At 42.7% G+C, this 68,072-nt stretch overlaps 1 protein-coding gene across 1 annotated transcript; it reads right to left on the bottom strand.

Moving 5' to 3' along the window:
* Positions 1–11,265: 11,265 nt before the first annotated feature.
* Positions 11,266–67,664, bottom strand: PALMD (palmdelphin). Its single transcript, XM_038745969.1, has 8 exons — positions 67,391–67,664; positions 58,013–58,093; positions 44,462–44,586; positions 24,764–24,878; positions 23,461–23,494; positions 23,236–23,349; positions 16,299–17,393; positions 11,266–11,674 (listed from the first exon to the last, which is right to left on the bottom strand). The coding sequence occupies exons 1-8, from the start codon at positions 67,433–67,435 to the stop codon at positions 11,631–11,633; spliced, it is 1,653 nt and encodes a 550-aa protein (XP_038601897.1). The 5' UTR covers positions 67,436–67,664; the 3' UTR covers positions 11,266–11,630.
* Between the last annotated feature and the right edge of the window lie 408 nt (positions 67,665–68,072).

The raw sequence follows: 68,072 nt of genomic DNA, 5'->3' as shown, positions 1-68,072 counted from the left end.
AACAAGCTTACAATCTAGATGGGGAGAAAGGCATTAATGTAAATAAGTTACGGATATGTACATAACTCCTCCCAATTGTGAACTCTGGTCTCCACTGAGTTAATCCTAGTTTAAATGATAATGGTAATTGTGGTATTTAAGTGCTTACTCTGTGGCAGGCACTGTACTAAGTGTTGGGGTAGATCGGGCTGGAAACAGTCCCTGTCCCATGTGGAGCTCACCGTCTTAATCTCCATTTTACAGATGAGGGAACTGAAGCACAGAAAAATGAAATGACTTACCCAAGGTCACACAGCAGACAAGTGGTGGGGTGGGATTAGAACCCAGGTCCTTCTGACCCCCAGGCCTGTTCTCTCTCCCTTAGGCCATGATGCTTTTCTGGAGTTCTGGAGCATCAGCCCCCATTTATCAAACCAGACTACTTTTCAGACTAAATTAAACTACTGTGTTGTTCAAGGTTTCTTGAGTATAATAATTATGCATTCCCTGTAGAAGAGAACCTGTGAAAGTGAACAGTGACTCAATTATGAGTTATCTGAATCCTCCTTGATTTTAATTAGGTATACTAAAAAAGCAGCGTGGCTCATTGGAAAGAGCACGGGCTTCGGAGTCAGAGGTCATGGGTTCAAATTCCGGCCCTGCCAATTGTCAGCTGTGTGACTTTGGGCAAGTCACTCAACTTCTCCGTGCCTCAGTTATCTTATCTGTAAAATGGGGAGACCATGAGCCTCCCGTGGAACAACCTGATCACCTTGTATCCTTCCCAGCTCTTAGAACAGTGATTTGCACATAGTAAGTGATTAACAAATGCCATCATCATCATTACTAAATTTCCCCTGGAAACTTTCTTTAGCAGTTAGCACTTAAGGATTTCTGGATTTTTTTTTTCAGGTTTAGGAGATTCCTCACCCAAAGGGACAGTACCAGTGAACCAATAATATTTCACCTTTTAATGTCATCAGTCAGCATTAATCAGAGTTTTTAGACCCAAAGTTCATCTCTTTCCCATATCCTTGTCCCCTTGCCATTTTCTAAAACTTTATTTCCCTAGTGTCAAATCTCTGTAGCAATTTAATTCTTTTTTTCTAAATGAAGATGTTTTCCAGAAGTTGCATATTTCAGTATGCCACAAGACTTAAAATCACTAATGCCTCCTGTAGTTTTACAACTATCACAATCAATCAATGGCATTTATTGAGCACTTACTGTGCGCAGAGCACTCTACTAAGAGCTCGGGAGAGTACAATACAACAGAATTAGCAGACACATTACTTGCCCATAATGAGGTTACAGTCTGGAAGGGTGCCAGCAAGATCATCTTTTAAAAATAATAACATTTATAAAGCACTTTGTGCAAAGCACTGTTCTAAGCTCTGGTTAGAAGATGATCAGGTTGTCCCATGTGGGGCTCACAGTCTTAATCCCCATTTTACAGGTGAGGTGACTGAGGCACAGAGAATAATTTAGGGATATCTGCCTAAGTGCCAAGGGACTGAGTGTGGGGATGAATACCAAGTGCCTGAAGGGTATCTATCCAAGTGCATAGGAGGTGCAGAAGGGAAAGGGAATAGGAGAAAAGGTGGCCTAATTGGGAAAGACCTCTTGGAGGAGATATGATTTTCATAAGGCTTTGAAGGTTGGGAGAGTGGCAGTCTGTCATATAATAATAATGATGGCATTTATTAAGCGCTTACTATGTGCAAAGCACTGTTCTAAGCGCTGGGGAGGTTACAAGGTGATCAGGTTGTCCCACGGGGGGCTCATAGTCTTCATCCTCATTTTACAGATGAGGTAACAGAGGCACAGAGAAGTTAAGTGACTTGCCCAGAGTCACACAGCTGACAATCGGCAGAGGTGGGATTTGAACCCGTGACCTCTGACTCCAAAGCCAGGGCTCTTTCCACTGAGCCACGCTGCTTCTCTATATGGAGGGAAAGGAGACTGTGGGCAAGGGGTCGGTCGTGAGAAAGATGAGATTGGGCACAATAAGCAAGCTGGGGCTAGAGAAGAGAAGTGTGAAGACTAGTACGTAGAAGGAGATCAGTGAGGAGAGGTAGGAGGGGCCAAGCTGATTGGCACACTCTTTGGGAATCATTTTGGTCTATCTCCCCCTTAGATTGTGAACAGTGCTTCATGCTCAAAAGGTGCTCAATAAATACCACTGATTAACACTTCTAAAATGATTAAGTGGAAATTGGTTTTATGTTGCCTCTTTTCATCAATCAATGGTATTTATTGGTGTCTACTGAGTACTAGGCACTGTAATTAGCACTTGGGAGCATACCCTGGAAACAAGATATATGTTCCACTCCTTCCCGAAGCATATAATTTAATTTACAGATTGAGAAAGCCCAACTCAATACAAACAGATGGGGAATTAGAAGCTGAACACATTTCCCAATGTTGTACAAATATATGAAAATTTTTAATCAATCAATCAATCAATCATTTTTGAGCACTTACTGTGTGCAAAGCACTGTACTAAGTGCTTGGGAAGTACAAGTTGACAACATATAGAGACGGTCCCTACCCAAAAGTGGGCTCACAGTCTAGAAGGGGGAAACAGACAACAAAACATATTAACAAAATAAAATAAATAGAATAGATATGTACAAGTAAAATAAATGGAGTAATAAATATGTACAAACATATATACATATATACACGTGCTGTGGGGAAGGGAAGGAGGTAAGATGGAGGGATGGAGAGGGGGACAAGGGGGAGAGGAAGGAGGGGGCTTAGTTTGGGAAGGCCTCCTGGAGGAGGTGAGCTCTCAGTAGGGCCTTGAAGGGAGGAAGAGAGCTAGCTTGGTGAATGTGCGGAGGGAGGGCATTCCAGGCCAGGGGGATGACGTGGGCTGGGGGTCGACGGCGGGACAGGCGAGAACGAGGCACGGTGAGGAGATTAGTGGCAGAGGAGTGGAGGGTGCGGGCTGGGCTGGAGAAGGAGACAAGGGAGGTGAGGTAGGAGGGGGCGAGGGGATGGACAGCCTTGAAGCCCAGGGTGACGAGTTTCTGCCTGATGCACAGTTTGGTAGCCACTGGAGATTTTTGAGGAGGGGAGTAACATGCCCAGAGCATTTCTGGACAAAGGCAATCCGGGCAGTGGTGTGAAGTATGGATTGAAGTGGGGAGAGACAAGAGGATGGGAGATCGGAGAGGAGGCTGATACAGTAGTCCAGACGGGATAGGATGAGAGCTTGGACGAGCAGGGTAGCGGTTTGGATGGAGAGGAAAGGGCGGATCTCGGCAATGTTGCGGAGCTGAGACTGGCAGGTTTTGGTGACGGCTTGGATGTGATGGGTGAACGAGAGAGCGGAGCACCACAAAACTTGGTCCTAGCCTTCTGTTCTCTCATCGACCAATTCAAACAGTTTTGCGGCTGAGGTTTTTTTCCCGTTCTCTTTCATGGGTCCATTGCTGAACATCTGGCCAATTACATCTCCCAAGGACCAACAGAACAGCAGATAGATTCCAGAGACAAAGTTCCTCTTCTAGGGCAAGACTGAAACACACCCAATACACCGATGCCACAGGCAAGAATTGGATATAATCATAATTATGGCATTTTTATGGTATTAAGCTCTTATTTTATGTCAAATACTGTTCTGAGTGCTGGAGTAGATGCAAGTGAATTAGGTTGGACACAGTTCCTCTCCTGCTTGGGGCTCACAGTCTAAGTAGGAAGGAGAACTGAAGCATAGAGAAGTTGAGACTTGCGCAAGGTCATACAGCAAAATTTTGCCGGAATCAGGATTAGAATCCAGGGCTTTTGATTCCCAGGCCCATGCTCTTTCCACTAGGCCATGCTACTTCTCATTTATTAAACATTTGCTATGTGCTAAATGCTGGGGTAGATACAGGATTATGTAATTGGATACAGACCCAAGTCACTTAACTTCTCTGTGCCTCAGTTACCTCATCTTTAAAATAGGGATGAAGAATGTAAGCCCCACATTGGACAACCTGATTACCTTATATCTTACCTAATCTTATATCTATAGATAATATATCTACTGTGCTTAGAACAGTGCTTGCACATAGTAAGCGCTTAACAAATAATGACATTATTATTATTAGAGAAGCCACATGGCCTAGTGGCAAGAGCCTGGGCTTGGGAGTCAGAGGGTTCTAATCCCGGCTCCGCCACTTGTCTGCTGGGTGACCTCGGGCAAGCTGCTTAACTTCTCTGTGCCTGTTACCTCATTTGTAAAATGGGGATGAAGACATTGAGCCGCACGTGGGATAACCTGAATTACCTTATATCTACCCCAGTGCTTAAAACAGTGCCTGGCACATAGTAAGCACTTAACAAATACTGTCATTATTATTATTAGAGGGCTCACAATCTATCTTACTCCCATTTTGCAGATGAGGAAGCTGAGGTCAAATAGGTAAAGCGACTAGCCCATGGTCAGGCAACTGGCCAGTGGCAGAGCTGGGACTAGATCTTTGGTTTCCTGACTCCCAGCCTCAAGCTCTTTTCACTATGCCTCATGCCTCTTCATGTGTGTGGAAACACATACATGCACACAGGTTATGTGCTGGACAGGAAAGGCAGAAATATAACTTCCCAGCTGTTAGGAAACTGGGAAGGTTTTGGCCGTGGGACCAAGGACTGCTCTGCCTGAAGCAGGAAGGATCCAGAGACTATTTTCCAGGCATGATTTAGTGCTGCCCCGCCTGCTACTGTTTATGAATTGCTTCTTTAGATAATTTACAATATTATTTAGTTCTTTGCAAGATTGGAGAATAGGTCAGTGGTATTTATTGAGGACTGTACTAAGCACTTGGAAGTCTTACAATAGAGTATGTAGTCACAATCCTAAGTGCCAAGCCCCAGCACTGTGGCTTAGTGGAAAGAGCATGGGTTTGGGAGTCAGAGGTCATGGGTTCTAATCCTGGCTCTGCCACTTATCAGCTGCGTGACTTTGGACAAGTCACTTCTGTGCCTCAGTTCCCTCATATGTAAAATGCAGATTAAGACCATGACCCCCACATGAGACAAGCTGAGTACCTTATATATAACCCAATGCTTAGAACAGTAAGCACATAGTGGCACATAGTGCTTAACAAATAACATAGTTATTAAAAGGATGGGATTAAGAGCCTAAGTGACACAGAAGGGAGAGAGCATAGGGTGGGGAGTTGAGGGATTTGTTAGGGAAGGCTTCCTGCAGGAAGGGAAATTTTAGAGGTACTCTGAAGTTGGGGACAGTGGTGACCTGTTGGCTATGAAGGAACTCCTCACTCTCGGCTCAAGGCTGTCCATCACCTCGCCCCCTCCACCTCACCTCCCTTCTCTTCTTCTACAGCCCAGCCTGCACCCTCTGCTTCTCTGCTGCTAACCTCCTCACTGTACCTCATTCTCACCTGTCCCACCATCGACCCCCGGCCCACATCCTTCCCCTGGCCTGGAATTCCTTCCCTCCACACATCCGCCAAGCTAGTTCTCTTCCCCCCTTCCAAGCCCTACTGAGAGCTCACCTCCTCCAGGAGGCCTTCCCAGACTGAGCCCCCCACTTATCCTCTCCTCCTCTTCCCCTCCCCATCACCCCCCTCCCTCTCTCTGCCCTACCCCTTTCCCTGCCCCACAGCACTTGTGTCTATTTGTATATATCTATTATTCTATCTATTTTATAAATTATGTGTATATATCTATAATTCTATATATCCATTTTGATCGTGTTGATGCCTGTCTACTTGTTTTGTTTTGTGAGCCTGTTGTTCGGTAGGGATTGTCTCTATCTGTTGCCGAATTGTACTTTCCAAGTGCTTAGTACAGTGCTCTGCACACAGTAAGTGCTCAATAAATACTATTGATTGATTGAGAGGATCAAAGATAAGTAGCAGGGAGGGAGAGCTGATTGAGTGCCTTTAAGCCAATGATGAGGAGTTTCTCCATGATGTGCAACCATTGAAGGATTCTGGGCAGTGGGGAGATTTAGTGCAGAATGACTTTTTAGAAAAATGATAGAGGCAGCAGAGTGAAATATGGACTGGACTGGGGAGAGACAGAAGCCAAGAAGGTCAGCAAGGTGGCTGATGCCTTTTAGACCATGGCTTACCTGAGAATCAAGATCTAGTCTCAATTGTCTCCTTATGCCTTTCATCATGATGGCATTTGTTAAGCGCTTACTGTGTGCCAAGCACTGTTCTAAGCATGGGGGGGGGGGGGTACAGGGTAATCAGGTTGTCTCATGTGGGTCTCACAGTCTTCATCCCCATTTTACAATGAGGTAACCGAGGCCCAGAGAAGTGAAGTGACTTACCCAAAGTCACACAGCTGACAAGTGGCGGAGCCGGGATTAGAACCCATGACCTCGACTCCCAAGCCTGGGCTCTTTCCACTGAGCCACGCTGCTTCTCACCCCACCACTCAGTGTGATGTATGTTACATTGCAACAGTTTAGCAAATGCCATAAATAAAAAGAAAATAATTTTATATAAGGAACCTTTTGCTGTACCGTCTCTGGGTTGGTTAAAGATGCTGCAGCCTATTTGGGCTGTGGACTGAAGTGGGGGGAAATGAAAGGGATAGTGTTGTGAGAGTCCAAGTTTCAGGGTCAAGAAATCCACACAACAATAGGCTACCTGCAGAAATGTAAGTGGTGCTGTAGGGAGGAAATGTGTCTTCCAACTCTGTTTTAGTGTACTCTCCCAAGGGCTTAGTACAGTGCTCTGCACACAGTAAGCACTCAATAAATGATTGATTGAAGTGTGCTGTCTCCAGTGACCACCAGTATCTTCAGGACTCCACCAGAATTGCAGCTTGGCAGACTCAAGCAATCATCTGTAAGGTGGTATTGCTTAGTGGGAGGGTAGTTTTACTCATTCAACACTCCTACAGAAGCATTTCTCAGTGATGTGGTGTCCAAGCTGATTTGTTCCCACCTCTGGGTGTGCATTTGAAAGACTGTAATTGGTGGCAGGTGGAAGTTCATTCCTCTCAGTTTGGGGACATGGGAGGTTGACGCCTGAGCCAACTATCAGTTAATCAGCTGATTACATTTAGTAAATGCCTACTGTTTGCAAAGTGCTCTGTTAAATGTTTGGGACAGTTCAATAGAAGACCACAGGTACCTCCCTGAAAGGAGTTTGCAATCCAGCACTGGTGGAGGACATAAAATTTAAAAAAAGGTGGAAGAGGGAGTCAGTATATAAAACAGTGTCCTGCGGAGGAGCAAAAGTATTGGGATAACAGCAGGGAGGAAATGACTTGGAAGACAAAAACGTTAACTGGGGAGTAGGTGGGATTTCAGAGGGTTTTGAAGAGGGGCCAAGCTGTGAAAATAATAATAAAAAATGGTATCTTTTAAGCACTTACTCTGTGCCAGGCACAGTTCTAAACACTGGGGTAGATATAAACTAGTCAGTTTGGACACAGTCTTTGTCCCACATGGGGCTTACAGTTTTTGTCCCCATTTTACAGATGAGGTAACTGAAGCACAGAGAACTTTAGTAATAATTTTGGTATTTGTTCAGCACTTACTATGTGCAAAGCACTGTTCTAAGCGCTGGGGAGGATGGAAGGTGATGAGGTTGTCCCATGTGGGGCTCACAATCTTAATCCCCATTTTGCAGGTGAGGTAATTGAGGCACAGAGAAGTTAAGCGACTTGTCCAAAGTCACACAGCCGACAAGCGGCAGAGTGGAGATTTGAACTCATGACCTCTGACTCCCAAGCCCGGGTTCTTGCAACTAAGCCATGCTGCTTCTCCCAAGGTCACACAGCAGACAAGCGGCAGAGCCAGGACTAGAACTCAGGACCTTCTGACTTTCAGGCTCATGCTGTAACGGCTAGGCCATGTTGCTTTTCGAGCATCCATCCATCTCCATCTCAGCAGCGTGTAATGGCTGGCTGGCTGGATGGATGAAGGATGTGAGCCAGGTGGGACAGTCGAGAAGGTGAGCTTGGGAGTAATGGAAATTAGAAACTGGGCGATAATAGGAAAAGGGAGTGGACAGAACAGGAGAGAGCTGATGGAGTGCCCTAAAGCTATTGAGGCCCAGGTAGGAGGTTAGATTTCCAGAACAGGTGAAAGAATGACAGAGTGGCTTTAGGAGTGAAAGAGAATTGGAAAGTGAGGGGGGGATTTTGGCAGCTCGCACTTACTGGTTTCAATTTTATTGGAGTAGTTTGCAAGGTCATCAGGGGCAAGAGAGAGAGGGGAGGAGTTACTGGGGGTTTCAGGAGGAAGTTAAAGATCTACAATACTTTTTGGGGGCAATAGTTGCGGGAGTCGATGAGGACGAGGTAATGCTGCTGAATGGAAGAAATGGCAGTTATAGCAAGCAGGGCTGAATTACAAGTGGTGCGTGGGTTTCCTCTCACAGTACTCTGCAAGCGTGGACATACCAATCAATCATATTTATTAAGTGCTCACTATATGCAGAGCACTGTATGCAGAGCGCTTGGGAGAGTACAATATAACAGATTGATAGACATGTTCCCTGCCCACATTGAGCCTATGGTGGTGACCCAGGGCTGTGGGTTGCTGATACAAGATTGACAGAGGGATGGGGATGAGGGAGGTGAATTAAGTGGAGGGTGGTTATGAGGGCATGGATTTATACTTCAGTTTTGCGTGGCTCAGAGGAAAGAGCACGGACTTGGGCGTCAGAGATTGTGGGTTCTAATCCTGGCTCCGCCACTTGTCTGCTGAGTGACTTTGGGCAAGTCACTTAACTTCTCTGTGCCTCAGTTACCTCATCTGTAAAATGGGGACTAAGCCTGTGAGCCCAGCGTGGGACAACCTGATTACCTTATATCTTCCCCAGGGCTTAGAATAGTGCTTGGCACATAGTAAGTGCTTAACGAATACCATCATCATCATCAATTTTAGGAGAAGGTAGGTAGTAATATGATAATTTGGGATTATCAATAAATGGTATTTCTTGAGCACTTTCTGTGTACACTTGGGAGAGTACAATACAAGAGTGCGATCCCCGGCCACGAGGAGACAGAGAATAAAATAAATTATAGGCAAGAGCAATGGAAGATAACAAGGATACGTACATGAGTGCTGTGAGTCTGAAGCAGCTTAGCATAGTGGATAAAGCACGGGCCTGGGTGTCAGAAGGCCATGTGTTCTACTCCCAGCTCTGCCACTTGTCTGCTGTGTGACCTTGGGCAAGTCACTTAGCAGCGTGACTCAGTGGAAAGAGCACAGGCTTGGGAGTCAGAAGTCATGGGTTCTAATTCTGGCTGCACCACTTGTCAGCTGTGTGACTTTGGGCAAGTCACTTAACTTCTCTGTGCCTCAGTTACCTTTTCTGGAAAATGGGGGCTAAGACTTTGAGCCCCACATGGGACAACCTGATTACTTTGTATCTACCCCAGTGCTTGGCCCATAGTAAGTGCTTAACAAATATCATTATTATTATTTTTTCAGCTGGGTCTCAGTTACCTCCTCCGTAAAATGGGGATTAAGACTGGACTCTGAGCCTGGTGTGGGACAGGGACCGTGTCCAACCTGATTTGCCTGCGTGCCCGCCCACCCCCCACCCCCAAGTGCTTAGTATAGTGTCTGGCACACAGTAAGGGCTTAACAAATACCAGTTACTATTATTATCTAGTCCCAGGCTAGAGGGAGGATATGGGCAAGGGGTCAGAATTGAGGCAGGTGAAATCGAGGTACAGGGCATAGGTTGGCATTAGAAGAGCAAAATGTGCAGGCTGAGTTGTAGTAAGAGATTAGGTAGGTAAGGTAGGAAGGACACAGCCGATTAAGTGTCTTAAAGCTGATGTATAGGAGCCAGGGGCTTTACTTCCGCAGACCCCGAAGTCAATTGCTCCAAGCTGAGACTGCCTGTGCCTGCTGACCCACTACTCTAGGCACAAGCTCATTGCCTACCACACTCATGGAGGCAGGGCAGTAGCTTTCAGTGGCTAGGATGGACTAGGGGCACCTCTGACTTTGCCCCTTGGCTGAGGGGAGAGCCAAGTGTGGGAGCTGGGAGACCTGGATTTTTGCTGCAGTTCTGCACTAAAACTGGGGGGAAGGTCCCTAACCTCTCTGAATCTGGTAGAAGCAATGTGGCCTGATAGAAGTAGCGTGGCCTAGTGGAAAGAACACGGGGCTGGGAGTCAGAGAACGTGGGTTCTAATCCTGGCTCCGCCATGTCTGCTGCATGATCTTGGGCAAGTGATTTAAATTCTCTAGTCCTCAGTCCCCTCATTTGTAAAATGGGGATTAAGACTGTGAGCCCCCTATACAACAGGGACTGTGTCCAACCTGATTATCTTGTATCTACCCCAGCACTTAACAGTGCTTGACACATAGTAAGCATGGAACAAATACTATAATTATTATCATTATTCTGCAGGAGAAAACAATCCCAGCCACTGCCCACCCCGCAGGATCTTGGGATGATAAATTAAGATGACCACTGTGAAAATGAAACTGTTTTCTGAATTTAAGGAGTGTTAGCAGTGTTCATCTTGAGTGTCAGGATCCCTAATGGCAGTTGGCGAAACCACTCAAACCCAGGCCAGCTGTACTGAGACTGTTGCACTCCAGAGGAAGTGATACATGAACAAAGCAGGGGACCACACTGGGGAACTATTTGATGCTCCCATTCATATCTTTCTTTCCCTCTCCCTCTCTCTCCCCCTCTCCCTTTCCCTCCCTTCTTCCCTCCCTCCCATGCTGTAGCTACCACTGCTTAGCTGAGGAAGGGTTAGTAGCAGAAAGAAAGAAGGAGGGGTTGCTCAGCATAGACGGCAGGGTCATGGAAACAAAAAACACCCAGAGTTAGTTATGACCTTGGGATTTACCAGTGCCCACCAGCTTGTATCCATGCCAGCATATTATTCAATCAATGACATTTATTGAGTGCTTACTGTGTACAGAGTGCTGTACTAAGTGCTTGGGAGAGCACGATACAACAACTTGGTAGACACATTCCCTGCCCAACAAATATTGATTACCAATTTCAAGAGTCTTCCAAACTAGACTTTAAGCTAGTTGTGGGCAGAGAATGTGACTGTATATTGTTGTATTGTACCCTCCCAAGTGCTTGGTACAGTGCTCTGCACAAAGTGAGCGCTCAACAAATATGATTGAATGAATGAATAGACTTGTCTGGCTTCTAGCTGATGCTTTGATGGTTTCTAGCCTTGCTGGTAAGGTCATGATTTCCTTCTGCAAACTAAAGTCTTGGATTTCTTAGAAAAAAGGATCAACAAAACTATCACTTTAAGTCATTTCATCAGCAATTTGACAGGAACAATTGGAAAGGAAAATCTTTATTCTAATGAATATCTATTTTAAATAACTTTATTCTCATTTTTAATAAGCTCCTATTAGAAATGCTTCGGCATGACCTAAAAAATATGCCGCTTTTTAATTTACTGAAGTTTGCCAATGATCAGGGAAAGTCAAATCATTTGTTCCCCAAGATTCGTTTACTTATCAGTATTTTCACAAATAATGGCTGCTGTGTATACATATCAGTGTATGCATATATTGTGTTCATACATGTAATTTTCCATATGTATAGGCCATATATTTGTGTGATTGTCAGAAAAAAGCATAAATGTCCAGAAAGAGGAAAACAGAAGGGTATCTTCATTTCTTCTCCTTCATACGAGGGATCCCAACCTGTAGTTCTGTATCGTTCCACCTATCAGATCACCTTTTTCCCCAGCTTGGCCATCCTTATCCTCAGTGCTGTGAAAGAGAAGAAATAAAAAGTGTGAATAACAGGAGTGACATCTAGAGCCAAAATTAGAATTGTACTTTTTGTAAAGGGAGGAGAACACAGTACGTACCTCAGATGGCTCAGACCAAGAATGCAAGCATTTTTAGAAGCACAAAAAGATCAGTAGAAATAATTAGCTGTTAGCTTTTTGAAGAAGTGAATGCCAAAAAGGAAGAAAATTGTGACATGATTATTAAAAAATAGCTACATGGGCAAATTCTATGGCATTTGCCATGGAGTGAATTTGGATATACTTTTTTAAGGGAAGGGATTGTGCCTTTTTAAAGTGGGCATGACTGCTACATGCTATAAAATGTTATTTTTAACAAATATTACCTAGAAGTTAACATTTAAAATCCTTTCCTCCAATGTATGAAACTATGTCTGCTACATCGTGCTTCCTCTTTAGGTGAAGGAATTTGAAAAAGTATGTTTTGCACATGAAAATATTTTAACTGATAAAAATTATGATCATCTGAATACTCTTCATTAGTAAGTACACTAGCCTCATATTGCCCCTCAATTACTTTAGATTGAACATGCTTACAAACATCTTCAGAACCTGCTTTATTATTGTTAATGATTTTACTTTCAAAGAATGTACAAAAGATTTTAGTAGATGGAAACTTAGTGTTTGTAAAACACTTGGTATGATCTCACATTATAGCTTAAGAATGTTTCCAGTCTTTGAAGAGAACAGCTTAGTTGCACTGAAGAGCAAATTTTTCCCAGGGCTTTGACTGCTATATTCTCTTGAAAGGCACCTGGGCTCTGCAATTCTGGATGCAGAGGAAAAAGGGATGACAAATTCTCCTTTTTCTTCAGCCATCCAATAGCTGGATGTCTCTTTTAGATACTAAAACAATGCTAGCCAAGTATCTAACATAAAGGTTACAGAAGGACCTGGGTTCTCATCCCAGCATTGTCACTTGTCTGCTGTGTGACCTTGGACAAATCCCTTAACTTCTCTGTGTATCAGTTATATCATCTGTAAAATGAGGATTAAGATCTTGAGCCCCGTGTGGGACAGGGACTGTGTCCTACCTGATTAACTTGGATCTACCCCATTGTTTAGAGTAAGGGCTTAACAAATACCATCATTACTATTAGGTTTCCCTTTTGAAATTTAGCTATATTCCCTCCACTCAAGTGATTCAGGACATGCAACAGATCATGATGCATTTCCTCTATAAATAGGGAAACCATGTCTAATTCCAACTGTGGATTCTCTCCTTGTGTTTAGTACAGTACCCCGCACAAAGTAAGCATTTAATAAATACTATTATTAACATCATTTGTTCACAGCCCTTGGGAAATCTGCCCCCTATTTCCAAGAATGGGGACAGAAATAATATCCACCTACAGGTGCAGGATCTAAATATGGAAAGGGAAGAATATTCTATTGTGTAATCTTTTCTTACAACATCAGTGACTTTATTGGAAGATTTTAGTTAAAAAAATTGTGAAATAAACTCAGGACAAAAATCCATTTACTATAGGTTTGGAAAGTTTGGCTTCTGCAAAAAGGATGCAATAGGGCCAGATGAGCCTCTGGTGGGGTTACAGGCAAGGAGATGGCAAGTAATTGTTGGGAGCCAGAATGTTTTGGCGCAGGAGAGATAGCTAGGAGGTCGTGGAAGCACAGTAAATGGGGTCCTTTCTCATGAGCTGCAATGGTGAACTGTCAGAAAGTGAGCAGGTAGATGATGACTAGGAGAAGATGACTGTGAGATCATCTTCAATTGCTTCCATGGTTCTCTAGTTTTCAATGACTTCCAGAGTCTCGCAACTTATGGTGTCACCGTCAGTCTATGGAGGCCCCATTGCTGGGATAGAAGAATAATTAATTGTGGGGGCTGGGATGAGAGTACCTAGGGTCTATGACCATGTGGCTGCAACACAGAAACATTGTAATCTCTACGACTAGGCAAGACACATGGGTGGGCTCAAAATTGCTTTGGGAAATTTTGTTTTTGTCATAAATCCCACTGAGGCACAGGAGATAGACTAGCTTGGGTAGTGTGACTCTCAGCAGTGATGTGTGTGATGTAGATAAGCAGTGTGCCTAGTGGAAAGAACCTGGGCCTGGGATTCAGAGGACCTGTGTTCTAATTCCTGCACTACCACTTGCCTGCTGTGGGACTTAGGGCAAGTAAGTTAACTCCATTTTGCGTCAACAAAATGGGGATTCAATATGTTTTCTCCCTCCTACTTAGACGGTGAACTTCATGTGGGATAGGGACTGTGTCCGTTGTGATTATTCATTCAATCATATTTATTGAGTGCTTACTGTCTGTAGCGCACTGTACTAAGTGCTTGGGAGAGTATAATAGAATAATAAACAGGCACATTTCCTCCCCCGATGAGCTTACAGTCTAAATACCTATCCCAGCTCTTAGTCCAGTGCTTGGCACATAGTAAGTGCTTAATAAATGCCACGATTAATTTATGTTTAATAGAAGGATCATCAGGCTCTTAAATTCAAAATGCCACCAAAATGGCTAACCAATACATTTTAGTAGGCTCGAAGAGTGTAGAAGAGAGGGCAGAAATGAAGAAAAGTAAAGGGAAAGGATGAGAAAGATGTCTAAATGGTGAGAGTAGAGTGGGATGAGAGAATGTCATCAGAAATTGTTTTTAAAAGCTCTCTAATGGCATCTATGTCATTTGGATTAGGACCATAGTTCTCTTTCAGTGAATGTAAAGATGTTATGGTACAGCCAAAACATTTGCCCTCATAGGAACACACTCTTTTTTAAATTCTACTTGGGATTAATTTGTCAGGGGCTTTTAGGGGGTTTTCTTCTCCATAATCCAAGGTTTTATCTCTTTGTCAGGGCAAATCATAAAATAGGGCTAGTGAACACTGATGTTTAACAATTCAAATGTATTATACACTCCCAAACATAGTACAATGCTCTGTACACAGTGAGTATTCAACAAATAACACTGATTGATTGGGACCCGTCAATCTGGAGAATTCTTTCATAACTAACTTTCAGTGAGACTGTAGATTGGTGATTGTTACTTTGTCTAGGGTTGGTTTTCCTGTTTTGATTATTTTAGCTCAGTGACATGATTAGCGTTGTCTGGAACAGTTAGTCATTTCCTGCCTTTTTCCATTGAGCAGAGTGTTGACATGGCTGGGGTAGATGAAAATAAGGGAGGCCGAAGAAATCGATTAAATTATAACCTCAAAATAGCAAAGGCTTAAAGCCAGCTGGAATTTCCGTTGTTGGTCACTGACCGATTTTTGCCTTTCTGTCTTTGTGTTTTAAACTCTGTTTTTAACTCTACTGTTTTTACTTTGCCAAAGGTGAATGGCTTGGCGTCATAACAAAGCTCTTCCTTGCATCTGAAAGGGAAGTTTTCTACCTCTTAGGTTTTCTAGTGGGGGGATACATCAGTGCAGCTGTAATCCAAAAAGTCAGTTAAAGAAGATACTCCCCAAGAGGTCCAGAGCTTCTCAAATTAACTCGGCTTTGTTGGTAATTGACACCATGATTTAATAAGCTAAATGCCCCCTGCCACTGTTTCTTGACATAGTAAGAGTGATTTTATGGACAGCGAAGGAGAATACTCTTCACTGAAGTCCTTGAAGATTACTATACATTTATACATTTCCATTTTATTATCATTAATGTATGTTTCAAAGTAATATGATGAACACATTTAGATGGATGTAGTCCTTCTAAATGATTGAGACATGGCCTCTTATTCTTCATAGACGCTAACTGGAAATCAACACCAATTATGCCCTCATGACAACTAAAAACATTAGCGATCTAGAAATGTTGGATCATAACTTTTATAGGGGAAAAAGGTTGAGAAAACTTTCTTGCCCCATTTTTATGAAGCCTCAGTGAAAAACACAAAGATCTATATATCCATATAATGCAAAAGATTATTAAAAAACTGCTAAGATAGGGCAGTCAATTCAAAAATAAAAGTTTTATACAACCAAAAGGAGAATTGGAGTTATGACTATTTTTTAAATGTAGAAAAAATTAAACCATGCTAAAAAAAGATTTCTATTGGAAAAGGCAAGGTAGGCAAAATGTAAGTTGGAAAATAAAGTCTGTTTCTTTGATTTTCTTAAAATTAAGGCATGTTAGATCATGTAGTAAATTTAGATCGCAGAAAGGTTTCAGAGGTATTAATGATATTGAAGAGCAATGTATTATTCACCCGATATAATACTGATGAATGAATGAATACTAAATTCTTTCATATACATTAGCTCAGCTTGTCAAGAGAAATTTTAATTAACTAAGATAAATCCATGCATTATCCAAGTATGGAGCAGGTATCTTAATTTTTTCCCTCGTACTCCATTAATGAAGTAATTTGTCACAATTTTCAAGTTCAGGTGTGTCAATTTCAGCCCACGATTGAAAAGAAACTTGGGTTAATAACCTTGCGATAGACTGGTACGTTAACATTGATCAAAAAGTCACTGGGTATCATTAGTCCATGAAAAAGTCCCAGGGATTGTAAAATGTGAAGGATTGGTAGTAGGAAAAAAAGGGGAACTCGATGAAGTAGTTCATTACATTAATGAACAGCAGCGGCAAGCCTTCTCTTTTTTATTACCTGTTAACGAAGGATCTTCTGTCCCATCTCCAGTGATCTGGCTGTCCAGGTGAGCGGGGCGAACAGGGTAACTTAAGCTTTCCTCTTGTTCTTTCAGGGACATGGAATTTTTATGGGGGGATGTGTGGTTAACGCTCCCACTCAAACTGACTTCTGATCTTTTCCTGGGGAGCGGAGAGGGCTTGGCTGGCTGGTAAACCCGGCTGTGGTGGCCTACTGGATGGTAGGATGGCTTTTCTGGATCCTCTTCCCCTTCCTCTTCGTCGTCAATCACAACCAGCTCGGCGTGGATAATTCCATCATACCCTGTCACGAGCTTCTTTCCTTCTTCATCATCATCCTCCGCCTGCTGGTACCCCATGAAAATCATCGTCACGGGTTCGGTATCAGCCTCACGAGGCAGGGCTTGAACAACGTTATATTTCACGTCTTCATCCTCCTGAAAAGCTGGAGAAGAACTCTGGTGGTTTGAATTCCTAATTCCCACTTCTTGGGGGCTCTCTCTTGGGTTTGGAAAGGGAGCACATTTTCCTTGGGTATGGTTGGTTTCTTCAGTGGGTGTTGTCATCATCCTTTCTGGCTGAGTGGGAAGCGTTTCCACTGCTGGCTGAGGAGTTGAATGGTAGTAGGGCTTTGGTAGGGTGCAGCTGAGGCTATTGAAGTTGTGGCTCTTTTCTCTGTGTAGCTCAGCACCCAGCTTGCCCAAGGATTCACTGGGGTTACCGCTTAGCCCATTCATCTTCACTTTAGTTGTTCCTTGAAGATCTGGAACGGGGGAGCCGTCTTTCTGGGGTGTGGTTGGCCGGTAGAATTGGCTGGCATACACAGGCTCGTGATATTTGGTGGGGGATTTAGAGTTTTGCTCAGAAGCTTGTCTCAAAAGTTCCTCCACCTCAACTGAAGCTAGGTCACCTGTGCCTTTACTGTGAGCATTGTTGCCATTCGAGTCCACTGCGTACACCGACTTCTGGCCATCGTCATAAACTTTCACTCCTCTGCCCTTAAAATCATCAGATGGGAGAGGTATCGAAGACAGAACAGTGCTTTCTCCGGTTTTCATGTCTTTCTCAACTTTAATTTCCATGGCATAGAGAGCTATGGAGAGACAATGGACATTTATGAAGGCAAATTGACAAAAGACTAACCTGGCTTTTCTCAGTGCTAGGTTTTTATCGAAAGGACCTTTCAGTAAGCCAGGTACAGTTCTTAGGGTTCCATGATGGGTTAGCACATTTCGATCTAATGAGGGGCCCAGGCATCAAATGATAATGATGGCATTTGTTAAGCGCTTACTATATGCAAAGCACTGTTCTAAGAGCTGGGGGGGATACAAGGTGATCAAGTTGTCCCACGTGGGGCTCACAGTCTTAATCCCCATTTTACAGATGAGGTAACTGAGTCTCAGAGAAGTTAAGTGACTTGCCCAAGGTCACACAGCTGACAAGCGGCAGAGCCGGGATTAGAACCCATGACCTCTGACTCCCAAGCCCGGGCTCTTTCCACTGAGCCAATGCTGCTTCTCTAATGAGTATCAGACTGTGTCACATAACTGGCAGAGGAGGTGGTGTCATCTTTATCTTTGTAGTCACTCATTCAATTGTATTTATTGAGCACTGACTGTGTTCAGAGCTGTGTACTAAGCACTTGGGAGAGTACAATATAACAATAAACAGACAAATGGATTATAGTTCAGTCCCTTTGTTCTGGGATTGGTAGAACACCGAAGACACCCAGACAAATTTTTAAGCCAACCAACCGTCCCTTAGGCAAATCGCACCCTTGTCACAGACCCGTTCTGAGAGTCACTTCACTTCATTATGGCTCAGTTACCTCATCTGTAAAATGGGGATTAAGCCTGTGAGTCCCACGTGGGACAGGGATTTGGTCGAACCTGATTAGCTTATCTACAAGCTTAGTACGGTGCCTGACACACAGTAAGTACTTAACAGAAACCATAAAAATATGTAGGAGGTGCACAGTTTATTTGGGTTCAAATGTCATCCCATCACTAAATACAATTGAAAAAGGAATAGTTGTCTGTGTGTGTGTGGCTTGGTAGAGAATGTCTGCCTTTGGATGGTTACCATGTAGAAGCAAGCGCAGATGGTGTACTTTCCTTCCAGGGCCAGAAGGGCTCAAGAACCTGATGGGCTGTTGAGGGAACTCTTTCTTCATCTCCATAGGGTCTGAAAAAGGGCTCAGTCTTCCGCTCATCTTGCTGTCTGCCCAGAGTTTGACTCATTGGGGGCTACTCTCTCCTCCACCCCACAATCAGAAGATTGGGTCTGGAGGGAATGGAAGCAGGCATGGATCTATTTATATTCACTCACCCGGGCTCAACAGAATTACTGCCCCCCACCCCTGCTCCCACCATATTTTTAGAAGCCACTACTCTCCACTCATACACTATGGCTCCTCCTTTGTGCTGCTTCCAAGTTCTGTGTGGCAGCTACCACATTGAAAAATCTGTAATAGTAATAATAATAATAATAATAATAATGGCATTTGTTAAGCGCTTATTATGTGTGAAGCACCGTTCTAAGCACTGAGCCGGGGGAGTACAAGGTGATCAGGTTATCCCATGTAGGGCTCAGTCTTCATCCCCATTTTACAGATGAGGGAACTGAGGCTCAGAGAAGTGAGAAATGAAGTGACTTTCCCAAGGTCACACAGCAGACATGTGGGGGAGCCGGGATTAGAACCCATGACCTCTGACTCCCAAGCCGGGCTCTTTCCACTGAGCCACGCTGCTTCTCTTTAAGCAAACATAGGAGTTTGTGATGAGTAGGAAGGGGTCTTGCTGCTGTACCCTCTTCTCTTATTCTCTCCCTAAGTCTCCCCTACCTTGTTTTCAACTCCAAATCCTTATTTGCCCTCTCCTTCACCCTCCACATTCTCATATCGCCCATATTTCTCTTTTCTGGATCCTTTTTCCCTCAGAAGCACTCAATCCCACTAGGACTGCTAGCTCTTTGAGGGCAGAGATCATATTTACCAACTGTATTGTAGTTTTCCATGGGCTTAACACAGTCCTCTGCTTACAATAAGTGCACAGTAAATACCACTGCTAGAATAATAATCAGTGGTATTATTACTAAGTATAGAGCATTGTACTATGAGCTCAGGAGAGTACAATTAATTCATTCATTCAATCGTATTTATTGAGTGCTTACTGTGTGCAGAGCACTGTACTAAGTACTTGGGGAGTACAATAGAGTAGGTAGACAGAATTCCTGCCCTCAAGAAGTTTTCCTTCTAGTTTTTTTTCTTCCCTAGATGTCTCTTCTTTGCATATGTCCTCCCCTTACATATTCCTTTAAAGTACTTCAGGCTTGCCAGGATTCACTGCTCCAGTAGCCCTTTTCCCTTCAATTACCCATGCCTTCTCCCCCACTTACTGGAATTGCATGGATTAAATCCTATAGATGCTGGTATCAGAACAGATGATATTTGAATGAGGGGATTTAATGGATAGGGAGCAAGAGTCCATAGGAGAGGAGAGTCCATGGAGGAGAGTTTTGGAGTGAGGAGTACCTATAGGAAGAAGTAGAATGGCCTACAGGATAGAGCATGGTCCTGGGAGTCAGAAGGTCATGGGTTCTAATCCTGGCTCCACCACTTGTTTGTTGTGTGACCTTGGGCAGGTTACTTCACTTCTCTGAGGCTCAGTTACCTCATCTATAAAATGGGGATTGAGACTGTGAGCCCCACATGGGACAAGGGCTGTGTCCAACATGATTGGCCTGTGTTCCCCCCAGTGCTTAATACAGTGCCTGGCACATAGTAAGTGCCTCACCTGTTGTTGGGTAAGGACCGTCTCTATATGTTGCAGACTTGTACTTCCCAAGCGCTTTGTACAGTGCTCTGCACACAGTAAGCACTCAATAAATATGATTGAATGAATGAACAAATACCACATTTATTGTTACTGTCATTATTAACATCTTAGGGAAAAGAGCACCAGAATGAGGCAAGCAGTTCTTCTAATTGATTAATTATTTAGCATTTTATCACTTTTATCTCATGACTTTTATTAAGGATTCATGGGTACATGACAGATTATCACTCTCCCTATCTTCGAAGCCATAATAAATGAATCACTCAATTGTATTTACTGAACACTTACTGTGTGCAGATAACAGTACTAAATACTTGGGAGAGTACCATATAAGAGAATTGGTAGATATATTCCTAGCTCAAAAGGAGCTTATAGACTAGACACTTCTCAGCCACACTGAGAAGCAGCATGGCTCAGTGGAAAGAGTGTTTGGGAGTCAGAGGTCATGGGTTCTAATCCTGGCTTTGCCACTTGTCAGCTGTGTGACCTTGGGCAAGTCACTTAACTTCTCTGGGCCTCAGTTCCCACGTCTGTAAAATGGGGATGAAGACTGTGATTACCTTGTATCCACCCCAGTGCTTAGAACAGTGCTCTGCACATAGTAAGTGTTTAACAAATGTCATCATCATCATCATCATCATTATTATTAGATGGGGAGACAGACATCAAAATTATTTACGGATATGTACATAAGTGCTGTGAGACTGAGGGTGGGATGAATATAGGGTACAAATCCAAGTGCTAGGACAGCACAGAAGGGAGAGGGAGTGAGGGAAATAAGGGCTTAGTAAGGGAAGACCTCTTGGAGGAGATATGGTTTTAAAACTCCAGTGGTTGCCCATTCACCTCTGCATCGAAGAAAAACTTCTCATCATTGGCTTTAAAGCACTCCACCACCTGGCCCCTCCTACTTCATCTCGCTTCTCTTCTTCTACAACCCAGCCTGCACACTTTGCTCCTCTAGTGCTAACCTTCTCACTGTGCCTTGATCTCATCCCTCTTGCTGCCAACCCCTCGCTTATATTGTGCCTCTGGCCTGGAACACCCTCCCTCCTCAAATCCGACAGACAATTACCTCTTCCCCCTGCTTCAAAGCCTTACTGGCACATCTCCAAGAGGCCTTCCCAGACTAAGCCCACCCCCCTTTCCTCAGCTCCCTCTCCCTTTGCTCTTCCCTACTTCCCCACAGCACTTATGTACCTATCTGTAATTTATTTATTTGTATTGATGTCTGTTTCCAAACTTCTAGACTGTAAGCTTGTTGTGGGCAGGGAATGTTTCTGTTTATTGTTGTATTGTACTCTCCAAAGTGCTCAGTACAGGGCTCTACACACAGTGAGTGCTCAATAAATACGATTGAATGAATGAATGAAATACGGCTTTCAGGGGAGTGTGGTGGTCTGTTGGGTATAGGGAGGTGAGGGGGAGTTGCAGCCCAGAGGCAGGATGTGGGTGTGGGGTTGGTGGTGAGTTAGATGAGATAGAGATACATTGAGTAGGTTGGCATTAGAATAGTGGAATGAGCATGTTGGATTGTAGTGTTTTAAAGCCAGTGGTGTATAATGGTAATAAAATCATATCCTCTCCAAAAAGCCTTTCTTGACTAACTCCTCCCTTCCTCTCCCTTTTCCATCACCTATGCACTAGAGTCTGTAACTTTCAAACCCTCTGATATTTATCCAACTCTCAGCTCTGCATGTTATGTGCGTATCTCTTCACTCTCCCCATCTCCAATCTGTAATTTATTTTAATATTTATCTCCCCAACTAGATTGTAAACTCGTAGTGGGCTGGGATCATGTCCACCAATTTATTGCACTATGTCCACCCGCTATTATCCAAGAGGCCTTCCCAGACTAAGCCTCAAGCAGCATGGCTCGGTGGAAAGAGCACGGGCTTGGGAGTCAGAGGTCATGGGTTCTAATCCCGGCTCCCCCACATAATAATAATGATAATGGCATTTATTAAGCACTTACCATATGCAAAGCACTGTTCTAAGCGCTGGGGAGGTTACAAGGTGATCAGGTTGTCCCGCAGGAGGCTCACAGTCTTAAGCCCCATTTTACAGATGAGGTAACTGAGGCCCAGAGAAGTTAAGTGACTTGCTCAAAGTCACACAGCTGACAATTGGTGGAGCCAGGATTTGAACCCATGACCTCTGACTCCGAAGCCCATTCTCTTTTCCACTGAGCCACACTACTTCTCTACATGTCTGCTGTGTGATCTTGGGCAAGTCACTTAACTTCTCTGAGCCTCAGTTACCTTATCTGTAAAATGGTGATTAAGACTGTGAGCCCCAAGTGGGACAACCTGATCACCTTGTATCCCCCCAGTGCTTAGAACAGTGCTTTGCACATAGTAAGTGCTTAACAAATGCCATCATTATTATTTTCCTCTTCTCCCACTCCCTTCTCCATTGCCCTTACTTGTTCCCTTTGTTCTTCCCCCATCCCAGCCCCACATCACTTATGTAAGCACCCATAATTTATTTATTTGTATTGATGTCTGTCTCCTCCGCCTCTTGACTGTGAGCTCTTTGTAGGCAGGAAATCTGTCTGTTTATTGTTGTTTTATACTCTCCCAAGCACTTAGTCCAGTGCTCTGCAAAAACTAAGTGCTCAATAATTACAATTGAATGAATGAATGAAGGAAGGAAGGAAGGAAGGAAGGAATATTGTGTTAAACTTTCCCAAGTGCTTAGTACAGGGATCTGCAGAGTCAGTCCTCAGTAAATACCACTGACTGATGGATTGACATGGGAGTCAAGTAGTGGAGAGTCAAAATAGTGGGGAATGGAATCTTTTTTCATATAAGAGAAAAAATTACTTTTTGACGATAGCTCTTAAGGAAGTGATTCAAAAGATTCAAATAATCAGATGGATTAATGGAAATAGAACACTACAAACATGTTCTTATTGGTAGAGAAATAGGGTTCAGGTGGAACGATGAATTTTACCATAACAATGAAATCCACCATATTATGTTTCTACTTTTTCCAACTGTTAATTCACTGGTATTTAGGAGATCACATGCTGTAAATATGTCCAAGACATTAAAATATACCCCAAATATTGCTTTAAGTGCTCAGACTAATACATACCTTTTCTATTTGGTTCATTCTCCCCTGGTTCTTTATTTCTTTCCATCCTTAATCTGGAAGGAACATAAGATTCTGGAAGGTCCGGGATGTTGGCATATATTTCTTCAATTGATTCTGTGCAAATAAGATGGGGTCAGGGAATGTTTGGAATATTTATAAACAATATTGAAAAAATGATCTGTTATAGGATATTTGAGTTTGAGATGGTTTTGATTAGACATGTACCTTCTGGGGTTTCTGTCTTTTCCACCTTCACAGACTGTAAATGAACAAATGATCAGTGATTATTTTACTTTTGGAATTTTTTTTTCAAAATACAGATTCATTTAGTCTTTGTAGGCCAATACACTCTCTTTTGGTCACTGCAGGGTGCTGCAGTGGGGAGCCCTGGCCTACATTTGTTTCACATTTGTTTCAGCTGGGTTGGTGTGCTCTGCCCTGGGCACAGTTGCTAAGACTGCTGACTCAAAGCTGCACAGTTATGGGCTTGCAGGGCTCTGAGTTCCCGTGCTCCGGGGCCAATTGGGGTGCCCCGAGCCTGCCAGGGGCTTGAGATGGCTTCACACTGGGCTGCTCCAAGCTGCAGGTCCCCTCCTCCCTAGGGAGAATCCGGGTTGGGTCAGACTGATTCCTGTTTTTGGGAACCCAGTGGAAACAGCAAGGTCCTGGAAGTCAGTGGTTCTGGGTTCTAATCCCAGCTCTGCCACTTGTCTGCTGTGTGACTTTGAGCAAGTCACTTCACTCTCTGGACCTCAGTTTCCTCATCTGTAAAATGGGGGTTGAGACTATGAACCCCATGTGGGAAAAGGATGGTGTCCAACCTGCTTAGCTTTTGGTGGCATTTATTAAGCACTTACTGTGTGCAAAGCACTGTTCTAAGCGCTGGGGAGGTTACAAGATGATCAGGTTGTATCACGGGGGGCGGGCTCGCAGTCTTAATCTCCATTTTACAGATGAGGGAACTGAAGCACAGAAAAGTTAAGTGACTTGCCCAAAGTCACACAGCTGACAATTGGTGGAGTTGGCATTTGAACCCATGACCTCTGCCTCCAAAGCCTGTCCTCTTTCCACTGAGCCACGCTGCTTAGCTTGTATCTATTCTAGCATTTAGAACAGTGCTTGACACACAGTAAGCGCTTAACAAATGCCATCATTCTTATTATTATCCAGGCCCCATTGGCAGCTTGGACGTAGACTCGGTTGTCTGTCAATGGTGTAAGACCAGGATATGCCTGGAGCAGAGGACCTTCTGGGGCCGCCTGCTTGGAGCAAAGTGACCCTGAAAGATATGATATTCTAGGGGAATCAAACTGTCACCAGTAGGCCTCAAATGATGCTGTGTTCCTCAGAAGGATGCCAGGGTATACCCAGGCTAGAAATACAGCTGGGAATACCTGCCCAGCAAGGAATCGTTCCCCACAACATGAACTCATAGGGGGATCCATGGCAGGGTCTCCACAAGCAGGAGAAAGAATTCCATTGACATCCTGTTTGGGGGAGCTGATTAAACCGATCACTCGGAGTTTACCCTTATGATGTCTTCTGCTGTCCTCTCAACTGATCTGAGTTTCTTTAAAATGGCCTCTTCATTAGCTGAGATTTGCACTTCTTCTTTCTCAAGTTCTTCGATCTCTTTCTCAAGTCTAGGAACCAAATATGGGAGATTTATTGGCATTTCTCATGTCAGCATTTCCTTGCAGTCCAGTGTGTTGGTTGTCACATGTCTCCCAAAGTAATTAATAATAAGGCTTGATGCATACCAGAAAGTCATTTCCTTTGATAACTTAATTTGTTCCTGAATTAATTCTCTCACTAGTATGTCTCAAAATAGCACTTCCCTTACAAAAAGATTTGGGCCAAGACAACAGCTAACATGGAATAGTGTTTTCCTTATTCAAATTCTAAATGTGTTATTTATTAAGCAGGAGGGAAACTGTAGTTTTTAGACTGTGAGCCCCTCAAGGGACAGGAACCATGTCTAATTCCCATCTATGTATTCTCTGGCAATGCTTAGTTAAGTGCTCTGCACATAGTAAGTGCTTAATAAATACTATTACTATGACGTTATTATTATAATATCATGGTTATAATAATAATCATATTATTATTATTATTATTATTATATTATTATTATTATAACAGTGGTGTGAAGCAGATTTTAAATTGGGAAGCAGCATGGACTAGTGGATAGAGCACGGGCCTGGGAGTTAGAAGGACCTGGGTTCTAATCCAAGCTCTACCACTTGTCTGCTGTGTGACCTTGGGCAAGTTGCTTAACTTCCCTGTGTCTCAGTTACCTCAGTTACCTCATCTAGAAAATGGGGATTAATACTGTGAGCTCCATGTGGGACATGGACTATGCCCAACCTGATTATCTTGTATCTACCCCAGCGATGATGATGATGATGATGATGATGGTATTTGTTAAGCGCTTACTATGTGTAAAACACTGTTCTAAGCTCTGGGGAGGTTACAAGGTGATCAGGTTGTCTCACGGGGGGGCTCACAGTCTTAATTCCCATTTTACAGATGAGGTGACTGAGGCCCAGAGAAGTTAAGTGACTTGCCCAAAGTCACACAGCTGACAGTTGGTGGAGTACAGTGCTTGGCACACATTAAGCACTTAACAAGTACCATTAAACCCCCACCCAAGGTGGCAGGTTGGAAGAACAGTATCCTGCCATATGACATTCATCAAGATAAACCCACAAACAGAGGTAGCCTAGATAAGGGGCTTCCTCCACACTGTAAACTGCTTGTGGGTGGGGAAAGTGTCTATCAACTAATAATAATAATGATAGTTGAGGTGTTTATTAAACACTCTGTGTCAGGTACTGTACAAAATGCTGGGGTAGATACAAGGTAATCAGTTTGGACACAGTCCCTGTCCCACATGGGGCTCTCAGTCTTAATCCTCATTTTACAGATGAAGAAACTGAAACTTAGAGAAGTTAAGTGACTTGCTCAAGGTCACATGGCAAATAAGAGGAGGAGCCAGTATTAGAACCCAGGTCCTTCTAACTCCTAGGCCCATGCTCTATCTGCTAGGCTAATGCTGCTTCGACTCCATTGTACTGTACTCTCCCAAGCACTAAGTGCAGTGCTTAAGCACTCCATAAATACCATTGATTCCTAGAATTATTTAGGAACAAAAATAGGACACTGGCTGTGACAGCCATCATCTTTGTTGTTAATTCAAAAATGATGGTTGTTGCTGATGGCTTATTTTCTATTAACCTTCCCTGTGGCCCTACCTGTTCTTTATCCTCCAATTCCAGCAGCACCACAGCAGCTTTGGAGCACTAGGCTAACACCTTATCTCTGGGCGTCAACTCCGACCCCCTACTCTTGGTTCCCTGACTGCCTACACAGATAGACTTGTACTGAGGCAATGGTAGAGCATGCCAACTTTATATTCATGTTCCTTTAATCCCAAAGAAAATAAGCATAAGGAACTCACATAATTAAATAAAAAAAATTGCAGAGCATTTTTGCTACATATTTCAATTTAAGGTTGGTCATGCACTGTATGTCTAACCTGGCCTCATAACATGCCTTTGGTGTACAACTAAACCACGCTTTCAAATGACCTCTGTTGAAAGTCATTTGCAAAATAAATCAAGGACCACCATCAGGGCAACAACCTTATTAAAATCTTACCTCCTCCAAGAAGACTTCCTTGACTAAGCTTTCATTTCTCCTACTCCCTCTCCCATCTGCATTGCTCTTGAAGTTGGATTTGTATCCTTTATTCACCCCTCCCTCAGCTCCACAGCACTTATGCACATATCTGGAACCTATTTTAATGTCTATCTCCCCCTCTAGACTGTAAGCCCCTTGTGGGCAGGGAACATGTCTACAAACTCTGTTATAATGTACTCTCCCAAGCATTTAGGATGGTGTTCTGCAAAAGTAAGTACTCAATAAATATGACTGATCGATCAGAACGCTTATACTGTTTTCACTGATCCTAAGCCAAATTTGATGCCAATAGTAGGTCTGCCCAGAGATGATATGTTGACTAAAATCATAGACAACACCCAGTCTTCAGAAGACCTTTGACCAGGTTCTTCCCCATGAAGACGGCCAGTAATATGCTATAATAATTGCTGAAATTGTCTCCCTTACTCTCTTTGTGAAGATGGCTATGATAGTGGCCATAATTCATTCCTCTGATAGGCATGATGACTTCCTTAGAATTGGGAGGTAAGTCCATTTTGTTTATCTTGGCAGGTTCTCTCACTTCATATACGGCCTGATTCTCTGGTATTTGTGTAGTGCTAGAATTTGGCACCATCTGTTTGTTTCCTATCTGACTTTAAACAGTCTTCAACTGTTTTGGTGTAATGTATAAGTCCACCCACAATCTTCAGTGTCATACTGGAAGAGAAGCAAAATGGTCTAGTGGAAAGAGCATGGGCCTGGGTGTCAGAGTACCTGGATTCTAATCAGTTGCTTGCTGTGTGTCCTTGGGCAAGTCACTTAACCTTTTTGTGCCTCAGTTACCTCATCTGTAAGATGAGGGTTGAGAATGTGAGCCCCACGTAGGACACGGTCTGTGTACAACGTGATTAGCTTGTTAGATCTGAGTGCTTAGTGCAGTGCCTGCACTGTTTTTTAAAAAAGGATGACATTATTATCTCCCTGAATCTCTTCAAACTCAGTCTGCCACCACCCCTTATACATGCTTGTTAAAGTGATCTGCACCTTACAGTGTAACCAGCCCTCCTGAGAGCTCACCTCCTCCAGGAGGCCTTCCCAGACTGAGCCCCCATTTCCTCTCCTCTTCCCCATCCCCCCCACCCTACCTCCTTCCCCTCCCCACAGCACTTGTACATATTCATTCAATCGTATTTATTGGGTACTTACTGTGCACAGAGCACTGTACTAAGCACTTGGGAAGTACAAGTTGGCAACATATAGAGATGGTGTATATATATTTGTACAGATTTATTACTCTATTTTACTTGTGCACACTTACTATTCTATTTATTTTGTTAATGACGTGCATATAGCTTTAATTCTATTTATCCTGATGATGTGACAACTGTCCACATGTTTTGTTTTGTTGTCTGTCTCTCCCTTCTAGACTGTGAGCCCGTTGTTGGGTAGGGACCGTCTCTATATGTTGCCGACTTGTACTTCCCAAGTGCTTAGTTCAATGTTCTGCACACAGTAAACGTTCAGTAAATACGATTGAATGAATGAATCTCTGCTTTATGGCTCCCAAAGATTTGAAAAGAAAGATATTATTTGCTTTGCTACCATTCTCTTTTGGAACTCAGGTTGGTTCTTGCTAAACCAGTCCTGGTGACGCCAGGTTCCAGAATCCACACTCATCAAGGCTGCCCGGCAGACAGCGTCTTGGTGCATCACCAATCACTGTGTGTGTCAGTGCTTGCAGCTGCTCCAAAAGGGCTGCTGAGGCACTGCTGCAAAGCTTCACCCAATGAGAAATAATAATAATAATAATAATAATAATAATGGCATTTATTAAGCACTTACTATGTGCCAAGCACTGTTCTAAGCACTGGGGGGATACAAGGTGATCAGGTTGTCCCCATGGGGATGAAGACTGTGAGCCCCCCGTGGGACAACCTGATCACCTTGTATCCCCCCCAGTGCTTAGAACAGTGCTTGGCACATAGTAAGCACTTAACAAATACCATTAAAAAAAACTAGACCGTGCTACTTCTCTACATAGATATATATTCCATCTTGATACTCAGCATTTGCCTCAGGGATTGTGTGAGGCATTGCTTTTGGGTAAATTAATAGGATAACTAGAAATGCTGATTCCGTGTTTCGGAAACAAGCTGCAGCGAGAGAGGAATGACCCTTCTGGTGCTTGCCACTGTGAAGAGGGATTAGTTAGCTGGCTTGAAAACACTTCTAATTGTGGATAGCCAGCAGGCTGATGGAGCTGGGCCGATTTCAATAAACTGGTTACATGGGAGAGGAACTTACCCGTTATCACAATGCTTCTACAGCTTGGGTGTTCATTGGGAAGAATGAAGGTAATTCTCCCTGGTTTACCAAGTAAGAGGAGGTATCACAGTTCTTACCAAGTCTCGTAATTACTCCCTTAACATTGGAAGATGTCCAGATCAATCTTAAAAGACACTTTCTTTACCTTACAGAAAAGGAAGAACTCAAAGGTCTGATGCACTGTAAGGAGCTATTTCAGAAGGCAATTTTTCTATAGTCGAGAGGCCATTTATCTCTCTCAGGTTTGATAGTGCTAAGTAGGAATAATAGCCTGCTGGCATTACTATTAGAGGAGCATCAGATTGAAAACCAAGAAGAAAAATCTCTCATTTCCTTGTTTTTTTTTGCTGGCTTTTGCAACTTCTTTTTATTAGAAATCAAGCACTTTATCAGGAAAAAAATATCATGGACAATTATCCACTTTTTAATTTTTTTGTGCTATTTCTGAAGTGCTCACTATGTGCTAAGTGCCAAGATAATCAGGTTGGACACAGTCCCTGTTCCACGTGGGGCTCACAGTCTTAATCCCCATTTTCCAGATGAGCTAACTGAGGCACAGAGAAGTGAAATGACTTGCCCTAGGTCACACAGCAGACAAGTGGCAGAGCCAGGAATAGAACCCAGGTCCTTCTAACTCCCAGGCCCATGCTCTATCCAGTAGGCCACTCCACTCCTCACTAGGCCATGCTCTTTCTCATCAGTCCGCACTGCTTCCCTTCGAAGTAATGAGACCCCAAAATAAGATAAAACTGATCTGTAGACATCATAAAACAATATTCATTTGGAATTTCCTGCTGATTCCCAAAGAAGGACTGCCCCATGGTTGAGTGAAAAATCAAGGAAGGAATTCTAGATCTGTGTTTGGAATATTAAGGCAGAGACATATATGTGGAATGAGTGAAATTTTACCACATACTAATGTGCCACACTGAGAGAAATATCTCCAAACCTTAGAAAACCCTGTAAACTGAAGTACTCCTATAACTGCTTGTTGTGAGGGAGCTTAATTTAAGAGGATTTAGGGGTGTGATACACCAGTATTGCAAATCAAATCATTTAAACTTCTAGACTTCTTGAGTGATTAGAGAAGCAGCATTGCCTAGTGGATAGAGAATGGTCCTGGGAGACAGAAGGGCCTGTATTCTAGTCATTTATTAATTCATTCAATCGTATTTACTGAGCACTTACTATGTGCAGAGCACTGTACTAAGTGCTTGGGAAGTACAAGTTGGCAACATATAGAGATGGTCCCTACTCAACAGCGGGCTCACAGTCTAGAAGGGGGAGACAGACGACAAAACAAAACATATTAACAAAATGAACTAAATAGAATAGTAAATATGTACAAGTAAAATAAATAGAGTAATAAATCTGTACAAACACATATACAGGTGCTGTGGGGAGGGGAAGGAGGTAGGGTGGGTGGGATGGGGAGGGGGAGGGGGGGGAAAGGAAGGAGGGGGCTCAGTCTGGGAAGGCCTCCTGGAGGAGGTGAGCTCTCAGTAGGGCTTTGAAGGGAGGAAGAGACCTAGCTTGGCAGATGTGTGGATGGAGGGCATTCCAGGCCAGGGGGAGGATGTGGGCGGGGGGTCGATGGCAGGACAGGCAAGAACGAGGCACAGTGAGGAGGTTAGCGGCAGAGGAGTGGAGGGTGTGGGCTGGGCTGTAGAAGGAAAGAAGGGAGGTGAGGTAGGAGGGGGCGAGGTGATGGAGAGCCTTGAAGCCGAGAGTTGAAGCCGAGGGTAGTCCTGATTCCTTCACTTATCTGCTGTGTGACCTTGGACAAGTCACTTAACTTCTCTGTGCCACAGTTATCTTGTAGAATGGGGATTAAGACTCTGAGCCCCATGTGGGACAGAGACTGTGTTCAACCTGATTACCTTCTATCTACCCCGGAGCTTAGAATAGTGCCTGGCACATAGTAAGAGCTTAACAAATACCATAAAAAATTAGGAATAATGGCATTTAGATGGGTTACTGTGCTTTATCAAGGTTTGTAAAGTTACCTAGAATTCCCAAAGGATCCTTTGCATTTCATGAGTTTCTTGCAAAGCATAAAACAGCTTTGCATGTAGGTACTTGCCTGTGGGTCAGGAACTTCGATGGCCAGCCAGGAGAATGAAAGGTGATTTTATTCACTCTACAATTTGTCTACTACAGTCTGTTGGATCTGAGGAAGGTAAGCTGATTAAAGGGTAATGTTTGTGGTCTGGTAGCCTGGCAAATAAGACACTAAAGAATACTTGAAGTACATGATTTAGGAACTCAGAAGAGCATTATTATATACCAAACACACAGTCAGGTTAATTTTATTCCTTAGGATTCAGTCCCAGAACACGTCATAGCAAGGTATTAAAACAAGAACTGAACAATCTCATGTTGTGTTTAAGTGCATCAGAGAATTAAATTGCAGCTGGCATGCCGGAGGGCCCAAGCTACTGACTCTGATCTGAAATGTGAGAATAGGAGGGGCTTAGAATGCACAATTCAAGACTGTCAGAACACAATCACACTATATTGATAGTAGAAAAGTGTCCATCTGCTTTGTCTTGTCTTATTCCGTTGAGTCGTTTCTGACTCATAGCGACACCACAGACACATCTCTTCTAGAACCCCCTGCTCTCCATCGGCAATCGTTCTAGTAGTGTATCCATAGAGTTTTCTTGGTAAAAATATGGAAGTGGTCTACCATTACCACTTCCCACGCAGTAAACTCAAGTCTCCGCCCTCGACTCTCTCCCTTGCCGCTGCTGCCCAGCACGAGTGAATTTTGACTTGTAGCAGATTGCTTTCCACTCGTTAGACATTGCCCAAGCTAGAAATGGAATGAGTAGGCCTCTGCTTGACTCTTCCTCCCATAGAATTAATGATGTGTATAAATCTATAATTTTATTTGTTTTGATGGTATTGACACCTGTCTACTTGTTTAGCTTTGCTGTCGGTCTCCCCCTTCTAGACTGTGAGCCTGTTGTTGGATAGGGACTGTCTCTATACGTTGCCGAATTGCACTTTCCAAGCATTTAGTACAGTGCTCTGCGCACAGTAAGCACTCAATAAATACAATTAAATGAATGAATGAAGTAGCCGAGACTGGTAGAGTACTGGAAACTCTAGAGGTGCGATCCTGAGAGGGTTGTCCATCTGCTTTACTCGTTAAGAAATGTAGCAAATTTCTAACGTGCACTTGCAGCTGAGATTTCCATTTGGAGTGGGAGGGACAAATATTACTTTGTTATGGGTGAATCTCATAGGTAAGTTATGATTAAACTAGAGCTTCCCTGTTGTTAATATCACAGTGTCATACAGCAGGTGAGCCACACCCTAAGTAAGGGGAGAGAAAAAGCAAACTGAGGAGAAAAAAACCCCAGTTCCCATCGCAGAGAAATGTTATTCCTTAAAAATGCAAAGTATTGAGTTTGAAATCATATGTGTAAAAATGAAATTGCTTTTCAGAGAATTCTCTCTTTTTTTTTAAGTCCAAAGTGTAATGTCTGAATAAATTTTGGAGGTGTGCACCTTGGAAACAAGTTTCTTAAGGCTGGGGAAATGGATCTCCCCATTTTACACCTACTCCAGCCAGGCAAGAGCTGGGCCTGCAATTTTTAATTATGGGTGTTTTGCAGAGGGCTTAGCCATGCTGAGCTGTTAATCATTAAATTGTTGAATTCATAATTCAGTTTTTGCCTCCCAGACAACCTACGCATGTTTGGGAGTCAGAGTTAGAGGAAAGCTTTTTCATTACCTGGTGGTTATGGAAGCTTTTTCTTTTTTTAATAAGTTCTAGGGAAACTAATTGCTTAGAAAATAAATTACTGATACCCATGGAATTCAATGACAAAGCATTCAATGGGTGTTTCAACCACCAAGTCCTTTGATTTGGAATTTACTGGCTTTGTGCCCAGTAACCTTTAACATTTCCCCCTCATTTCTAAATGGGCAGTATTGTAGGCTAGCCACTGCAAATTCTATTTCTATTTTATGTTAATTTTTTTCTTATTTTTACTGTTTGGACCATGGCGAATTGTTGGACACTGGTACAACCAAGAACAGAGCGCTATTATTTCATGTGAAGTCAATAGAAGCCTATCCTGAATTTTGAAGGGCCTAAACACAGTGATCATTTTTTTAATGGCATTTGTTAATAATAATAATGATAGCATTTATTAAGCGCTTACTATGTGCAAAGCACTGTTCTAAGCGCTGGACACTGTTCTAAGCGCTGGGTTAAGTGATTACTATGTGCCAACCACTGTACTAAGAACTGGGGTAGATACAAGCTAATCAGGTTGGACCAGGCCATGTCCCATGGCTCAGTGGAAAGAGCGCAGGCTTGGGAGTCAGAGGTCATGGGTTCTAATTCTGTCTCCACCACTTATCAGCTGTGTGACTTTGGGCAAGTAACTTAACTTCTCTGTGCCTCATTTACCTCATCTGGAAAATGGGGATTAAGACTGTGAGCCCCACGTGGGACAATCTGATGACCTTATATATCCCCCAGCTTAGAACAGTACTTGGCACACAGTAAGTGCTTAACAAATACCAAAATTGTTATTATTATTGTGTCCCGCATGAGGCTCACAGTCTTAATTCTCACTTTATAGATGAGGGAATGGTAAGTTAAGTGACTTGCCCAAGGTCACCCAGCAGACATGTGGCAGAGCCAGTACTAGAACCCTGGTCCTTCTGACTCCAAGGCAAATGCTCTATCCACTACAGCATGTTGCTTCTCAATATATTTACCCATCCAATATGAAGTGTTACCTTAGCTTATTTTGAACCTACCACCTTCAAAGTTCAGTAGGTGCTCCCTTGTCCTGGGAGGGTGGGATTTGGTGAAAAACAATTCTCTCTTCACCCTGTCCCCACTAGATTGTAAACTCCTCGAGGGCAGGGATCTTGCCTGCCAACTCTATTGTATTGTATTCTCACAGGGCACTTTACTAAAAGTTTAATATGTACCATTGATTGATCCGATGTAAACTTCAATAATAATAATAATAATTGTGGTATTTGTTAAGCACTTACTAGGTGCTAAGCACTGTTCTAAGTGCTGGGGGGATACAGGGTAATCAGGTTGTCCCACGTGGGGCTCACAGTCTTCATCCCCCTTTTACAGATGAAGGAACTGAGGCACAGAGAAGTTAAGTGACTTGCCCAATGTCACCCAGCAGACAAGAGACTGAGTCAGGATTCAAATCCATGATCTCTTACTCCCCAGCCCGAACTCTTGCCACTGAGCCACGCTGCTGCTCCGATCAATTCCTCCTTCAATTAAAGCTTTTGTCTTTCCAGATTGGAGTCCTAATCTTGGTCTTAAGCATCCTCAATGCCTTCCTTCTTGGTTTTTTGAGCATCAAACTGAAGTGGAGGCCTAGCTTTGCAATGACGCTTTGTGATTGGTTAGGAAGAGTCTTCAACTTTTCCAGGTTGGTTTTCATTACAGTTTAATTTTCATAGGGTCCTAGCAATTTGGGCTTTACATTAGGAAGACTTTAAAATAATCAAACTCAAAAATATCATTGAAAGGGGAAGAAAATTCAGATTTCTGGGCAGTTCAAAAAAATTGCAGAAGCAATGCCAGGGAGGCCACATGGTCTAGTGTTAGGAGCATGGGGTTGGGATTCAGGAAACTTGAGTTCTAGTTTCAGCTTCAGGACTGACCTACTGAGACCTTGAGAGACAAAACACTGCTTCCTACCTCATAGACTGTGAGCACTGTGTTTTGCTTGTTTTGTTTTATGGTACTTGTTAAGCTCTTACTATGTGTCAAACACTGTTCTGAGTGCTGGGGTAGATGCAAGTTAATTAGTTCAGACACAGTCCTTGTCCCTCATGGGGCTCACAGTCTCAAGTAGGAGGGAGAACTGAAGTACGGGGAAGTTAAATGACTTTCCCAAGATCACACAGCCAGAATTTGGTAGAGAAATTGGCAGAGCCAGGAGTAGAACCATATGGGGCACAGGCTGTATCCAAACTGGTTGTCTTATATCTACCCCAGTGTTTTGCTGCATAGAAAATGCTTAGTAAATGCCATAATTATGATGTTTCTGCCAGACTAACTGGTTAAAATATGGAATGATTTTTAATCATAGTGTGCCCTTCTCTTTCTCAGCAGCTGCAGCAGGCCCATATGCTCCTGGCAGCCGTAAATCTAATAGAAGCAAATACTAATTTGGGTCCTATTAAAAAAAATCCCTTGTTGCTCGATTGCAGCTAGTCAGTCTTCTCTTGAGTTTATCTTTGATATTGACAGCAGGACAGGAAAATGGAGGAACTTCACATTTTTCCTACAATGTGATTTTCTCATCTCCTTCCCTTCGCAGCTAGCATTTTATTAAAATATATTTAACCAGAACAGGAGATAAAGGGAGCATGGTGGGGGCTTAACATTGACAAAAGCTATAAACAGCAATAAATGTTATTTAGCCATTACATTTCCATTTCTATGGCTTTTTTGGCCTGTCTTTGAAATTTAATTTTGCCTGCTGCCTTCGGAGCGATCTGAGAAGTTAATTGCTTCTGATCACATTTGGGGCTGAATGCAACTTCAAGGCCACTAAATGTTTCATTGTCTGTATGGGGACTTAGAGTATTCCTGGAAGAATATAGAAAGAGACAGGCTTATATGTATTGTTTCCTCAGGGTTTTCCATTATGGCTTCCACACATGTAGAAATTCAGATTCTCTACAACTAGGCTAGAATCTCTACCCAGCAAGACACCCGGGAAGAGTCTGACCTGCAGCCTTCAAATAAATTAGGTAGCTTTTCCCTCTGACGCTTCTCTCTCTCTCTCTCTCTCTCTCTCTGCACCAAAAAAACTCCATCCCAATGCTATATACATAGGTGTCAGCTTCTCATTTTGAATGCAGGGGTGGAAAGAGGCAGAAACTGTGGGGCAGTGTGTGGACAAGGATGGCCACTAATGGCACTGGAGAATACATGTCACCAGTTTGCCAACCCCCACCACCCACAAAATGTAGGCCACCCCATTGTTGCCTCCCATATATTTTATTTAGATTTTTTTTTCCTTTCAGGTGGTCTTATTTTTAAAGTGCTATAGCACCCAGTTATTTAGGAAATAATAATGGTAACAATAATCAATTAATTGTATTTATTGAGTTTTTACTGTGTGCAGAGCACTGTACTAAGCACTTGGGAGAGTACTTTATAACAGTTGGTAGACTGTTACTGCACCAGCCTCCTTACTGATCTCCCATCCCCCTGTCTGTCCCTGCTTCAGTCTAGACTTCACTCTGCAGCCCGGATTATCTTTGTACAGAAACAATCTGGGCATGTCACATCCCTCCTCAAAAATCTCCAGTGGTTGTCTAACAATCTTCGAATAAAGCAAAAACTTCTCACTCTCAGCTACAAAGCTCTCCATCACCTCGCCCCCTCCTACCTCACCTCCATTCTCTCCTTCTCCATACCAGCCCTCACACTCCACTCCTCTGCCGCTAACCTCCTCACTGTGCCTCGTTCTCAGCTGTCCCACCATCGACCCCTGGCCCACATCCTACCTCTGGCCTGGAATGCCCTCCCTCCACACATCTGCCAAACTAGCTCTCTTCCTCCATTCAAAGCCCTACTGAGAGCTCACCTCCCCCAGGAGGCTTTCCCAGACTGAGCCACCCCTTTTTCCCTCCTCCTCCTCTTTCCCCCATCACCCCCCCCTCCCTCTGTCCTACCCCCTTCCCGTCCCCACAGCACTTGTATATGTTTGTAAATATTTATTACTCTACTTATTTTATTTATATGTATTTATTACTCTATTTCGTTAATGATGTGTATATAGCTATAGTTCTATTTATTTTGATGGTATTGACATCTGTCTACTTGTTTTGTTTTATTGTCTTTCTCCCCCTTCTAGACTGTGAGCCCATTGTTGGGTAGGGACCATCACTATATGTTGCTGATTTGTACTTCCCAAGCGCTTAGTACAGTGCTCTGCACACAGCAGTCAATAAATATGATTGAATGAATGAACAAATAGACATGTTCCCTGCCCATAACAAGCTTACAGTCTAGAGGGGAGCTTACAGAAGCTAAGTCCCTCTTAGACTGTCAGACCCATGTGAGACAGGGATTGTGTCCAACTTGATTATCTTATATCTACTGGTGAAAAAAAATGAATCGGTATTCTGTATTTGTTATGCAGGTAGCCCAAGAGGTTATTCTAATTTAAATTGTGCAATGTATAGGCAATTGCTTGGAGGACTGGTTCAGAGCTTTCCCTGCTAGATCAAAGAGCCCTCCCGACAGAAGTTACAGCGAAAATATATATGGTTGCCCAATGCAATACAGCCTTAGATTTCCATATAAGGTAGGGGGGCTTTAGCTTCAGTGTCAAGGGGTCTCCACTGGCTTAAAGAATTTGAACTGAATGGGAGCATTTAGTCAATAAATCTAAAATGGAGTTCAATCACCATTCAGCCTCAAGATAGCGGATCCTTCGCTTTCACATACTCCAGCACTTAGTACTGTGCTTGGCCATTGTAAGCATTTGACAAACACCACAGTTATTATTAACCTCCAGGAGACAGTAAGGCTTTCAGCTGAAAGTGGGACTATCCAGTATAGAATGGGTACAAATAGCCACCCTAATAGAGGCAGGCTTCAAATTGACAATTGTTCAGAAAGTCACCATTTTGGGCCTTTCCAGCCCTGACAGGAAATTTCAGGTCAGGTCAGAGTATGGGATGAGTGAGGCTGGAAAATCCAGCTCCGGCAGCTATGAGGGCAAATGCCTCCGTGGAGTCTCTGCCCCAATTTCTGCTGCTGTCCATGGCCCCTCTTTTTGCAGATTTCCAAGCTTTCCCTCATGACTGTGGGACATCTAACACCATTAATATATGGAGAGCAGACTCCCTTTTGGTTGTAAGCTCCCCCTCTAGACAATAAGCTCCTTGTGGACAGGGAATGTGTAACACCATCTAAGTGGTATTGTACTCTTCTAGGTGTTTAGTACAGTTCTCTGCACAGAGTAATCACTCCATAAATCCCATTGATAGATTGATAATTTTAGCAAATACCAAGCCCTGGCAAAGAAGAAATAGTAAAAGCAAGGTTCACCAGCAACTTGAAAAAATAAAAATACCAAAAAGCTCTGCTGGAGAACATTTAAATCAGAACTAGATTATTCTCTAGGAAGAGTAGAACAGTGAATTTACATCACTCTCCTTGGTGGTTCATCAGGTGCATTTCATGTCTGTGACATTTACACTAGGTACTCAGCTTGTCCAGTAAAAGCTGGAGGCCTTTGGATGTGATTCAGAAAGGGGAAAGTGTTTGGAGCAGCATGTAATACAAGGCGGTTTGGGAAAGGTCATAGGGAAAGAATCTTTTATTTATTTATCTATTTATTTATATTAATATATTAATGTCTGTCTCTCCCTCTAGACTGTGAGCTTGTTGTGGGCAGGAACATAACTGTTTGTTTTTATACTGAGAAGCAGCATGGTTCAATGGAAAGAGCACGGGCTTAGTAGTCAGAGATAATGGGTTCAAATCCCGGACTCCGCCAATTGTCAGCTGTGTGACTTTGAGCAAGTCACTTCACTTCTCTGTGCCTCAGTTCTCTCATCTGTAAAATGGGGATGAAGACTGTGAGCCCCCTGTGGGACAACCTGATCACCTGGTATCCTCCCCAGGGCTTAGGACAGTGTTTTGCACATAGTGCTTAACAAATGCCATTATTATTATTATTATTGTGATAATTTTATTGTATTCTCTCAAGGTCTTAGTAAAGTGCACACAGTATGCACTCACTAAATTTGATTGAATGGATGAGTGAACGGAAAGGTAACTGGGCAATACTGCCAATCTGGGGATAGCACACATTTGTGGCAGGAGACATAGGCAGAATTTCAGTGCTCAAACTGTCTGGTGAGCAGAGCCATATCAACAGAAGGTTGGGACCGGAGCTGGAGCACCAAGCAGGGTGCGGATGATGTCATAAATAGCATGATGTAATATCACCACATAGCTCTGCACCACTCCAGCTCTCCCTTTCCTCCCTGTCCATCAGCCATCACTGAGCTCCAAAGACACGTTTCCACACAGACTTTGATGTCACAGAGCTTTGCACATAGCAAGTGCTTAATAAATGCCATTATTATTATTATTATTATTATTATGTCCCCTTTCCTACTCTTCCCCATCCTCTCTCTTCCATCAGCCACCTGCTTTCAAGGTGGTGACATATGAAACTGTTGCCAACTTGTACTTCTCAAGTGCTCAGTACAGTGCTCTGCACACAGTAAGCGCTCAATAAATACGATTGAATGAATGAACTTGTCCTTCCCAAGCACTTAGTACAGTGCTCTGCACACACTAAGCGCTCAATAAATACGATTGAATGAATGAAAAGTCACTGGCCTAAGGTCACACAGCGGACAAGTGGTGGAGCCGGGATTGGAACCCAGATCCTCCGAGTTCCAGGCCCGGAGTCTTTAGTACAGTGCTCTGCACACAGTAAGCGCTCAGTAAATACAACTGAATGAATGAAAGGAGCTTGCAGTCTAGAGGAAACCTTAATGCAAGTCTTAGCTATGTACTATTACTATTCTATTTATTTTATTTCATTAATATGTTTTGTTTTGTTGTCTGTGTCCCCCTTATAGACTGTGAGCCCGCTGTTGGGTAGGGACCATCTCTATATGTGGCCAACTTGTACTTCCCAAGCGCTTAGTACAGTGCTCTGCACACAGTAAGCGCTCAATAAATACGATTGAATGAATGAATGAATGAAACAGCCACTGCACGTGCACAGTTGTGGGATGGAAGGGGAAACCTGCAGATGTTGCCAGCTGACTCTCCCCGCCCTGCTTTGCATGTAATGGTCATCTTGAGATGGTCTATTTTGGGTGCCATCTTTATAATGTCCCAAGTGGCTCCCACGTTAGTAACAATAATTAATAATAATTATGTACTTGTTAAGCATTTTATATGTGCCAAGCAGTGTTCTGAGCACTGGGGTAGATACAAGTTAATCAGATTGGACACAGTCAGTTCCTGTCCCACATGGGGCTCACAGTCTCAATCCCCATTTTCCAGATAACTGAGGACCAGAGAAGTGAAGTGACTAGCCCAAGGTCACACAGAAGACAAGTAGTGGAGCTGAGATTAGAACCCATGACCTTCTGTCTCCCAGAGCTGTGCTCTATCCACTAGGCCAGCACAAGTTATATAATTGCCTCTCTGGGAAGTGGTGGCCCCTTGCCCTCATGATCTCCTGCAGTAATCCAGCTCTGTGGATGAGAGACAGTAACTGAGGATTCTCCGAGGCCACCTTAGGCAGGAAGGAATAGGGCAAAGGTTGTTTTGCTCTTTGTCAGTGAAGGTAATGTGCAGACACCAAAATTCCTGTGGCAGGCTCAGAACCTGAATGGACACTTGTGGCACTTACCCAACCTATCTCCTCCTGGCATCTGGCTGGGGGACACAAATAGAAGCACTTTACGTAAATTCCAATTTGTTTACATTTTAGGGTGGAGAGATGTTTTCCTGTTCCTTTTATTTTAAACAGCGAATGCTTCATATGCTCAGCGCTATTACTCTTTGAAGCAAACAAGAAATTGTCCTCCCTTAAAAGTATCGAAAGACTGTGTATTCACAGATGAATATTTAGAGGACTCATAGAATTCAAAAATATTACTTTGATTTAGTGGCCTTAGAAATGGTGTCTGAGAAGAAAATAGTTAATTATCAGGCCTGGCTGATTTGACAAGGAAAATGCTTATTGGGCCTGGCTGATAAAACAAGAAATGTCCTACAATATTAGATCCAGAAGAACGTTTTATACCTTATATTGGGTGCACATTTTTGGAAACCTTGACTCATCCTTCCACTCTACTGTTTTACCTATGCACTTAGTCTTGTCTTGTCTTACGCTGTCGAGTTGTTTCCAGCCCATAGTGACTCCATGGACACATCTCTCCCAGAATGACCCACTCTCCACCTGCAGTTGTTCTGGTGGTGTATAAATAGAGTTTTCTTGGTAAAAATACGGAAGTGGTTTATTTACCATTGCCTTCTTCCACGTAGTAAACTTGAGTCTCCTCCCTTGACTGTCTCCCATGCCGCTGCTGCCCAGCACAGATGAGTTTTGACTTGTAGCAGATTGCCTTCCACTCACTAGTCACTGCCCACGTTAGGAATGCAATGGATTTGCCTCTGCTTGACACTCCCTCCCGTACCTGAGACTGGTAGAGTACCAGAAACTCTCCACGTGCGATCCTGAGAGGGGGATGCACTTAGTCCTATTCCATAAACACTCAGGTAGTCACCCCAACCCCACAGCATTTCTGTGCACATCTTTCCTTAGCTATCTGAACTCCTCCATACTCCTCCATCTGTAATTTATTTTAATGTCTGTTTCCCCCTCTAGACTGAAATCTCCTTGTGAGCAGGGATCATGTCTACGAACTCTGTTTTGTTGTACTCTCCCAAGAACTTAGTAAAATGCTCTGCACACAGTAAGGACTCAATAAATGCCATTGGTTGATTATCTGTAATTTATTTTTAGATCTGTCTTCCCTGCTAGACTGTAAACTCCTTGAGAGCAGGGATCAATTTACTTATTCTATTGATCTATTCCAATTACTTAGTACAGTGGTCTGCAATGAGTAAGTACTCAGGAAGTACAATAGATTGATTTTTCTTATTCAAGCTGTTCCCCCAGAGGCATATCTCTAATGGTGATGCTTACTAGGCATTTCACTAATTTATCACCACCAAAACATTATTGAAAGCCAATTGTGTGCAGAGTCCTATTCTTTAGCATTTGGGGTCATTTGACAAGGCATTTAACTAAGGAACTCAAGATAATTGGTCTTTGTTGGAAAAAAAAAGAGCTTTAGAAGAGAAGGTCCAAGCTCTTGTTGCCTTTGCTAAAGAAATATGAAATAATAATGATATCTTGAATCACAAGATTTCCTTAGGTGCCTGTTACCAATCCTCCCCATCTCTTATTTTTAGACTGTGAACTCACTGGGGGCCAGGAACCAGGATTACTTCTCACCCATGTAGTCTTTCCCAATGCTTAATAGATGGTGGGAGCTAAGTAGTATTATGCTATTAAGATTAGGGTGAGGTGAAGAGCAAGGAAGTGCAGAAGATAAGCACAATTAAGAGAAAAGCAAAAGAACCCTGCACTGATTACAGTAAAATGAGGAGAGGGTAATGGAGAAATGATCCAGATGATGGAGGGTTTTTTGCTTTGCGATAAGTGTAGAGGTTACAGAGGAAAACAGATTTTAGTCCACAGAAGCAGTTCTTTATTTTAGTTATTATTAGCTATTATTTTATTTCCCTCTGATGCACATAACTGCTTTGAAGGAAGAGCTCATTCAAAACTTTGGACCTGACTGTGTTGAGGCAAGAATTAATGCAATCCGTAAACTTTAATGAAAGGGAACGGGATTAGTCAGAACACTGCCCCAACCTGTACGTGCAATTTGGCTATCTGAAGCAGTTTCCAAAATTGCTGAATAGAGAGGAAACTACAGGTGTTGGGTATGTGGAAACAATCATCAAGTGAGGCTTTGAGAGGAAGCCAGAGAACTACTCTGCTTCTGAAAAGGTTTTCAGGGAATAAATTTAGTTGGACCTAAACAACACAGGTTCTGAGTAACAACATGAGAAAAGGGTTATCAGGCAAGGATTCTTCAGCAAGATATTCTGTTACAGAGAAGGGGGCTGACTGCTTGGGGATTTAAAGGTAGTTTTTGAATATGATGAAACATATGAAAAATTTAATGAGCATTCATTGCATAGTTAACATGTGGGGGAAGAACTAGTTGCTTCTGTATTGTCAGTTATATTTTGTTGTCCTTTGGATTCAAAGAAGACACAGCTAATGGTGATGTTCACTTATGAGTGAATGTGTGACTGAAAGGCCAGAGAGGGATCCCCTGTCTTGGCCACGTCAAGGTACACCAAAAAGCTGTTCCTTGTGCTCTACATTTTCAGTTGACATCCATTATCTTGAGTTTCCTCAATTGACTTATTAATTCATTCAATTGTATTTATTGGTAAAGTGGTGTACAGTGAGCTGTGCAGAGTTTGGTAAAAATTATATTTATGTAACTAACACCATAGAACTGCTTGCATTTAAAAATGATCTACCATTTGATTTCAGACAGCTACATTGTGTTTATACAATGTGCATTGCACACTTTAATGTGATACACTTCTAGTTCTTTACTTTATGACTGTACGCTCCCAGTCTAGATTGTAAACTCCCTCTCTAGACTGTAAGCTCACTGTGGGCAGGGAATATGTCTGAATATTATTATATTGTACTCTCCCAAGTGCTTAGTACAGTGCTCTGTACATAAGTGCTCAATAAATAAGACTGAATGAATTAATAAGTCAACTGAGGAAACGCAAGATAATTGGTCTTTGTCAGGAAAAAGAAATATATGAGAAGGTCCAATATTAGAGGGCAAGCCCTTGTCCCCTGCTGAAGAATATGAAATAATAATGATATCCAGAGTTGTAAGATTTCCTTATGTGTCCGTTGCCTCACCACCACTTATTTTTAGACTGTGAGCCTGTTGGAGTCCAGGAACCATGCATAATTTTCACCCACGTATTTTTCCCCTAGTTTTACCTTTCTGAATGCTGCAGTCTGGTCGACTTTATCAAGCAGCTTTTTATGAAAGCTGAGAGCTGCCATCTAATTGAGGATGCTGATTAGAAAGGATTAAAAGCACATTCCCTAACCAGGGTCAGAGTGATTGAATTTTGAAAGCAAAGGACTGAAAGTGTGGCTAATCAGCATTCTTTAGTTCTTGGAAGTTCAGAAGTGCTCATCTGCTTAAGAAGCACCTTTAAGAAACATTAATTCTCAATTTCCTCCTTGATAATACACAGCAATGAAATCCACAAGGTAAATTGCTAGAATTCACAGCTGCGTTTGAAAACAGTAGCCGAAGGTAAACTCAGCCAAGTGGCTGAAGTTAGCAGTGAAGTTACTTAAGCATTCACCAGTCTTTACCTCTTTTAGCTCTTTGTGTGGTTTTTTATTTCTTCCTTGCTGGTAAGTGTGAAACTGCCATCACCTTTCTTGTACAGTTAACCAGTTTTATCAACAGCTGATGACTTCTGGTTTTAAGTTGCTGGGCACAATGATGGCTTCTCTCTTGGAAGCCTCAATGTCACCTCTCCCTGCCATTGTGTAGGTTAGTACAATCGAGGTAATAGCCCCACTAGAGGAACAAGTAGGTTCCATACCTGAAAATTCTTTGCTCCAGTTCTTCAGTTTGTTTTTGGTCTTTTTGATTCTGCTTTTGCATTTCCTCTTGTTCCCTTCCATTTCCCACTCCATCCAGAAGCCACCTTTCCCGGAGAGCCTTTTTCTATGCCAGGAAAGAGAAAAAATTTCTATAAGATGGTTTCCCTTATCGAGCTCCTTCTCAAATGATTGTAAATGGCAAAAATTTGCATGTAAATAAGAAGAAAATGAGAAGAGTTATTTTTATGCCCCAAATGAATGAAGATCTGAACAAAACATGGGTGAGCCCTAGTTCTTAAAGTGAACTAGGGTTGTCTGAGGTATCACACAGGTTCTGGTATGAGAAAACAGCATTCCTGATCCTCAAATGAAAGCTGAAAAAATCAGAAAACTTATCTGGATTTCCATCCAAATGTGGTAGGTGTAAGAGTCTTGGAAAGTCTGAACAACCTCAGCTGCCCAAACTGGTCCTGGCATTCATTCAATCATATTATGGAGTGCTTACTGTGTGCAGAGCACTGTATTAAGCGCTTGACATGAAAGTCTTTCTAGTTTGTCCAATCCTGTTTTCAAAAGCTTGAGCGCTTTCCAATCAATCCATAATCAATGGTATATATTGAGCACTTACTGTGTGCAGAGCATTGTACTAAGCTCTTGAGAGAGTACAGTAGGTAAACATGATCCCTCCCCTCAAAGAAATTACAATTTAGTGAGGGAGACAAAGATTAAAGTAAATGATAAAGAACAGTGGGACAGAGTAAATGGACATGAAAATAAGTGTTGTGGAACTGGGGATGGGTGAGTATCAAAGTACTTAAGGAGCACACACTCAAGTGTAATTCCCATGTTACTGGACTATCTAGCTATCCTACCAGTATTGCTATTTGCCAATTACTTTGATAGGCTTCATTTACACCACTCATCTCCCCACCCAATTCTCCCTTCTGTGACTCTTATGCACTAGGATTTATATCTGCTAGCACTTTGATATTCGCAACACTTAAGCTCATATCCTTTCATTCTGTTGCTCTCCCTGTTATGTATTTTGTTATCCATCTCCCCCAGTAATAATAACAATAATGACGATGGTATTTAAGTGCTTACTATGTGATAAGCACTGTTCCGAGTGCTGGGGTAGCTACAAGGTAATCAGGTTGTCCCACATGGGACTCACAGTCTTCATCCCTGTTTTACAGATGACTGTAAGATCCTGAAGTACAGGGATTCTGCCCACTGTTAAGTAGAGAAGCAGCGTGGCTCAACTGAAAGAGCACGGGCTTTGGAGTCAGAGGTCATGGGTTTGAATCCCTGCTCTGCCACATGTCTGCTGTGTGACCTTGGGCAACTCACTTAACTTCTCTGAGCTTGTTACCTCATCTGTAAAATGGGGATTAAGACTGTAAACCCCACGTGGGGCAACTTGATCAGCTCGTATTCCCCCCACCAGTGCTTAGAACAGTGCTTTGCACATAGTAAGTGCTTAACTAATGCCATTATTATTATTATTATTACTCAATCAATACCACTGATTGATTGATGCTCCCAGGCAACAACTGACTCCTCCAAGCCCCACTGTAAGATTTTCCTGCCTGACAGCCAGCTACCTTGGAGAGAAGCAGAAATATAATAATATTAGTAATAATAATTGTGGCATTTGTTAAACATTTACTATGTGCCAGGCACTGTACTAAGGACTGGAGTTGTAACAAGGTGATTGGGTTGGACACAGTCCCTCTCTCACACTGGGCTCACTGTCTTAATCCCCATTTTCCATGAGGTAACTGAGGCACAGAGAAGCAAAGTGACTTGCTCAGCAGACAGGTGGCAGAATAGGGATTAGAACCCAGGTCCTTCTGAATCCCAGGCCCATAAATTGCTTCCCTAAGAGTTGGCAGAAAAAACTCTGAAAGAAAGAGGGCAGATAAGAGCAGTCTCTGGTCCCTCCTCCTTCTATCCACCTGCAGCCATTTACTACCCACCCACAGCCATCAGCCACTACAGGAGTGGAATTGTAGGCTAAATCTCAGGGAGGTGGAGTTAGTTTCCTGCTTTCTTCTTCCTAGCCATGATAACTGTAGACATGCCTGGTTAGCCTCCCAGAAATCCTAGCAATTGTGGTGGTGTTGCTTCTAGGGGCTCAGCATGGACCAGCAATAGTAAGCGAAGGTAGGATTGTCCATCTCCATTTTCCTCTGAAGTTCAGCCCACATTCCTTCACAGTTTGGGGAAGAATGGATCTTCCTGGTAGCCTGCTATATTCATAGAAATTCCTATTCATCTGAGAAAGTCTGATTAACCTTTTTTTAATGGTACTTGTTCAGTGCTTACTATATGCCAGGCACTGTACTAGGCATTGGGGTGGATACAAGGTGATCAGGTTGGACACAGTCCATATCCCCACGTGGGGCTCAAAATCTTAATCCCCATTTTACAGGTGAGGTAATGGAGACACAGGGAAGTTAAGTGATTGACCCCCAAATCACACAGCAGCAGACTAGTGGTAGAGACAAAACTAGAACCCAGGTCCTTCTGATTTCCAGACCCATGCTCTATCTACTAGGCCACTCCTATCTTGTTCCCTGAAGAGCCAGAGAGAATCAGCTTTGTGAAGCCTCAAGTGGGAATGTAGTGGGGTATGGCGGAGTTGGGTGACCATGGTCAAGGCTATCATCTGCCATTCTGCCTCTCCTTGCCCAAGTTTGTTTAGATCAGCAGCCTTCAGCTACCATGTCATAGCAGATAGAGCATGGGTCTGGGAATCAGAAGGTCATGGATTCTAATTCTGACTCCACCGCTTGTCTGCTCTGTGACCTTGGCGAAGTCACTTCACTTCTCTGTGCCTCAGTTACAGCATCTGTAAAATGGTGATTGAGACTGTGAGCTCCATGTGGGATAGGAACTGATTCCAACCCAGTTTGCTTGCATAATAATAATAATAATACTAATGATGACATTTGCTAAGTGCTTGCTATGTTCTGAGCACTGTTCTTGTACCCACACCAGGACCTTGTACAGTGGCCCATAGTAAGTGCTTAACAAATACCACAATTATTGATAGTATTCCCCCACTGCTGCCTCTTTCCTGTGCTGCCAAATTTCTTATCCTCACTGCCCCTGACTTCCTTTGAAAGGACCCTTAAAGTAGTGTTGAAATCAGAGGGATGAGAGAATGGTAATTATTCCATTTAATTATTCCTTTTGTTTTCTCATGTAAGGTTTAAAATGGACAGATCAGGATAAGTTTTTTTCCTCTTTCACAATGGATGTCAACAATAGGATATGTGGACTTACTGGTCACTGGATGAAACTTGGTTCAGGAGGGTCATGCCTGAAGATGACCATGGAATGTGGCCCTTTGGTCTAAGTAGGACTCAGTCTTTGAAATTCCCAGACCTTTGATAGGTCTTTAACACAATAGGCTTAAAGACAAGGCCAGCCTAGTTACTTTCTTCCCTGGAGACACAAGTAAGTGCTGTACCAGAGGGGCAGGTGCAAAGGACAAGCTCCAGAAACTCCTTTTTGGGTGAGCTGTGATCTGAGTGTGGACTACAGGAGAGAAAAAAGGATCTTGGGAATTCTAGGGACAGGTTTCCATGGGCTCAGGTACATCTTGAACTGCACTAACCAAAGGTAATTGACCCCTACCAAGGGCCTGGTACTTAGTAATAATGATGATGGCATTTGTTAAGTGTTTACTATGTGCAAAGCACTGTTCTAAGCACTGGGGTGGTTACAAGGTGATCAGGTTGTCCCACAGGGGGCTCACAGTCTTAATCACCATTTTACAGATGAGGTAACTGAGGCTCAGAGAAGTTAAGTGACTTGCCAAGGTCACACAGCAGACATGTGGTGATGCAGGGATTAGAACCCATGACCTCTGACTCCCAAGCCTGTGCTCTTTCCACTGAGCCATGCTGCTTCTAAACTTGAGTAGATTGTATTGCACTTGCTTGGTGAAGAGGTAAAAGATTGCTGATTAAAGGTTATCTTAGTCTCTAATCATAAGCAGTGTGAGAAGCAGCATGGTTTAGTGGAAAGAGCACATGCTTGGGAGTCAGAGGTTGTGGGTTCTAATCCTGACTCTGCCACTTATCAGCTGTGTGACTTTGGGCAACTCACTTAAGTTCTCTATGCCTCAGTTACTTCATCTGTAGAATGGAGATTAAGACTGAGCCCCATATGGGACAGCCTGATTACCTTGTATATACCCCAGCACTTAAAATAGTGCTTGGAACATAGCACTTAAAAATACTATTATTATTATAACTGCCTAGTTATTGGCCAGCATGCTTTCTCCGTAGACCCTACTGTGAAAGTCATAATTGACGTCTGGAGTCTGGGCCATAACTAAACTCTCCTGCAGCTGATCTCCATCAAACTGAATTGAGGCTGTTTCAGACAATTGTCTGTATTGCCCCCAGCCTGGGCTGGCTCTGTAGTACCGAGTCATTTAGTGGCGAGGGAGAATATTAGGCACCATTTTGGGGACACATTTTGACTACCTCAAAACTGGCTCAATTGCTGAGACTCATTCTACTTTTAGAGATTCTTAATACCCTTTTTGGGACCCACTTGTTTCTCTTCAATATCCTGTTCCACAGAAGAGGTATTTCTTTGAGAAGAAGGGATCCATTTGTGCACTGTATACACATGTGGATGGTGCAATAATCAAAATAGTTTTTCTTTTCAAATCACAGTTCACCAAACTAAAAGGATTAATTTTGAACAGAGAAGCTGGACAGACACAATATGTTACCTATTTCAAGACATTTTCATCTTGTATAATTGTAAATCTGAAACCAGGTCAACAAAATAAGATCCAGATAATGTAGACAAGTGCAAGAGGCTCTTTTGACTGTCTTCAAAAGAATAATAATAATGATGGTATTTAAGAGCTTACTATGTGCCAAGCACTGTTTTAAGCACTGGGGGAGATACAAGATAATCAGGTTGTCCCACGTGGGGCTCACAGTCTTCATCCCCATTTTACAGATGAGGCAACTGAGGCACAGAGGGGTTACGTGACTTTGTCCAAAGTCACACAGCTGACTCTTCAGCATTACTGAAGTAGCTGTGTAATTCACTAAGATAGCAGTACTAGCAGACTCCAGACAGTAAGTTAATTTATACCATGAATTAAGGTTTCAGGAGATAGGAGTCAGAATTTTATATATGTTTGTACCTCCATTAATATGAAATTGCAAACATGGTTATAGAGGCACAGGATTCATATAATATGACAGTGACCAGTTTTCCTGCCTAATGCTATTCATGACTCATTCTGTGATGATATCCATGTGCCTGATTTTTTTACCTAATGCCAATCTTATTAATAAATTAAATATACCTTAATATGCCCTGCCTGTATTTTTTTGCTAATGTTATATTTGGGGAACATAGGATTTGAGGGGGGATTCAGCGGCTTGTGGTCTCTTGGCTAGTGAGCCAGTGGAGAAGCAGTGCATCTTAGTGGAAAGAACATAGGCTTGGGAGTCAGAGGTTATGGGTTCTAATCCCAGACCTGTCTCCTGTCAGCTGTGTGACTTTGTGCCACTCACTTCACTTCTCTGTGCCTCAATTACCTAATCTGTAAAATGGGGATTAAGACTGTGAGCCCCTCATGGGACAACCTGATTACCTTGTATGTACCCCAGCGCTATGCGCACTTAACAAACGCTACTATTATTATTATAGCAAAAATAGGGGGAGGAGTTCCTAGGATCTTTTTAATCTGTTTATACTGGGAGAATTATTTTATAATAATAGTGGTATTTGTTAAATGCTTACCATGTACCAAGCACTGGGGTAAGCTTTGGAGTAGATAGAAACAATATAATCAGAGTGGATGTGTGAATATTACAGTCTAAGGGGGAGGGAAAACAGGCATTAAGTCCCAGGTTCACAGATGATGAAACTAAGGTACTGGGAAGTCAAGTGACTTGCCCACAGTCACACATCAGATAAGTGATGGAGCCAGGAATTAAACCCCAGTTTCCCGACTCCCAGTCCTGTACTCATCCCACTAGGCCACACTGTGCAATTGTCTTTCGGAACCAAGTTTCTATGCCTTCCCTAGAAGCCTGTGATTCTTTGAACCAGTGTATGACAAGGGCTCCATTCTTTCACCAGTACTCCCAGAGGGTTCGGTGAGAAGCAAGGGGAAGCAGCTCGGCCTAATGGAAAGAGCACGGCCCTGGGAGTCAAGGGTGTGAGTTCTAATCCCGGCTCCTCTGTGACTTTGGGCAAGTATCTTAACCTCTGTGTGCCTCAGTTACTTCACCTGTAAAGTGGGTGAGGTTCATCTGGGACATGGACTGTGTCCAACCTTGTATATACCTTAGCTCTTAGTACAGTGCCTAACCCATAGTAAGTGCTTAACAAATACAATTAAAAAATGATAAAAGGAGCAGCCATTCATTCAATCATATTAAGTGCTTACTGGGTGCAGCACACTGTACTAAGCGCTTGGGAAAGTACAATACAGTGATAAAGAGTGACATTCCCTGCCCACAACGAGCTCACAGTCTACAGGCGGGGAGACGGACATCAAATTAAATAAAAAGACAACAATATAAATTACTTTTATAGCCTCAGGGTCAGTTAGGCATGTCTATCTTTAGATATGGAGTTTCCTGCTGCCAGGAAGGGCTCTGCATGATGGAAGGGACATGCAGGAGAGAAATGCAAAATAGCAGATGGGCAGCTAGTGGTTTTGAAAAGGTTTTGGTGTTGTGCCTTTTAATGGGTGTCCAACATCCGACAAACTATCAAAATAATGTACTCCCTAGCAACACATCCTGAAGGCTCTAAGTAAGCCATCTGTGATCAGAAGGGAAATGTCTAAACTCTCTGAAGGGAAAGAATATGATCTTTGCAGCCTTTTTCAGCTCTGAGTCCCCTCAAGAAACCAGGGACCCATTTATAAAGTTGAATTCTCAATATTTTCTAATTCACATTTTGTGAAACAAAATTTTACAACTGACACTTTTTCTTCCTATGTTATGTAAATTTCATTCGTGAAACTTGTAATAATTTTGAAATTGTATTAGTAAACTAATCACTAAAATACATAACAATAATAATGACTATGGCATTTGTTGAGCACTTACTAGGTGCCTGGTGCTGTACTATGTACTGGGATAGTTACAAGCAAATCAAATTGGACATAGTATCTGTCCCACTGGAGCTCTCAGTCTAAATCCCCATTTTACAAATGAGGTAACAGGCACAGAGAAGTGAAGTTACTTGGCAAGGTCACGCAGCAAACAAGTGGCAGAGCCGGGATTCCCAGGCTCATGCTCTATCCACTATGCCATGCTGCTTCCCATTTTGCACATTTTAGTACAACCAGTTCCATAGCACAGGGATGGCTTTCTTGCAGAACCCCACATTAAGAATCAAGTTGTATTTCATAACAGAAGGGGACCAAGAACTCACCCTTGAGGAACCCCTACAGTACGGAGCGAGAGATGTCATAAGATGAGCGGGAATAGGGTCAGAAGCACAGGTAGCTGGAGTAACACGAGAGGAGGGAGGAGATCTCATCTGAGGATACTGCTGGGAAGGATGGGAGAGTAGTGAAGAGGGTTGAGAGCCGGGGGGTTGGAGAAGGGGAAGGAGTGACTTTGGGGACCTCAGACCTGATGGATTTAATTTTACTAATAAAGTAGGAGGCCAGATCATTGGGGGTGAGGGAAGGAGGAGGGGGAGGAACCGGGGGCCTGAGAAGGGAGTTAAATATACAGAAGAGCTGATGGGGATGATGGGCATGGGTGTCAATAAGGGAGGAGAAATAGTTTTGTCTGGCAGAGAAGAGGGCTGAGTTAAGGCAGGAAAGGATAAACTTGAACGAGGTTGGCATGGTGTTTAGACTTTCACCAGCAGCGTTCAGCAGCTCGAGCATAAGAGCAAAGGAGGTGGACAGTGGCAGTGATCCAGGGCTGCGAGTTAGTGGTACGAGAGCGGCAAAGGGAAAGGGGAATAAGGGAGTCGAGCCTCCATTCTGACTTTCATCCTCTTCATGGCAGAGAAATTGCCTTCTCTAAGATCACCAATGATCTCCTTCTTGCCAAATCCAACAGACTGTACCCCTTTCGAAAACCTTCTCCACCTCTCAGCTACCTTTGCAACTGTGGACCACACCCTTCTCCTGGAAACATAATCCAACCTTGGCCTCCCTGACACTGTTCTCTCTTTGTTCCTCTATCTCTCTGGCCATTCATTCTCAGTTTCTTTCTTGGGCTCTTCCTCTGCCTCCCAACCTCTAACTATGGGAGTCCTTCAGGCGTCAGTTCTGGGTCCCCTTCTATTTTCCAGCTATAGCCCCTCTCTTGGAGAACTCATTTGTTCACATGGCTTCAACTACCATCTCTATGCAGATGAATCTATATGCTTCTCTTTAGCTCCGACCCTCTTACTTCTCTGCAGTCTCATATTTCCTCCTGCTTCAGGACATCTCTAACTTGGATGTCCCACAGATACTGCAAACTTAACATGCCCCAAACTGAACTTCACATCTTCCCACACAAGCCCTGTCCTCGCCATCATTTCCCATAACTGTAAACAGTATCACCTTCTTCCATCTCACAAGCAGTAACCTTGGCATTATCCTTGATTCACTTCTCTCATTCCACCCACGTATTCAGTGTCACTAAATCCTGTTGGTTTTACCTTTACAACATTCCTAAAATCTGCCCTTTCCTCTCCATCTTAACGTCTACTTTGCTGATCCAAGCACTTATCAGATTCCCCCCTTGACTACTGCATTAGCTTCTTGGCTGAACTTCCTGCTTGCTGTGTCAACCCACTCCAGTCCATACTCCACTCTGCTGCCTGGATCACTTTTCTTAAAAAAAAAAAGTTTAGCTCATGTCATCCCCCACCTCAAGAACCTCCAGCTGTTGCCCATGCACCTCCGCATCAAACTGAAACTCCTTACCATAGGCTTTAAAGCACTCAGTCAGCTTTCCCCCTCCTATCTTACCTCACTGATTTCCTACTTCCACCCAGCCCACACATTTTGCTACTAATGCCAACCTACTCAATATACCTCGATCTCATCTGTCTCACCACTGATCCCTTATCCACATTCTCCCTCCATCCTGGAACTCCCTCCAACTTCATACATGCCAAACTACCACTCTCCCCTCCTTCAAAACCTTATTAAAAATAATAATAATAATAATAATGATGGTATTAAGTGCTTACTATGTGCCAAGCACTTTTCTAAGCATTGGGGTAGATACAAGGTAATCAGGTTGTCCCATGTGGGGCTCACAGTCTTAATCCCCATTTTACAGATGAGATAACTGAGGCACAGAGAAGTTAAGTGAGTTGCCCAAAGTCACACAGCTGTTAAGTGACGGAGCCAGGATTAGAACTCACGACCTCTGGCTCCCAAGCCTGTGCTCTTTCCACTAAGCCATGCTGCTTCTCAATAATTGTTATTATTATAATAATGGTATTTCTTAAATGCTTGCTATGTGCCAGGCACTTTTCTAAGCACTGGGGTGGTTACAAGCTAATTGGTTTGTACACAGTCTCTGTCCCACATGGGGCTCACAGTCTAGCTCTCCATTTTACACATGAGGGAACTGAGGCACAGAGAAGTGAAGTGACCTGCCTAAGGTCACACAGCAGACAAGTGGCAGAGCTGGGATTAGAATCTGTGATCTTCTTACTCCCATGCCCATGCTTTATCCACTCTGCCATGCTGCTATGTCATTATGTATTAAAATCACCTCTCCTTCAAGAGGTCTTCCCCAAATAAGTCCTCATTTCCTCTACTCCTTATCTTTCATTCAATTGTATTTATTTATCTCTTCAGTGTCACACATGCACTTAGATGTGTAGCTTTGAAGCACTTGATATTCACCCCACCCTCAGTCCTACAGCACTTAAATACATATCTGTAATTATGTTGTCTTTCTCCCTCTCTGAACTGTGAGCCCCTAGTGGGAAGGAAACATAGCTACCAATTCTGTTATATTGTACCCTTCCAAGCACTTAGTAAAGTGCTCTGCACAAAGTCAGTGCTCAATAAATGTCACTGACTGATTTTTTCCACTTACCCCATCAATGTAGAGAAGCACTGTGGCCTAAGTGGAAAAGCAACAGGATTGGCGAACAGAAGACCTGAGTTCTAACTCCAGATCCACCATTTCCTGCTCTGTGACTCTGGGTAAGTCATTTAACTTTGTCTCAGTTTCCTCACCTTTAAAATGGGCATTCAATACTTTTCTCTCTCTCCTCATTAGATTGTGAGCTCCATGTGTAACAAGGAGTGTGCCTTAGTAGAAGCAGAGTGGCTCAAAGGAAAGAGCATGGGCTTTGGAGTCAGAAGTCATGGTTTAAAATCCCAACTCTGCCAATTGTCAGCTGTGTGACTTTGGGCAAGTCACTTAACTTCTCTGTGCCTCAGTTACCTCATCTGTAAAATGGGCATGAAGACTGTGAGCCCCCTCTGGGACAACCTGATTACCTTGTAACCTCCCCAGCGTTTAGAACAGTGCTTTGCACATAGTGCTTAATAAATGCCATCATTATTATTATTATATGACTGTATGCACCCCAGGTCTTAATAACAGTGCTTGACATATAGTAAAAACTTAGTATTCATGCTAGTAATGATAGTATCCATTATTATTAACAATAAAACATAGGGTCTATGTTTAGAGTTGATGCAGGGTTCAAAAATCCTGTACCAAACTTCAAAAACTGGCCCTTGCCCACTTTAGTGACACCACCTCTGGACCACCCATTCACCCCTGGCACATCCAGAATGATACCCATCCAGGGGCTCTCCATATCCCAGAGCAATTCCCTTTCAGTGAAAAACAATTATCTTCTGCCTCTAGCCTTGAGATGGAGTGGAGGCTGGTTTTGCAGTTCAGGGATCCTCCCTGGAGGTCCCAAGTCTGAAATGGAGTCTGAATTCTGACTGCTCTGGGTGGTGGGGTAATATTCATGGTAACCCTTCAAACAGATCTCTGAGCCCGTTGTTGGGTAGGGACCGTCTCTATATGTTGCCGACTTGTACTTCCCAAGCGCTTAGTATAGTGCTCCGCACAAAGTAAGCACTCAATAAATACGATTGAATGAATGAATGAATGGGGCAGGCTCCAGACCAGAGGGATCTCCCAAGTCTGCTTTGTTCCTGTCTTGAACCCACAAGCTGTGCATGTCCAGTGTAGGGGGACATTTTGCTGGGCAGAGTGTAGAACTGACTGTGGGAACACTAGATTTTAGTGCTAGCCATTTTTGTTATTGTCTCTCATAATTCACCCCAAGATCAGCTAGATTTTTTGTGATTAAACTTCTCCTTGGGAATTAGCTAGGAAACTTTGGGCCACCAGAGCACTACTGAAAGGTTAGTCATAGCAAACTGATAAATGGTGACGCTCCACTAGCCTGACAAGTTTACCGTACCTCCTAAAACATTGGTTAGTCACGGCTAATCCGCACAGTGAGAAGAACACCTGCCAGCTTTGACCTACCACACAGCTTCTTATTTGAGTCCATTTAATTCAATCATTAATTTGGTACACCTACTCCTCCATAGGATTTTAATGATTCCAGGGGAGCCTAAGAGGATGAAAATCAAAACAGGAAGGCTAGAATGTTCTCTAGGAGTGTACCAGGCAGAATGTAGTGCCCACAAGGTATCAACGTTCAGATCAGACTGCAGACCTACGGAGGAACTGTCGAGTCCAAGCCCTTTCATGGCTGTGAGACCCAGCCATGGGTCTGGGTCCCACTTCCAAAGAACCCACTTCCAAATTATAGAGCAGTTTCTGGCAAGATCACAAACAATGAAGTCCTGGAACACAGTCCCACCCAACAGCAGCGTGGTCTAGTGGAAAGAACACAGGCCTGGCAGTCAGAGCTCTAACTAATCCTAGCTCCTCCACTTTTTCTACCTGTGATCTTGGACAAGTCACTTAACTCCTCTGTGCCTCAGTTGCTTCATCTGTACAATGGGGATTAAAACTGTGAGCACCATGTGGGACAGGGACTGTGTCTGACCTGATTAGCTTGTATCTACCCCAGCGCTTAGTATAGTGCCTGGCATGTAATAAGAACTTAACAAATAACATTAATATAAAAACCAGCATAGAAGCAATAGTCATAATACTCATGGGAGGGAAGGGGGTGGGAAGAGACCATCAAAGCAACTTTTCCTAGGGTGAGTCATGTGAGTAGAATGGATGCCTGGGGGATACCAAATACCTGCGTTAGGAGAACTGAATTAGGATTTAAAATAAGCAGGGTGGACAGATGAAACATTTGAAAGGCACAGTGAAACACAATATCAAATGGTGCATAACAGAGGGCAACTGAGAGGGAATAGCAGAAGATGGATTTGCCTAACATATATAACAATTAGTTGGGGTGACTAATTAGACCAGAGACTTTGGGAAATTCTTGCCATTAAGAGGGGAAAATGAAAAGGGCATTGGGCACTTTGGGTAGTAAATACAACCGAGCACCAAGGAATGGTCTTTTATTGGCACACGATGCTGGAGGGATTTTCTTGTCACTCCTGAGTCTAAGTTGTCACAGTCAGATGCACCAGTGAAAACTGCACCATCAAAGAGTGACATTTTTGAAACTCAAGAATAGCTCTCCTACACCTTGTCTCCCCAATAGCCATCTCAGTGAAATAATGTGAAAGGTCAATATGTGACGCTCTGAAGAGAAATAATCTGGGGGATAGATGGCTTTTTCAGAGTTGAATCTTGTCTTTTTTTTAGGGGAAACATTTGCATCATCAAAGACATGAGATTTGAGTATGAAATTCACAGGCATTTTTCTTCTCTGAACAGACTGATTTTATGACGTTATTTCACCTAGGAGATCTTTTAATTGATATAATTTGGCCAAATAAAGTCTGCTGTTTGAGGTTGATATCAAAGAGTTGCTGTTTGGCATTTGGTTGCATCCTGTTACTAAGATACAGAACCAAATGTCGCAACCTGTTGTGCTCCAATTAGAAAATGAACATGCCCAGTGAAAGATGGAATGCCAGATTTTAAAACTGAGATGGATTCCTGCCTATGAGCTCATATTCAGCTTCTAACACTGTCTGGATATTATTAGACCAGCCACATTGAGCGTTAAGTGCACACTTCTCTGACAAGGTTACATGTTAGTCTAAAGTCTCATTCTAGTGGAGCTGATCTCATTGCAGTGAACCCATTACCTCAACCACCAACCCCACCCCAAAAATTATTGTTTGGGTCAGCTCCCAAGGAGTGGTATTGAGCAAAATGAAATATTCAGGGCAAAATTCTCAAGGTTACTCAATGGAATGAGGCAATTCTGATGTAAGGCAGGAGTCATGGTCTTAACTCACTTTCCAAGTTTTGCATGAGACGCAAATGCTGGTTTTAAGCCTGTTGAGATTCTTTTCCCTGCCACTGTACTGGCAAATCAGTAGAGCTGTGTGTCTTTTTTTTTCTATCAAGGTTCTTTCCTTTTAGATGGATGTTACTATTAGGGTACACCAATAATAATTTTATTGAAATTAAATCTCGGCAGTCCAGCATTACCTTCAAATGCTGGTGCTTTAGCTTTTCTTCTTCTACTTTCAGGCGCTTCTGTGAGATTTCTTCTTGCAATTTCCTCTTGTCCTGCAATGGAAAAAACTCCATCATTCACTTGACAATGTACTTGGATATCTCACCCTGCCAGCGATGTCATTCTTTGTGGAGAAAAGAAAGCCAACTGTGTGTTACTGGGATGGGGAGGAAGCTGGGCTCTACTCTAGGGACTCATATTTCAAGATAAACAGATGAAGAAAAATAAGAAAAAGGGGACGAAGCATTAAAATTTAGGGATACAGTGCTAGTTCTTTTTATATTTTAATAAAATTTTATTTTTTTTGTCATTTCTGGTCTATGGAAATGACCTGATGTAGAACAACTTCATGGGAAAAAAGAGTTTTGAGATATCTCAAGATAGAGCAGCAACTTAATAATAAAATATACATATCGGGTAAAAGAGCCGGATGGATCACAGATAGATAAAAGGGAACTGTTAAACTAAAGGTCTATAGTACGGGATAATATGGAGAGAAGTCAAAATATTTCAGATACCCTAGATTTCTGTCAAATGCATTCTAGATACTTGTGCCTGCTCTGACAGGGCTTATGAATTGTAAAAATCTTGATAGGAGGGAATAATTGCCTGCCTCTGTCTTCATTGCCTCTGATCTCTCAATAAAGAACGTCAATTGTTTGAGTATAGAGGTGGAGAGATCTTTTGAGCACACATAGTAACATGATATACAATACATTGTGTACTGGGCAACAATTTTTTCCCTACGTCAGGCTAATAATAATAATGATGATATTTGCTAAGTGCTTACTCCATTTTAAGGACTGTTCTAAGTGCAGGGGTTGGACACAGTCTCTGTCTCACGTGGAGCTCACAGCCTTAATTCCCACTTTACAGATGAGGTAACTGAGGCTCAGAGAAGTTAAAAGACTTGCACAAGGTCACCCAGAAGACCAGGGGGGGACCGGGATTAGAACCAAGCTCCTTCTGACTCTTAGGCCTGTGCTCCATCCAGTTGGCCATAAATGTTTGAAGTCGTTCAGTTGGTCATGTTAATAACTACCATTACTAACATTACCGCTCTACCCACACTCTCTGAACATCATCTGTGTGCAAAAATAATATTTGATAAGCTAGATTGACCTCACCACAGAAAATACAATGATTAGAATGTAAAAACTCCATTTCAAGACTTCTCCTGGAGATGGAATTCTTCTATACAGAAGTAATGGCTTGGGTTTCTTGGTTCGTCAATCAATCAAAGCTCTGTACTAAGTGCATGGGAGAGCACAATATAACATTGTTGGCATATTGATAACTTTAAATAGTTTGTTACTAGCTTGTTTTATCTTTCATTCTCCCATTATAAACAAACTCAACAGCTTTATAGTTTCTTCATTTCCCGACTCCCCACTGCTCTTTCCCCTGCAAAAAAGATTGCACTTGTAAAAGCCAAGGCCCAAAATGTTAATGCAGTCCTCACCATGCATAATCTAATGGGACTGTATCCCTTGGATATTTTCATGTATATTGTCTTTCGCTTGGGCTGATGATTACATGTTGATGGTCACAAGTTGCTACCGTAGTACAGTGTAGCTAACAGTACTCCATGCAACATGTACAGTGAGAGGTGCCATGAAGTAAATATTGTACCAATGCAAGCTGCCAGGGTATCTGTGTTTGAATTTCATCCTACTCACAATTATCTCTGGGAATGCAGGACTGGCTTGGCAAAGATAAGCAAGATACTCTAGTAATACACAAGCATCATTTAAACCAGGGGATTCAATTTCCACTGGAATTGGTGGATTAAAAAAAATTGAGAGTTCATGAATTCAGCTTTCTAGTATGCACTAGTAAAAACTGTTTATTGTTTCATCCCATTTTCATCAGTGCTTTCTGCATTCCTTAATGCAATAGTGAAGACGCATCTCTTGAAAGTGTTAGGGGCCTGAAGTTCAGTACTACTACTGATAACAATAATAATAATAGCATTTTTATTAAGTGCTTACTATGTGCAGAGCACTGTTCTAAGTGCTGGGGAGGTTACAAGGTTGTCCCACGTGGGGCTCACAGTCTTAATCCCCATTTTACAGATGAGGGAACTGAGGCACAGAGAAGTTAAGTGACTTGCCCAAAGTCTCACAGCTGACAAGTGGCAGAGCCGGGATTTGAACCCATGACCTCTGACTCCAAAGCCTATGCTCTTTCCACCAAACCACACTGCTTAACACTAGTAGCTTAGTTCTAGTTTTAATATTGATTATTAAAATTTGACTAAGCTCTCGTTTTTCCCAGGCTATGGTTTCTTGCTAACATTCATAGGGGTAGGAACTGTTAGTAATGCAACTGTTAGTAATGTAGAGAAGCAGCATGGCTCAGTGGAAAGAGCACTGGCTTGGGAGTCAGAGATCAGAGGTTCTCATCCCGGCTCTGCCACTTGTCAGCTGTGTGACTTTGGGCAAATCACTTAACTTCTCTGTGCCTCAGTTACATCATCTGTAAAATGGGGATTATGACTGTGAACCCTACGTGGGACAACCTGATTACCTTGTATATCCCCCAGCGCTTAGAACAGTGCTTGGCATATAGAAAGCACTGAACAAATACTACCATTATTATTATTAATGCATTCATTCATTCAATTGTATTTATTGAGCGCTTACTGTGTGCAGAGCACCGTACTAAGCGCTTGGAAAGTACAAGTTGGCAACATATGGAGATGGTTGCTACCCAACAATGGGATCACAGTCTAGAAGGGGGAGACAGACAACAAAACAAAACAAGTAGACAGGTGTCAAAACCGTCAGAATAAATAGAATTATAGCTATATGCATATTATTAATAACATAGAATAGTAAATATGTACAAGTAAAATAAATAGAGTAATAAATATGTACAAATATATACAAGTGCTGCAGAGAGGGGAAGGAGGGAGGGCAGAGGGAGGAGGAGAGTAAAAAGTGGGCTATATACATGTGTGCTGTGAGGATGGGAGAGAGGATTCATGAAGAGAGCAAATCACGGTGACGCAGAGTTCCAGGCCAGAGGGAGGTTGTGGGCTTTGGGTCAGCAGTGAGATAGATGAGATCAAGGTCCATTGAGTAGGTTGGAATTAGAGGGGCAAAGTGAGCATTCTGGGTTACAGTAGGAAATCAGTGAGGTAAGATAGATGGAGACAAAGTGATTGGGTGCTCTAAAACTGAGGGTAAAGAGTTTCTCTTTGATGAGGAGGTGGATGGGCTATCACTGGAGGTTCTTGAGAAGTGGGAAAACATGGACTGAATTTTTTTTAGATGTAGTAATGAAGAAGTTAAATAACAAACCTTGTGGAGAGGGAATATGTGACTTCATTTTTCTTTTTTTCCTTAACACCAAATGCTGTGCTAAGGAAATGCCAAGGGAGTGCTCAGTGAATGCTGCTACTCCTACTACAACAATCATTCTTTGAGAGTTTGGGCCTTATTGCAAAAGTCACACAATTTTGAAGGTGACATTAATGTGAATTTGAAGAGACTTAATATAACCTCACCAGTAATTGATATATATTACCCGCTAAATAATCTTCTTCTTGAATTTCATTTTGAGAAGCATTGTGGCTGAAACAGTGGGAGGTCTAGAAAAAACTATTTTCACCCAGGCTTTTGTGGTGATTTTTTAGCATTCATTTAACATTCAAGAATTCATTAAGATAATTCTTGTCTGCCCCATCTTTTACAAAGTAACATTATCATTTTACGACACACTGGAAAATACTCCCCAATATCCAAAGACTGGTTTCCTTAAAGAACAATCAAATTCACAACTGGGTGGAGCACTTGTTTGGAAAATAGAAAGAATAAAGCAGTCTAATTGTTGGCTTTCCAAATGAATGGGCCAGGTGGACTAATCTGGACATACTGTAGGATAAAATATCCAGAAGTTGGCTTGAAAATCCTCATGCTGGACTGCCTTGTTTAGAAGACAGGGGTTTGAAAAGCACTTAAGTACATATCTGTAATTTTTTTATATCAATGTCTCTCTCCCCCTCTAGACTGTGAGATCATTGTGGTTGGGGAATGTATCTGTTATATTATGTTGTAATCTCCCAAGTGCTTAGAACAGTGTTCTGCACACAGGGAAGAAGCAAGGTGTAATGGGTAGAGCACAGGCCTGGGAGGGAGTCAGAAGGTCATAGGTTCTAATCCTGGCTCTGCCACTTGTCTGCTGTGTGACCTTGGGCAAGTCACTTCACTTCTCTGTGCCTTAGTTACCTCATCTGCAAAATGGGGATTGAGACTGTGAGCCCCATGTGGGACAAGGATTGTGTCCAACCCAATTTCCTTGATTCCACCTAGCGCTTAGTACAGTGCCTGGCACATAGTAAGCACTTAACAAATACCAGAATTATTATTATTATTATTATTGTTACAGTAAGTGTTCAATAAATATGATTGATTAATTTTAAGAGAAAACTCCTTTTATGATAACTGCTAGTAGTTTGAGATAACTGTAACTTGTTCTGAGGTTATATCTTACCACGAATGGTTGGCTGTTTTTTTTTAAATGGTGACACTCTTTTACATTCTGTCCTACAATTCCATCTTCCCTGGGGAATTGGTCTTCCTGGAAGCAGTGACCATTAAAATGGGTAACAGTAGTGAACATTGAAATAACGGAGAAGCAGCATGTCTCAGTGGAAAGAGCACGGGCTTTGGAGTCAGAGGTCATGGGTTCAAATCCCAGCTCCATCAATTGTCAGCTGTGTGTCTCTGGGCAAGTCACTTAACTACTCTGTGCCTCAGTTACCTCATCTGTAAAATGGGGATTAAGACTATGAGCCCCACGTGGGACAACCTGATCACCTTCTAATGTCCCCAGGGCTTAGAACAGTGCTTTGCACATAGTAAGCACTTAATAAATGCCATTATTATTATTATTTTTATTAACAATAAGGAAGCAGCACGGCCTAGTGGATAAAGCAGAGGCCGGAGAGCCTGAGGACCTGGGTTCTAGTCCCAGCTCCACATTTACCTGTTTTGTGACTTCGGGTAAGTTATTTAACTTCTCTAGGCTTCACTTTCGCCAACTGCAAAATAAGATTCAATACCTGTTCTTCCTCCTACTTAGACTGTGAGACCCATGTGAAACAGGGACTGTAACCGGCCTGCTTAACTTACATCTACCCCAGTGCTTAGAACAATATTTGATACAGAGTAAGCACTTAACCAAGGCTCAGCACGGGCTTGGGGGTCAGAGGTCATGGGTTCAAATCCCGGCTCTGCCAATTGTCAGCTGTGTGACTTTGGGCAAGTCACTTAACTTCTCTGTGCCTCAGTAACCTCATCTGTAAAATGGGGATGAAGACTGTGAGCCCCACGTGGGACAACCTGATTACCTTGGATCCCCCCCAATGCTGGCCGGGTCCGAGCAACACTGAAGGGCTTGGAGTCAGAAGACGTGGGTTCTAAAGGTGGCACGTGACCATCACTCTACTCTCCAAGTCCAGGGTCAGGGCTCAGCAGGGCACCTATTAAAGTCCCTGTACTAGCCCCATCAGGATCACCTTGCTCTGGTTGGAATAGGGTGGATAAAGCAGATAGGGATATAGGGAATATGGAAAAAGAAAAAAATAAAACTTAGGAACATAACTTAGTTTCTGTTTTATTTTTCTCTTAATACATTCTTTTGAGACTTCCTGAATGTGCCATCTCTGGATTTTTCCATGGCTTCCCCACCCCCGCAACATTTTCCTCCCTATCTACTGCTACCTGAACCCAACTTCCCTGGTTACAAGAACATAGGTCCCTCTTCCTTTCTCTGCCCAGTTAGACAAGACTGTGAGCCCGTTGTTGGGTAGGGACCATCTCTATATGTTGCCAGCTTGTACTTCCCAAGTGCTTAGTACAGTGCTCTGCACACAGTAAGCACTCAATAAATACACTTGAATGAATGAATGAATGTGTATCGGGTGCTTTTAATTCCCTTCAGAGTTTCATCTAAAAGGATTCTGGATCAGCTAGTCTGTCCAGCCTTGGATTCCTCCTGGCTTTAAACAGTGCAGTTTTCTTTATAAACAGCGTTTCCTAATGTCACCATAGGAATGGCCATAACACAATGCACTCATTGTCTGAGAAGGACTTGTAGGGAACATGGGTTTATGGAGGACTGTGTGTATATTCCTGAAGGAGCTGACTTTCTCCCACACATGTGGTCTTGTTCTTGGAATGGCATTCACTTCCGGGTGGGCGGCTTGGTTTCTTCTGCCTAAATGACCCCTTTAATGTTAATAGAATTAAATCTCAGGAGGGAAAGTGCCAGATTGTGACCCCTAAAGTCCCCAGGCCGCACAAGGTGCCCTCTTCAAACTTAGTAATATTGAATAGTGAAAGTCACCATATCAGGTTCTATTCATCACATATTTACTTTGTCCATAGAAATATGAGGTGGTATGAAACTTTTCAGAAACTTGCTTGGCATTAATTGGATCAGATTCTTATCATCCTGAAGCAGCAGTGCACACTTCCCTCCTCTAATGCCAACCTATTCACTGTACTTCAATGTCATATGTGTCACTGCCGACTCCTTGCCCGTGTCCTCTCCCTGGCCTGGACTTCCCTCCCCCTTCATATCGGACAGACCACCACTCTCTTTATCTTCAAAACCCTATTGAAATCGTACCTCCTGCAAGAGACCTTCTCTGACTTGGCCCTCCCTTCTCTGTCACCTATGCACTTGGGTCCGTACTCCTTAAGCTTTTTGACACTCACCCCACCAACATCCCCATGCTATGTACATTCATTCAATCATATTTATTGAGCACTTACTGTGTGCAGAGCACTGTACTAAGTGCTTCCTTATCCTCTGCTTTTTCCTCTATCTGTAATTTATTTTAATGTCTGTCTCCCAAACTAGATTGTAAGATCCTGAAGGAAAGGGATTGTATTTACCAACTCTATTGTATTGTGCTCTCCTAAGAGACCACTGTGGTACAATGTTCCACACACAAGAAGCATTTAGTAACTACCATTAATTGATAGGTTAAACTACATAGCAGGTAAGTTTGTCTTCAGAAATCTTTCAGTGAAAACAATAAAATTTGCATTAGCACTAACATGCTCTTTGCAGGAATAGTAGGAGCACACTTTAAAATGATCCAATATTTCATTATGGGACAGGTTTATTTATTAGGGGGAAGGGAGGAAATATGAACATGAATGGTTTGTATATTGTACCGTGTATGCCAGCTATTGGCTTAAAGACTCAGCACTCAGTAGTTTTGAGGGATACAAAGGTGATCACAGTTATGAGATAGGGGAGCATGCACCTCCCTATGGAGAATGCCTATTGCCTTTAAGTTTAATCAGAAGTAGAGATTTAAAGATATGAAAAATTACCTAGTGATTGTATTTGCAGAGATCCGCTAAGTGGTTTCTAATGGAATCTGGTCATACTAATGTTAGAGTCATTCTCTCACGGAGAGGCCCATAAAGAAGCATTTATTACGGAAAACATTCAATAATCCAGCATCTGGAAGACCTGCCGTGCACTTGCTTTCTTATCTGCTCTCAGAGCAACAAGATTCTTTCTAGTTTTTTGCTCATTCAAATCCTCCATTGGGTGCTTGTAGTTAGTTTAACCCAGCACCGAACATTTCTTTGGCCTCAGACCTATCTGTTAACCTCTACAATTATGGGAAGTAAAGGAGTAAGGATTGTGAAGCACTTACTATATCCTGAGCACTTTACTAAGCAGTGGGGTAAATGATTAATCAGGTCCCACACAGAGCTCACAGAGTAAGTATGAGAGAGAACATGGATGCACTCCCATTTTGCAGGTGAGGAAATTGAGGCACCGAGAAGTCAAAAGACTTGTCCAAGATCACATATCAGGCAAGTGGTGGAACAGAGATTAGAACCCAAGTCCTCTGACTCCTAAGTCGGTGTTCTTTCCACTAAGCCACACTGCTCCCCAGGATTTACCCAGGAGTTGAGACGTGCATTTCAAAATCAATCAAATGAAAGGGCTAATTGTTTCAGCAGCGGAAACATTTTATTTAATTAAGAGGAGGAAATCTTTGGAAAGAAGAAATTGAACCCCCACCAACACAAATAGAAGGAAATAAAGTGACCTTTAGACAACAGCTGTAATACATGAGACCCTAGCCAAAAACAACAGAAAGAACTTGTGTTCTGACCCCTTAAAGCAGGACAGCTGAAATTGTCACAGATTACAAAGCACACAAAAGCCTTCTCAAGTGTTATGAGGGAGAGAAAGTAGTCAAATGCAGTTGTGGTATTTAGGCTTATTAAAATCATAGACTACTGGGATATTTCAACTTGGTCTGTGTTCTCTTGGTTCTGGTCCATTGTTCAAACAATTGAATTGAAGTTGTTCATTTCTCCCTGATGGCACTGGTTGATTATCATACCACTATGAAAACCTCTATAAGAACCTCTTCAACGACCAAAAGAGTTAGTTAAAAAAATCACTGAAAAAACAGTTTTTACCCAGCAGTACCTAAGTGTTCAGAGTTTCTTTTAAACTCATTTCTCTTTTGGCAGCAACCAAATGCAGAGAATTGTGGGTGTTAATTTACAAAGATCTTGTGAACTACTAGAATTAAGCCAATGATAAATGATTCCCTACAGCCTTTCTACTTGAGATCCCAGCCCAACTTTTAAATGAAATCAAATTATTTAAGGAAAGTACTGCATACCCATTTTGCTTTGATTCTTTCTGAAAATGACCTAAAAATACTCCTTGTTTTCTTCAGAGAAATAGTGAAAATATTTCTCCCACACCCCTTTGGGCACGACATTCTTTTCAAGTCTTCTGAAAACCGATATCCTGGAATTCAAATGACTGCTTTTACTTTCTTTCTCCTGCTTATCCCTAACCTTCAAATATACAGAAACAGTTTTAATCTGGAGAGTTCTTTTGGGACTCCACCTAATAGAAGAAAAAGTCTCAGGTGTCTTGTTCGTTTGCTTTCTACCTTTCCTCCCTGTAACACCGTGTGCTTCGATTCACTTGTTGAGATAAGGTTTTTTGACCCAGTGCCCTTTAAAATATATTCGGTTGTGAAGCAAGGTTTCATTTTTAGCAGGTAAGCTTAGACTGGAATCTGCCTTGAAAAAGCTGTCGAAAACCAAAAGCCAGGAATAAACTACAGAAATTAGGAAAAGCAGTATTAGGGCTCTAGCTAAGGTACTGAAAGCCCCAGGATTGTGGGAGTTAAAAGGTCCAGGACACATATGCCAAAGCCGCTACCCATAGCCATATAGCTAGCAGCTCTGTTTTCCCACTTAAGGAACAATGGTTACTTTCAGCCCATGTTAACCCACTTCTGTAAGCATTCCCCTTCATAAGTTAAAACTGTAAACACTTACTGTTATGGCCTGGAGTCTTTCCTTCACCAGCTCAGCTTCTTCCATTCTAGATCTCAAGGACGAGCAGAGCAGTAAAGGAAATGCAAAGTCACCATAAGCAACAGAGCTCCTCCAGGGAGTGGTGGTAGGGAAACAGAAGAGCTGTGAGTGATCGCCTCTTAATTCCACAGTGGAGAAGGGGAAAATTCCTGCCTTGTCAGGAGCGTCTCTGAACAGATGAACAGATCGGCACCGACAGACGCGTGTAATGAGTGTTTGCTCGAGAGGCAGACACCTAGTGCTAGCACGAGTTGACTGACAAGTTTGATCAGCAGAGCCCAAGCCTCTTTCCTTCAGATGCTGCCAGCCCTTTGTTATAATGTGCCAGTTAACAAGCCCCCCCAGCCCCCCGGTTTCTCATTAACTATTCCTTCCCCAGTTCATTTTTCCCAGGCTTGAGACACACACCCATACCATGGATTGGGCGTTTTGCTTAGTAGACCCTTTGTAATACTGACCTTGCGGTATTTTTGTAATGTTAGGAGCAAATATCACTGCTTCCCTGAGCTTTCATCTTCTAGCATTTATTCTGCACAATTGTCCCTTGGTAGGGGCACAGAACCCAAGTCAGTGCTCATGATGAATTTTATTTTTTAATCATCAAGGGCTGATTCCTATATATTTTTTTAGTAGTATACTTATT

Source organism: Tachyglossus aculeatus, chromosome 4, assembly GCF_015852505.1.
Source record: "Tachyglossus aculeatus isolate mTacAcu1 chromosome 4, mTacAcu1.pri, whole genome shotgun sequence".
Taxonomy (NCBI): Eukaryota; Metazoa; Chordata; class Mammalia; order Monotremata; family Tachyglossidae; genus Tachyglossus; species Tachyglossus aculeatus.
This window is presented reverse-complemented; position numbering and strand designations above follow the sequence as displayed.

Bases quoted from the DNA above. Each gene is read 5' to 3' on its own strand.
- PALMD (XM_038745969.1), bottom strand. From the start codon at position 67,435: ATGGAAGAAGCTGAGCTGGTGAAGGAAAGACTCCAGGCCATAACA. The intron at 44,587-58,012 runs GTAATGCTGGAC...TTCCTGGCATAG, and splicing joins TAAAGCACCAGCATTTGAAG to AAAAAGGCTCTCCGGGAAAG. The intron at 24,879-44,461 runs GTATGGAACCTA...TTTGGTTCCTAG, and splicing joins CTGGAGCAAAGAATTTTCAG to ACTTGAGAAAGAGATCGAAG.